Source organism: Lissotriton helveticus, chromosome 4_1, assembly GCF_964261635.1.
Source record: "Lissotriton helveticus chromosome 4_1, aLisHel1.1, whole genome shotgun sequence".
In the NCBI taxonomy this organism is placed as follows: domain Eukaryota; kingdom Metazoa; phylum Chordata; class Amphibia; order Caudata; family Salamandridae; genus Lissotriton; species Lissotriton helveticus.
Genome location: NC_136063.1, coordinates 1,622,645,392 through 1,622,717,480, shown reverse-complemented (window position 1 = coordinate 1,622,717,480; position 72,089 = coordinate 1,622,645,392).

Genomic DNA, 72,089 nt, shown 5'->3' with positions numbered 1-72,089 from the left:
AGACAAAATGACTCATGTCTTTTTCATCTAATTTTTCATAACCACTGTATTGTTTAAAGATTAACAGTAGTCTTTCATAAAAAGAATGAACTGATTCTTTTGTTTCCTGCTCTGTTCTTTCTATTTTAACCCAATCGACTTCTTTGGGTGGAATTTTGTTTTTCATCCAAACAATTACTTTCTCATAAAAATCCATTACAAGTGGATTTGGGGCACCTGTTTCTTTAATTCGCTCAGGTTCTGCTTTTGGCCAACTAATCGATATTTTGCATTCTGTCCAAAGATCAGATGGAACTACAATGTCAAAAAATCCATCTAAATCAATCCACAGAACTTTTGACACTTTGATAAATCTATCAACTTGCCTGTACCACTCAACTGGTCTTTCTCTCAATTTTGGAAAGTCATTTGTAAATAACAGAATGTCCTGTCTCGACCAAGGGATATGAACATATCCTCCTCCTGCTACTTCTCTCATTGGAAATTGTTTTGACAATTTATCCAATCTTTCATCTTCCTTCTTTTTCGTCCATTTTACTCTCCATTTATTCAGTTCTCCTAGCTTTTTGATATAGACAATCAAATCTTTAATATGAACTATTCTTCCCATTGAGTTCAAACTCTCAATGTCGCTTTCTGAAAAGTCTAATCTGTAATGTTTTGCAAAATTCTTTTGTTTACTCACATCGATTTCAAGTTCTGCTGCTAGATCCTCTAGTTGATCATATTTGTTTTTCGTTTTCCACTGAATGCTTTTGCAAATGAATAGTAGTTCATCATCCCGATAGTAATTTAAACTATCTGGGCCAATTGTTCCAATTATTAATTCTTCGATATTCGCTTTTAATTTGGCCACATCAAGTTTTGGTGTGGTTACCCTGACTTCAGGACTCCCTATATCTGACATAGCACCCATTGGTGTTTTTGGAGATAAATCCTCATTAAAAGTTAAATCAGGCATTCTTGATTTAGAAGTGTTTAATTCCGTTAAATCTGAATAAAATTTTTCAGCAGCCTTTTGAATTTCTGTATTTAAAGGAATAGTTAATCCAGTTTTGTTTGTTTCCCTTTGGTCAAATACGGGCTGAACAGGACCAATTGTTACTGGAACTGTGACAGCTTCCATGCCTTTTGTCATTCTTTTAATTAATTCTTCTTTAGATCTTAAATATTCATTATAATCAACATCCTCAACATTTCTTGTCTCTCTTGCATAATCTTTTGGAGGTTCCCTTGCTCTTGGAGTCATTGTAAAATGTCTACCTTCATTTCGAGCATTCTCGAATTCTGATCTTCTAGGAGTTTCAGTGATTTCACAATTATTTGGATAAAGTTTAGGAGCTTCACTAATTGGAGGTGCACTCGGTGAAGTTTCAGTAGAAACCACCGGAGTAGACCATGATCTAGGAGGTCTCAAAGGCTGATTAGGCTGATTCTTTCTAGTAGTTGTATATATTTCTTCCATAACTGCATCCTCAGATTCACTTTCCATAGATTTCCCTGTAGGAGAACCCATTACCATTTCATGAATTAAATACAATCCTTCACTCATGTTTCCCTGTCTCCACATTCGCAATCTATCTTCATGAGTTTCTCTTTTCCAAGATGGATTTTTAGAAGGTCTTTTAATTCCACTAGCTTCTCTTTGTAATTGATACATCTCGTCTTCCCACTCAACTAAAGCTTCAAATTGAGTTGGTCTCGGTTTTGGAACAAGAGCATTCATTTTCTCTCGTAAGTTTCTTAAAACTCTTACATTAAATGAACCATCATCAGGCCAGGCTAAAACACCGTCGTTTTTAGTATAGCGTTTCCAACTGTCAAACCATAAGACAGTATGATATCCGTATTCACCTTCCATGTACGCTGCAGGCGTTTTATACTTATGAAGTAGTTTACCACCTCGCGTTTCGATTTTCTTGTCAGGTGAAAATAAATTTTTGAATTTCTGAAATAATGTTGTCTTTTTCTCAACATGTTTAAAATGATAACTCATTTTTAAAAGTTAAATTTAATTCACAAAATCGTTCGTAAAATATTTCCGGGATGTTCCGCAAAACAACCAATCCGTGCGCGAAACACACCAACAAGCCAATGATAGTTGAGCTACGTCACTTTTCTGCTCAACCAATAATTTTGGAGATTTTCTGAAGGACCAATCAGCTCACTGGCCGTCAGAGACTCAAGAGCCAATCAGAATACAGCTTGTGACGTAGGTCACCCAATCCCAGCGCGGCTCTGTGACGTACACAGCAGCTGCGGTTTCTCGCTTCTCACTCCTGGCGCTTACCCCTCCTTCACAAAATCTTTTCACAGCGCCATTTTAAGGACACTTTTCAGTGTAAATTAATTTTTAACGATGACTATAAAGACAACATCTGTTCGTTTCACTATTTAGGATAGTTTACATACATTCAAGTATCCACACTTCGGAATAGACGGCGCTATTCACACTAAGGATAATATTCAATTGTCAGTAGAGTAACCTTACCCCACCCTTCTAACACGTATAATTATGAACTCGCTTTGCTCTGAACCCACCGCGAAGTGAAAGTTCTAAGAGTTTCACTTGAACATAAAATACAATTCAAACTCGCACTTTTACACGGAAAATTCCCTAATTTCAAGCACACATGAAATCCGTACAGGACTCTCACCTGTTTATAGAAATCATGCACCGTTAGCAAAATAACGACGTTATCCGTACAGGGCTCTCACCTGTTTATAGATATGAAGCATGTACCCGTACAGGACTCTAACCTGTTTATAGATAATCATGCACCGACGTTAATTTTACCCTTCACTCAAGCTCGGATATAACTAATACTCTCATCACAGTGAGTTTTATGGAAGGCGCTTTGTCCCTATTCTCATGCTGCTTTGATTTCTTAGAAAACCCTCACTATACAAGATTCAGACCTAGCCCTAAAACTGTGCTGCTCGGCGACAACACTATGGTACACGGCGATACCTCTTGTGATACTCGGCGATATCACTACAAACAGAACAGATGGCTTGCGTGACTAATTTCTCGCCACACAATCTATACCGGTATAGCTTACAGATAGCACGAAAAACGAACTCAACAAGTGTTAAAACATCGATCCTATTTCCATACCATAACGCAACCCTTAGCAACCAACATATTACCTTGGTTACCTCTTAGCAACCATCAATTTCTGCTACCAGAGAATTGATCCAGCGGGCTATAGAAAATATATCATAAACAACGCTACCCAACTTCATAACCTATAAACAAAATTCTAAACTAAATATGGACCCATTTATAAACCTGATATATTTTGGGCCTACTGAATCAGGTGGTCAGAATAAATTTATAAACACATTATCTACAAACTATATACATATTTATACATTTGCAGAAAGAATATTGTCATTAGAATAAAACCCAACCATTTAAACGACCACCATAGGCGACGTGATCTAACTAATAGTAACCTACACTTCTGAATAACCAAGACCAGCTTGTTTGTCAAAAGTAAGATTTTATTTACTAAATTATGGTATATAAGTTGAAAGTTTTATAATTGAATTTTATTAGCATTAAAGCAAGCATGATTGTAATGAAATATGAGAAAAATACAATTTAAGCAAGTGAATTAAATTTAAAGTGAATATTTAAAGTTTAGCATTTCTAAAACCTATTTCCCTAACTGAGCTAAATAGATAGAAATTAAAGTAAAGTTCTTTGAGGATTCTTACGTGCTCCAAGTAAAGTCCAGCAGCACATCACCCTCATCGGAAAGTCAGAAAGCAGCAGCCAGCCCATCCCTAAGGGCATGACTTTTTATACCTTTCTACGCTAACTAAACTAGCAAAGGAAAGTTTTCAGAAATCTTCGACGTCCCATTGGCTGAGAGTGACAAGTGACATGTCACCCAATTCTCAAAAAGTTCCATAAAATCATATTTCATAGAGACCATTGTTCCTTCCACGTGAAGCCAGAAGCTTCCTCATGTTGCAACAAATGTATTAAGTCATTCTAGCAGCGTCCATTGACTTTCATTATACTTCCGCGGATGCCAAGTTAAGGATTGACAAAATGTTCACTTTCGACCTTGGCCATGTCCGACAGAATGATGTCAGCTCATCAGTTTTTGCTTTGTGAATGCAGCTTCAATAAACGTTTTAATTCAGAATGGGCGTCTCGTGACTTTCTGCAGAATTATATGTCAGCTCTTTTTCTGCGGTTCAAATGACTAGGCCCAAAAGCAGGCAACTTATGTTTTCTAGTATAAAACAAACACAAGAAAAGTATTAATGTAAGAAATAAAGTAGATTCTGTATCCACCCCATGGTTTACTAATTAATTAACCCACCCGATTAATCAAAATGTTACCTAGCCATTGCAAACAAATAAAGCAGCGTTTATATTTACCAGTCTCCGTTTTTCATGAGACCCATATGCATCTAGAATAGTAGAAATGACATCACACAGACAAGGAAAAGCAAAACAAGCACATGCTTCTTTTAAGTTTGCAGCAGTTAGTAATGACAAAAACGAAAACAATAAATTATTTTATTATTTTACACAAACAAAAAGATGCAACATTTATGTACGTTTATGAGCACACATGTTAGTCCCCCCACGTGTAAAGTTTAATCTAAGTTGTATTAGCACGACATATCACAAATCATTAATATTATTATTCATGTTATGGAAATGTGACTTTGCGAGTTTAAACAAAATTTTGTTTTCTATCTCGCTCCATCAAGGTCAAGTAGGAAAATGGAAATAAAATGTATCATTTTCTACAAAATTACATCCATCCTTGTGAGGAAGCAGGTATCCAATGAAGAAATGGTTTTTAACAGGCTTTATTCATGTCATGCTTGGCATAAGCTTTTGGAAATCACATGGTGAGCAGGTGAGCACAACTCAAACAGTAACAATTCTACACTAGTTAAGCAATAACAATTCCATACAAAAAAGGCACAACTGTGTAACCATGTACAGCTAGTCATTACATTTTCTTCCCACTAATGAAGAAGACAAATGTGCAAGTATCTAGCAGTGAACAAAGTCCCTATACTTTACAGGCATAGAAACATTATGAGTACTTCTGCTTTCACAGTTTAGTTAACTTTGCCTTGTACCTTCAAGTCTTGAGTCTTGTTTCAAGTAAACATCTTGTGAATTATCAGATTGTACACCCTGTGAACCTGTAGCTGAGTCACTGATCAGAGAAAGTGAGGAGTCTTCATGAAGTACCCACAAAGTACTAAAGTAGTATAGAGTGATACCTTTCATCAGCATTAATTTTTTGACAGGTGCCACGCCCCCTGGAAGTGACGTAGGAGCCCACCCCGGATGTCCCAACCTGGAAGTCCCACCCTCGGAAGTCCCGCCCCCAGAAGGCCCGCCCCAGAAGTTCCACCCCCAGAAGCCCCGCCCACAGAAGCCCGCCCCCAGAAGTGGGGCAGGTGCCACGCCCCGTGCCCACAGCCGCACATCGGGCAGGTGTAGGGTGTGTGTGTGCTCTCCATCCAGGAAATGTTATGAAAATGTGGCTTCTCTCTACGTGAGAGTGAGGTGTCAGGGTTGATAACCATGGCAACCTTGTAAAGCATGCACTGAGGGTATGGTAACATGCCCATGCATCTTTCTGTAAGGGTAAAATGTGCTGCCACAGCCCAGAAAAGGCTGGATGGAGCAAGTTCCACATAAGAGGGAGCAAACCAACCAGGCATAGTTATGTAACAGGGTAAAAAACTGCTGCTGCAGCCCAGAAACAGCGCGATGAACCAGGGCTCCATTAGAGGGGGCAAACTAAAATATGAGTTTGCTGATGTAACATTTTTAGCGCCTATTTTCAAAAACCACCTTAAAAGAATGCTAAGACACGACGAAGCTTCTACGTGGGGAACGAGATGTCAGGGACTGATAAGCATGGCTATCTTGTAAAAAGTGGCGCCGAGGGTCTGCTAAAATGCACAGTCATGGTGCTCTTAGACGGGGCACTGCGTGAGAGGTCAGTGAAAGTATGACATTTTTTAAGGCGCGCTTTTTACACCTTGGGAGTGTGCAGAGAAAAGAATTGAAGCACAGCACGTAAACTCTTTCTCCATGAGTTTCCCTCCTGTCTAGAGGCGCCCCATAGCATATTTATCAGATTGTAACAGATGTGAAAGTATGACATTACATAAGGCATGCTTTTTACACATTGGGAGTGGGCAGAGAAAAAATTGAAGTGCAACACGTAAACTCTTTTCCATGAATTTCCCTCCTGTCTAGAGGACGACCCCCAAGGCCTATTTATCAGATTGTATCTGGTATAACAATAGGAATGTAACTCAAGCACATACTTGCACTCTGAAAATTGTCTGGAGAACCTAATTGTATATTTGCGGGTGAACAGGCTTTGGCAGAAAACTACAGTTAACATGGCACAGAGAGGCAACAGCCATGCTTACAAAACAAACTCTATACTTAATGTAGTTCTATGTGATAGAGACCTAACAGTTTTAAAAGGGTACAAAATTACAAAATAAAACAATGCCTTTTATACACATACCATAAAAGTTGGTGCTTTTCAGGATATGTAGGAGATGGTAGGGCTCCCCAAAATCCGGTGTCTGCTCCATTACAAGGGGCCAGTTGTGGTATGTGCACTGGCTGTTGCTCTGCGCTCTCCAAAGCCCACTTTAAAAGTGACAAGTCCCAGGCCCCGGAAATGACAACGACAATGGCAAAAATGATGTAGTTGGGTGTGTGAGAGCCCTCCCTGGAACCGAGGGTTGTGTGGGATGTGTCACGTGTGCTCTGAGAGCATGTGCACACATTTAGAGATCAGTGTTAGGTTCCTAGAACCAAGTGTTTAGAGTAGTGTCAAATTGAGGCAACAGGTGGGTTCTCAGAAAAGAGGAGTTGAGAATAGGCAGACAGCCAAGCGCCTAGCCCTCAGACTCGTGGATGCCTGACACAGGGTTGGTGAAATGGTGGTTTAAAAAAATTTAAATCTTCATGCAGCCCCTGGACAGCGTGGAATAGGTCGGGTGTGTCCCTCCTTAGAACAAGGGCTCTAAAAAAGAGTCAGTCGTAGAGGTATTGTGGAGGGAAACGAGCAGATAAGTGTTACCAGCAAACCCAAGTGGTTTCCATTCACCAAAATGACCAGAATGGAGCAAGAAGGGTGTATCCCAGTTTAGAGCAAAACATGTAAAAAAACTGTCAGTCATAAAAGGCTTGACACTGGTAACCTGTGCAAAGGTCAGATAGGAGTCCAGTACTCCCTAGGCTATTACATGCAACATATGACTAGACTGAAGCAATGAGGGTGTATTCCATCTTAGAGCAGTGCCTCTAAAAACTGTAAGGTCGCGTTTTCTTAATGCATGAAACCCTTGTAACAGTCGGATAAGTACGGCCAGCACTCCAGGGGGGTTTCGTGGTGATACGACTTTTCTATAGGAGTTGATACCACCACCCCTATTATCGATGCTTCACAGCCTGTCAATGCACACTTCAAATAATTACCTTTCAAACTCAGGTTTTCTTTATTGTGCTTTCACAAGAGCAAGCAGATGAGGCTAAGTTAAACCAAACCCTCAACACCTATTTCAGTGCCCAACCCGCACTAGAGTACGGCCTATGCATAATTAGCAAATGCCCTGGGCTTTAAAAATGCAAAGCTACATGCCTCATGAGGAGAGGCTGTAGCGGGATGGTCATAGCTGCCGTCTGGGACCCCTAACTCCCCCCAAAAATAAAATAAAATAAAAAACGCTGGCCTAAACACCCTGTGATTCGGTGCAAATCACCTGTGATTCTGGGAAAATATTCTCCAAGGTCCTAAAATATCGGCCTGTAACGCCACTGCTGTACATACTACATTTTAATTAGTTGTAAGGCTTGCTTGTAATAATATATATATATCCAAAGTACTCCCTCCGAAAGAAAAGAGCAGAGGCCTCACGGGGAACAGATCAGAAACATCTTTAATGGAACAAAAGCGGCATAATATATATATATATGTGTTTTTTTTGTATACTTGATCTCCAAAGTTATGTCTCAAAGTACAGGCGTATATGTTTTTTTTCCATTTCTTAAAGGTGTTTTTATGTATGGGTTTTTACAGACTATGACTTGGAGATGCAACTAGCAGTCGATTCAATACAACAACAACTGGATACTGAAGAGGCAGGGAACCTGCGCTCTTATGATCCTTGTCGACAATGACTATCCCCGGATCAAGGTACTTTGATTCTGCGGGCCCAAATGGGTCCATGTATCCGGCTCACCGTCCATCATGGTTGGCCTGAACTTTTGACTTTGCCCCTATCCAGCGCTGACAGATAACCCATCTAAGCGCTTATTGCTTCTAAGTGCTATTTTACATATATTGTTTAAAAATGTATATCTCTACTTGTTGGATTTTTGTCATTTTGGTTTTGTTTTATTTATAAAAGTATTCTCTATTCTTTCTAAGCTTGTGTGAAGTCTTTTTGTTGTGTTGTCACAGTGTTACTGTTCAAAGTGTTGCATAAATACTTTACTAATTGCCTCAAGTTAAGCCTGACTGCTCTGTGCCAATCTACCAGGGGGTGAGCACAGGATAATGTAGGGTGTGTTGTGACTTAACCTGCTAGATTTATTTATTTATTTTATTTTTATTTATTTTTGAAGTTTTATATAGCGCTGACCTGACCCGGGGGTATCGAAGAGCTTTACAACAGTGTTTCATAAAAGTTACATAGTAGAGCAGTCTTAAACGCATAAAGATTGGCAGCCCAAGAGTGCAGAGGCTTCTTGAGGCATAGGTTTCTTGAGGTAGTGATTGAGTCCTGAGGTAGCCTTGTTGAATGCTTTATTGAGGTAGTCCGAGGTCTTGAAGCAGCTTAATTGTTTCCACATTTGCCTAGAAGCGGGCTGAGGTGGATCTGAGCGATGTAGAGTCAGAAAGCCTCTGCATCAGGGATAGCGTGCCGACGGCAGCTATCCATTTGGGAGGGAACGGTTGAGGAGGAGGGCTCTTAGGTGTAAATTTTGTGAAGGACAGGATAGTTCTGATATCTGTTGGGATGGGGTTCCAGATATTTGGTTCGTTTCCAGCAAATGACCTCGCGGCGGTTTGTGTTTGCGTGTTCTCAAGGGGATGAGAAGGAGGGAGTTCGAGCTCCTGAGGTTTCTTGTCTGCCCGTCCTTCTTCAGTGTGGCAGCCAGGTAATCCGGTTTTCTAGTGTGAAGGGCTTTGTGCGTGAGGCAGGCCGTTCTGAAGTTAGCTCGCTGTTCGACTGGAAGCCATTTTAGTTATTTTAGTGCTGTAGAAATGTGGTCGTATTTTCTGATTCCAGTGACCATTCTGGCTGCTGCGTTGAGGGTTGTTTTGAGGGGGGCAAGGTGGGGTTTTGTGATGCCGGTTAAGGTTGCGTTGCCATAGTCGAGTCTGGATAGCACCAGTGATTGGGTGGCTTGTTTGAGGTCTTTAGTAGGGATGAATGGTTTAATTTTGTAGCGAAGCTTTAGGTTGAGGAAGGCAGTCTTTGCAGAGTTTTTGATGTGTTTGGTCATGTCCAGTTTAGGGTCTAGGGTGATTCCTAGGGATTTTACGGAGTTAGCCAGGGTGAGATTGCCGTTTAGAGCATCCATATCTTTAAGCCATTCTGCAATTTGTGGGTTCTCTTCTTTCTTGGAGATGAGGAGGATCTCCGTTTTGTCTTGGTTGAGTTTAAGGTGATTTAGGGCGAGCCAGTGTTGAATTTCTTTTAGGGTGTTGTTTAGTCGGAGGATGTCGTCTGGGGAGGAAGTTTCCAGATAGATCTGAGTGTCATCGGCGTATAGGTGGCAGGGGATATTCGCCTTTTTGAGTATGGTGGTAAGGGGTTCCATGTATATGTTGAACAGTTGTGGTGAGAGCACTGAGCCTTGGGGAACACCTCTGCTGACGGGGTGGAGGTCAGAGGTGAAGTTTTTGATTTTTATCCTTTGCGAGTGGTTCTGGAGGAAGGAGGTGAACCAGCGGAGGACCTTCTCATCAGCACCTACCCTTTTTTGTAGGGCCTTGATGAGAAGTTGGTGATCTACTGTGTCAAAAGCTGCCGATAAGTCGAGGAGAATGAGAAGGCAGCAGTGATCGGAGTCCAGTGACTTGTGGATGTCATCTGTGGTATTGAGGATTGCCGTCTCAGTGCTGTAACCTTTTCTGAATCCCGATTGGTGGGGTCAAGAAGGTTGATGTTGTTCAAGTGTTGAGTCAGTTGTGAAAGGACACATTTCTCGACGATTGTGGATAGAAGGGGGAGATTGGAGATGGGTCTGAAGTTGTTCAGGTCCATGTAGTGAAGGCCTGTTTTTTTTAGTAGTGGCGTTACTTGTCCGACTTTAAGGCATTCAGGTATGATGCCGGATCTTAGGGAGCTGTTGATGATTCTGCACCAGAGCGGGGCTATGGAGAGTTTGAGTTTTTGGGTCAATTGAGTGGGTATAGGGTCCAGGACGTGAGAGGCGGGTTTGGAGGTGGAGATTAGGTTGATAATTTCAGCTTCCGTGATGGGTTTGAAGGACTTCCATGTTTTTGTGTGGTGTAGGCATGTACTTTCTATTGGAGCTGGGGACAGGCTTTCGCAGGCAGGGTTGATGCTGGTGTCTAGTGAGTGTTCAATCTTGGAGATTTTTTCTTCGAAGAAGTTGGCGAAGTTTTCAAACAGTTCCTTGGAGGCCTGGGTGGGGGGTACAGGGGGCTTGGGGGTTTGCTGCTTGATGATTTTAAATAGTTAATTTGGCCAGGGCGGAGCAGAAGAAGTTGTTTTTTTCGTTATGGATATGTTTTTTGTATTTTCTCCGAGCTGCTTTGAGTTGTTCTAGGAGGCTTGCGGAGGGGTTGTTTCTCCAGAGTCTTTCTATCACTCTAAGATGTCTCCTTTCGATGTTGATGTCCGTATTGAACCAGGATCTGGATGGGATGTTCCTGGTTTTTCTTTAGTTTTAGGGGGGCTATCTGGTCTAGAATGGTTGTCAGGGATGTGTTGTAGTAGTCAGTGAGTTCTGTCATGGATAGATCATTCGAGGAGGCAGTGAGGAGGGAGTTGACTTTTTCCTCCAGGTCAGTCATGTTGATCTGAGTGAGATTTCTGGTCCATTTGGGCTGTTCTTGGGTGGGGGGTTGTATAGTGGCTAGCTGTGTGAGGTAGAAGAGGATTGAGTGGTGGTCGGACCTATCAATGGGAAGGGTGTGGTTTATCGTCACCACGTCCCGGTTGGCTATGATGGCATCTAGGGTTGGTGATGGATTAAACCCAGATCAGTTGACTGGGGGGTGAGTGCTTGTACTGTCAACGCTCTGTCCATCATTTCCTTTGGTTTTGATTTGTTCGCCATAAGTTGGCAGGGTATGCTCAGACGTGAGTCTCTTGCTCACTTTGCCACTGGATTCAAGCAAGCTCGGCTGAAGACGGCTGCAATGCCAGAAACCGGTCCTGGGAAGCTTGTTTCCGGTCCAGGGAAGGCATGGCTTGGCAGTTCGGGCTGGACTGTTCCCATGAGGCACAGGGTCAGACTGGTTTGCATATGGCCATGTCTGAACTGGGGTGGCAGAGTGAGCTAAAGAATGATGATGGATTAAACCCAGATCAGTTGACTGGGGTGAGTGCTTGTCTTGTCAACGCTCCGTCCATCTTTTCCTTTGGTTTTGCTTTGTTGGCCATAAGTTGGCAGAGTATGCTCAGGCGTGAGTCCCTTGCTCACTTTGCCACTGGATTCAAGCAAGCCCGGCTGAAGACGGCTGCAATGCCAGAAACCGGTCCTGGGAAGCTTGTTTCCAGTCCAGGGAAGGCATGGCTTGGCAGTTCGGGCTGGACTGTTCCAATGAGGCACAGGGTCAGACTGATTTGCATAGGGCCATGTCTGAACTGTGGTGGCAGAGTGGGCTAAAGAATGGTGATGGATTAAACCCAGATCAGTTGACTGGGGGTGAGTGCTTGTATTGTCAACGCTCTGTCCATCATTTCCTCTGGTTTTGCTTTGTTCGCCATAAGTTGGCAGGGTATGCTCAGACGTGAGTCCCTTGCTCACTTTGCCACTGGATTCAAGCAAGCCCGGCTGAAGACGCCTGCAATGCCAGAAACCGGTCCTTGGAAGCTTGTTTCCGGTCCAGGGAAGGCATGGCTTGGCAGTTCGGGCTGGACTGTTCCCATGAGGCACAGGGTCAGACAGATCTGCATATGGCCATGTCTGAACTGGGGTGGCAGAGTGGTCTAAAGAATGGTGATGGAATAAACCCAGATCAGTTGACTGGGGGTGAGTGCTTGTATTGTCAACGCTCCGTCCATCGTTTCCTTTGCTTTTGCTTTGTTCGCCATAAGTTGGCAGGGCATGCTCAGATGTGAGTCCCTTGCTCACTTTGCCACTGGATTCAAGCAAGCCCGGCTGAAGACGGCTGCAATGCCAGAAACCGGTCCTGGGAAGCTTGTTTCCGGTCCAGGGAAGGCATGGCTTGGCAGTTCGGGCTGGACTGTTCCCATGAGGCACAGGGTCAGACTGATTTGCATATGACTGGGGTGGCAGAGTGGGCTAAAGAATGGTGATGGATTAAACCCAGATCAGTTGACTGGGGGTGAGTGCTTGTATTGTCAATGCTCCGCCCATCATTTCCTTTGGTTTTGCTTTGTTCGCCATAAGTTGGCAGGGTATGCTCAGACGTGAGTCCCTTGCTCACTTTGCCACTGGATTCAAGCAAGCCCGGCTGAAGACGGCTGCAATGCCAGAAACCGGTCCTGGGAAGCTTGTTTCTGGTCCAGGGAAGGCATGGCTTGGCAGTTCGTGCTGGACTGTTCCCATGAGGCACAGGGTCAGACTGATTTGCATAGGGCCATGTCTGAACTGGGGTGGCAGAGTGGGCTAAAGAATGGTGATGGATTAAACCCAGATCAGTTGACTGGGGGTGAGTGCTTGTATTGTCAACGCTCCGTCCATCATTTCCTTTGGTTTTGCTTTGTTCGCCATAAGTTGGCAGGGTATGCTCAGCTGTGAGTCCCTTGCTCACTTTGCCACTGGATTCAAGCAAGCCCGGCTGAAGACGGCTGCAATGCCAGAAACCGGTCTTGGGAAGCTTGTTTCCGGTCCAGGGAAGGCATGGCTTGGCAGTTCGGGCTGGACTGTTCCCATGAGGCACAGGGTCAGACTGATTTGCATATGTTATGTTATGTTATGTTATGTTATTCGGAATTTATCACGCGCACGGTCACCCAGGGGTTTCATGGCGCTAAAGTGAGACAGATGGTAGAACAATACCCTAACCGTGCGCTTGCTTGAATAACCAGGTCTTCAGAGCACCCCTGAACTCCGCCAGCTTAGTGCAGATCCGGAGTGACAGGGGGAAGGAGTTCCATGTTTTAGGGGCAAGGTAGGCGAATCGGCATCCGCCCAGTCGTTTCTTTTTGAACATAGGCAACGTGAGGAGGGACAAGTGGGCAGAGCGAAGGTTACGGGTCGGTTCGTATTTATCTATCAGATGATTAATGAACCTGGGGCTTTTGCCATGGAGGGCCTTAAAAATTAAGCAGCCTACCTTAAAGGTAATCCAGTGGGCAATAGGAAGCCAATGAAGGGAGGCTAGCAGAGGTTTCGCCGAATTCCTGCGATTGCTTTTAAATATTAATCTAGCAGCTTGATTTTGAACAATCTGCAGGCGTTTGGAAAGAGCAAGAGGGAGGCCTAAATAGATGGAGTTGGAAAAGTCTAGTCGGGAAAGGACCAAGGCGATTACCACCTGGATAAGAGCAGAGTGTGTAAGTAGATGGGCAATTTTCTTAATCTTTCGTAATTGGAAGAAGCTGGAGGAGATCACCGTTCCGACCTGACTTTTCAGTTAGAGGTCGGAGTTAAGAGTGACCCCGAGGCTCTTCACTGACTGAGAAGGATTTGGAGGAGAACCCATCGAGGTCGGCCAGAAGTGAAGACCCCAACTCATTGCACTATTACCTGGGAGTACCAGCTCGGTCTTTCCAGGGTTGAGCTTTAGATGGTTCTCATCCATCTAGCCCTGAATGTGCAGCATAGTGGTCTGGAATTCTTCAACAGAATCCGTTGAGTTTAAAGGGAATACCAGCTGCAGGTCGTCCGCATAATTGTAGATGGTGACTTTCCTGTTTTTTAGGGATTGCAGCAGCAGTTTAAGGTATAAGTTGAATAGGAGGGGAGATAATGATGAACCCTGCGGAACACCGCAGGTAGTGGGGAGTTTAGGTGCCATAAAGGTCTCCAGCTTGACTGCCTGGGATCGGTCCTTCAAAAAGGACTTGATCCAGCCAAGAGCCAAGCCGCTAAGGCCAGCTTGTTCGACACGGTGTAATAAGATGGTATGATCCACTGTGTCGAACGCAGCCGACAGGTCCAGGAGTACAAGGGCCTGGTGTGTGCCGTTATCGGCGTTGGTCCTTAAAGTATCAAGGACAGCAAGGATCACCGCCTCGGTGGAATGTGCCTGGCGGAATCCGGCTTGGTTTGGCTCCAGGTAGTCAGATGTCTCTATGAAGTTAGAAATACAGCTAGCCACATGGGCTTCGAGCAACTTGGCACCATACGGAAGGAGAGATATGGGGCGATAATTTGATAAATTGGATAAATCAGCACCCGGTTTCTTGATTAATGGGACTAAAGTGGCATTTTTAAATGAGTTGGGAACTATTCCCTGTGATAAGGATCTGTTCAAGAGGGGGAGTATTCCTTGAGGGAGTGTTGAGTAGACTTCCTTCAATATATGCGGAGGACAGGGGTCATTGGGAACCCAGACTTTACACGGGTCATCAATTCCATCAATTTAGGTGGGTCGATAGGGGGGATAGCCTGAAGTTTGTGGGGGTTTCTGCAGATTTCCCCGCTAACTACAGTGATATGGGTAGTTTGAATACTATCCTTTATGATGTCAATCTTCTCCTTAAAGAAATCCTTAAGCTGATTGCACATCAGTTGAGTTGGAGGTTGAGAAAGAGAGGTTCTGGTATCATTACATAGATCGTTTACGACTCTAAAGATTTCTCTCGATTTATTTTGAGCCTTGGAAATTTTTTCTGAGAAGAAGGCTGCTTTAGCAGATAAAATGGAGCTCTTGTAATTCCTACGAGCTGTCGTATATGACAGTCTATCTTTGTCATGATAACCATGCCTCCATTTTCTTTCTAGTTGGCGGAGTTCTAATTTTTGTTTTTTTAGGTCTGTAGAAAACCACCTGTGGGCGTCCATACGACGAGCATGGGAAAACTCGGTTAGGGGGACATGTACGTCGCAGGCAGATAAAAGCCATTCAGTGAGTTCTTTATCCATCAGATTGATGTCAGGGGCATGAGTCGGAAGAGAATTAGTCAAGGTAGATAGGAAATCTTGGGTGTTTAAAGATCTCCATTTCCTGGCTAACCCTCCCATGGGCACAGGGTTTTTTAAATTACCCTGAGAGATGATGGAAAATTGCAATAAATGGTGGTCAAACCATATACAAGGTGAGGCCGTGGGACTGGAAGTAGGAGTATTATATGACCAAATCTGGTCCAAGATATGACCTTTTTCATGGGTAAGAATCAGGACATGTTGAAGAAAGTTCAGGTTGGAGAGAAGCTCAAAAAGTTCTGAGGCATGATGTCCTGCTTCCAGGTTGTTATACCAATAGTTTAAATCCCCTATTAACATGACCTTATCATAATCAACGACCAGACCGGCCAATTGCTCAGACAGGGAGACTGGGAAAGTAGGCATGGGTATAGGTGGGCGATAAATCAACACCAGTACCATAGTTCCTATGTCAGTGTCAGATTTAATTACTAAATTTTCAGTATCTGGTAAGTCTAAAGAAGATAAAGTGGTGAACGTATGATCTTTGTGAATGATGGCTGCAACGCCGCCACCAGATTTTCCTAATTTTCTGTTTACTGGCAGGATATAATAATCTGCCGGTAAGGCTGTGAGAATATCCGGTAAGGAATCTGCGGTGAGCCAGGTTTCGGAGACAAACAATATATCTGGCCTATCCGATTTAAGTAGTAGGAAAATGTCTAATTGATGTTTTACCAGAGATCTGGTGTTAAGATATAGACAACGGAGGGTCAGAGCATTAGGACTTAAAGAAAGATTAGTGGAGTTAGAGCTTTGAGGTAAGGTAGGAGATGGCTCCTGCATAAGATGGTGGGGGTAAATATTATTGGCCTTTAGACAAGCGCATGTTGTAGAATCAGGAGAGGAAAGACCAGAATTCTCTAAAGAACGAAGTTCAAGGGAGGTGTACCTGGTAATTTCTCCATTATGCCTGGTCCCTGGGCCCGTCCAGGCGCGGACGGGCGCAGACGGGCTTGCCTTAGGCGCGCCGCTGCGCTCGTTTACTCAGACATGAGTCCCTTGCTCACTGCTCCATCAGGATTCAAGCAAGCCGGGCCGACGAGGCTGAAATGCCAGAAACCGGTCCCCGGTAGTTTGTATCCTTTCTGGTGAAGAATTGGCTTGGTAGTTTGGTCTGCCCTGTTCCCATGATGCACTGGGCCAGGGACAGACTAATTTGCACATAGCCAGGTTCTGAGCTGGGATGGGGCAGTGAGCTAAATAACGGTGATGGATCAAGCCCTGATCTTTGGACTGGGTAAGAGTGGTCTGCTTAATTCAGACACTCTGTTCATCACCACCCCCTTTTCTGAATCGTTTTTGGCCACTATAGGTGTGGCAGGGTATACTCAGACATGAGTCCCTTGCTCACTGCTCCATCAGGATTCAAGCAAGCCGGGCCGACGAGGCTGAAATGCCAGAAACCGGTCCCCAGTAGCTTGTATCCTTTCTGGTGAAGAATTGGCTTGGTAGTTTGGTCTGCCCTGTTCCCATGATGCACTGGGCCAGGGACAGACTAATTTGCACATAGCCAGGTTCTGAGCTGGGATGGGGCAGTGAGCTAAATAACGGTGATGGATCAAGCCCTGATCTTTGGACTGGGTAAGAGTGGTCTGCTTAATTCAGACACTCTGTTCATCACCACCCCCTTTTCTGAATCGTTTTTGGCCACTATAGATGTGGCAGGGTATACTCAGACATGAGTCCCTTGCTCACTGCTCCATCAGGATTCAAGCAAGCCGGGCCGACGAGGCTGAAATGCCAGAAACCGGTCCCCGGTAGCTTGTATCCTTTCTGGTGAAGAATTGGCTTGGTAGTTTGGTCTGCCCTGTTCCCATGATGCACTGGGCCAGGGACAGACTAATTTGCACATAGCCAGGTTCTGAGCTGGGATGGGGCAGTGAGCTAAATAACGGTGATGGATCAAGCCCTGATCTTTGGACTGGGTAAGAGTGGTCTGCTTAATTCAGACACTCTGTTCATCACCACCCCCTTTTCTGAATCGTTTTTGGCCACTATAGGTGTGGCAGGGTATACTCAGACATGAGTCCCTTGCTCACTGCTCCATCAGGATTCAAGCAAGCCGGGACGACGAGGCTGAAATGCCAGAAACCGGTCCCCGGTAGCTTGTATCCTTTCTGGTGAAGAATTGGCTTGGTAGTTTGGTCTGCCCTGTTCCCATGATGCACTGGGCCAGGGACAGACTAATTTGCACATAGCCAGGTTCTGAGCTGGGATGGGGCAGTGAGCTAAATAACGGTGATGGATCAAGCCCTGATCTTTGGACTGGGTAAGAGTGGTCTGCTTAATTCAGACACTCTGTTCATCACCACCCCCTTTTCTGAATCGTTTTTGGCCACTATAGGTGTGGCAGGGTATACTCAGACATGAGTCCCTTGCTCACTGCTCCATCAGGATTCAAGCAAGCCGGGCCGACGAGGCTGAAATGCCAGAAACCGGTCCCCGGTAGCTTGTATCCTTTCTGGTGAAGAATTGGCTTGGTAGTTTGGTCTGCCCTGTTCCCATGATGCACTGGGCCAGGGACAGACTAATTTGCACATAGCCAGGTTCTGAGCTGGGATGGGGCAGTGAGCTAAATAACGGTGATGGATCAAGCCCTGATCTTTGGACTGGGTAAGAGTGGTCTGCTTAATTCAGACACTCTGTTCATCACCACCCCCTTTTCTGAATCGTTTTTGGCCACTATAGGTGTGGCAGGGTATACTCAGACTTGAGTCCCTTGCTCACTGCTCCATCAGGATTCAAGCAACCCGGGCCGACGAGGCTGAAATGCCAGAAACCGGTCCCCGGTAGCTTGTATCCTTTCTGGTGAAGAATTGGCTTGGTAGTTTGGTCTGCCCTGTTCCCATGATGCACTGGGCCAGGGACAGACTAATTTGCACATAGCCAGGTTCTGAGCTGGGATGGGGCAGTGAGCTAAATAACGGTGATGGATCAAGCCCTGATCTTTGGACTGGGTAAGAGTGGTCTGCTTAATTCAGACACTCTGTTCATCACCACCCCCTTTTCTGAATCGTTTTTGGCCACTATAGGTGTGGCAGGGTATACTCAGACATGAGTCCCTTGCTCACTGCTCCATCAGGATTCAAGCAAGCCGGGCCGACGAGGCTGAAATGCCAGAAACCGGTCCCCGGTAGCTTGTATCCTTTCTGGTGAAGAATTGGCTTGGTAGTTTGGTCTGCCCTGTTCCCATGATGCACTGGGCCAGGGACAGACTAATTTGCACATAGCCAGGTTCTGAGCTGGGATGGGGCAGTGAGCTAAATAACGGTGATGGATCAAGCCCTGATCTTTGGACTGGGTAAGAGTGGTCTGCTTATTTCAGACACTCTGTTCATCACCACCCCCTTTTCTGAATCGTTTTTGGCCACTATAGGTGTGGCAGGGTATACTCAGACATGAGTCCCTTGCTCACTGCTCCATCAGGATTCAAGCAAGCCGGGCCGACGAGGCTGAAATGCCAGAAACCGGTCCCCGGTAGCTTGTATCCTTTCTGGTGAAAAATTGGCTTGGTAGTTTGGTCTGCCCTGTTCCCATGATGCACTGGGCCAGGGACAGACTAATTTGCACATAGCCAGGTTCTGAGCTGGGATGGGGCAGTGAGCTAAATAACGGTGATGGATCAAGCCCTGATCTTTGGACTGGGTAAGAGTGGTCTGCTTAATTCAGACACTCTGTTCATCACCACCCCCTTTTCTGAAGCGCGTCCTTGAAAGGCACATAGTTATATGGAGACGAGTAGGGGGGGAAGGGGCGTGGCCTCGCTAGAGTGGGCGTGGCTTGTGCATGGCCGGGGATATGGCGGCAAAATTACCCTGAGCTCCGTGTCAGCGCTAAAGTCCGCTGCGCGTCTGCTCCAGGAAGCGCCCTGTCCCAAGGTATAAGTGCTCAGGGGAAGGTGGTGAGTTTTAAAAATTAGCAATGAAAACACAGTTAAAAACAATATCAGCAGCACAATTCTCCCGGCTTTCCGCCTCAAGAGTAAGAAAGGTCTCTGGCGCGCTCGTAATCAGCGCAGGTTAAATACGTCAGAGAAAAAAGGGGCGTGGCCTCGCTAGAGTGGGCGTGGCTTGTGCGTGGCCGGGGATATGGCGGCAAAATTACCCTGGGCTCCGTGTCAGCGCTAAAGTCCGCTGCGCGTCTGCTCCAGGAAGCGCCCTGTCCCAAGGTATAAGTGCTCAGGGGAAGGTGGTGAGTTTTAAAAATGAGCAATGAAAACACAGTTAAAAACAATATCAGCAGCACAATTCTCCCGGCTTTCCGTCTCAGGAGTATGAAAGGTCTCTGGCGCGCTCGTAATCAGCGCAGGTTAAATACGTCAGAGAAAAAAGGGGCGTGGCCTCGCTAGAGTGGGCGTGGCTTGTGCGTGGCCGGGGATATGGCGGCAAAATTACCCTGGGCTCCGTGTCAGCGCTAAAGTCCGCTGCGCGTCTGCTCCAGGAAGCGCCCTGTCCCAAGGTATAAGTGCTCAGGGGAAGGTGGTGAGTTTTGAAAATGAGCAATGAAAACACAGTTAAAAACAATATCAGCAGCACAATTCTCCCGGCTTTCCGTCTCAGGAGTATGAAAGGTCTCTGGCGCGCTCGTAATCAGCGCAGGTTAAATACGTCAGAGAAAAAAGGGGCGTGGCCTCGCTAGAGTGGGCGTGGCTTGTGCGTGGCCGGGGATATGGCGGCAAAATTACCCTGAGCTCCGTGTCAGCGCTAAAGTCCGCTGCGCGTCTGCTCCAGGAAGCGCCCTGTCCCAAGGTATAAGTGCTCAGGGGAAGGTGGTGAGTTTTAAAAATGAGCAATGAAAACACAGTTAAAAACAATATCAGCAGCACAATTCTCCCGGCTTTCCGCCTCAGGAGTAAGAAAGGTCTGTGGCGCGCTCGTAATCAGTGCAGGTTAAATACGTCAGAGAAAAAAGGGGCGTGGCCTCGCTAGAGTGGGCGTGGCGTGTGCGTGGCCAGGGATATGGTGGCAAAATTACCCTGAGCTCCGTGTCAGCGCTAAAGTCCGCTGCGCGTCTGCTCCAGGAAGCGCCCTGTCCCAAGGTATAAGTGCTCAGGGGAAGGTGGTGAGTTTTAAAAATGAGCAATGAAAACACAGTTAAAAACAATATCAGCAGCACAATTCTCCCGGCTTTCCGCCTCAGGAGTAAGAAAGGTCTCTGGCGCGCTCGTAATCAGCGCAGGTTAAATATGTCAGAGAAAAAAGGGGCGTGGCCTCGATAGAGTGGGCGTGGCTTGTGTGTGGCCGGGGATATGGCGGCAAAATTACCCTGAACTCTGTGTCAGATCTAAAGTCCGCTGCGCATCTGCTCCAGGAAGCGCCCTGTCCCAAAGTATAAGTGCTCAGGGGAAGGTGGTGAGTTTTAAAAATGAGCAATGAAAACACAGTTAAAAACAGTATCAGCAGCACAATTCTCCCGGCTTTCCGCCTCAGGAGTAAGAAAGGTCTCTGGCGCGCTCGTAATCAGCGCAGGTTAAATACGTCAGAGAAAAAAGGGGCGTGGCCTCGCCAGAGTGGGCGTGGCTTGTGCGTGGCCGGGGATATGGCGGCAAAATTACCCTGAGCTCCGTGTCAGCGCTAAAGTCCGCTGCGCGTCTGCTACAGGAAGCGCCCTGTCCCAAGGTATAAGTGCTCAGGGGAAGGTGGTGAGTTTTAAAAATGAGCAATGAAAACACAGTTAAAAACAGTATCAGCAGCACAATTCTCCCGGCTTTCCGCCTCAGGAGTATGAAAGGTCTCTCATATGGCCATGTCTGAACTGGGGTGGCAGAGTGGGCTAAAGAATGGTGATGGATTAAACCCAGATCAGTTGACTGGGGGTGAGTGCTTGTATTGTTAACGCTCCGTCCATCATTTCCTTTGCTTTTGCTTTGTTCGCCATAAGTTGGCAGGGTATGCTCAGATGTGAGTCCCTTGCTCACTTTGCCACTGGATTCAAGCAAGCCCGCTGAAGACGGCTGCGATGCCAGAAACCGGTCCTGGGAAGCTTGTTTCTGGTCCAGGGAAGGCATGGCTTGGCAGTTCGGGCTGGACTGTTCCCATGAGGCACAGGGTCAGACAGATTTGCATACGGCCATGTCTCAACTGGGGTGGCAGAGTGGGCTAAAGAATGGTGATGGATTAAACCCAGATCAGTTGACTTGGGGTGAGTGCTTGTATTGTCAACGCTCCGTCCATCATTTCCTTTGGTTTTGCTTTGGTCGCCATAATTTGGCAGGGTATGCTCAGACTTGAGTCCCTTGCTCACTTTGCCACTGGATTCAAGCAAGCCCGGCTGAAGACGGCTGCAATGCCAGAAACCGGTCCTGGGAAGCTTGTTTCCGGTCCAGGGAAGGCATGGCTTGGCAGTTTGGGCTGGACTGTTCCCATGAGGCACAGGGTCAGATTGATTTGCATATGGCCATGTCTGAACTGGGGTGGCAGAGTGGGCTAAAGAATGGTGATGGATTAAACCCAGATCAGTTGACTGGGGATGAGTGCTTGTATAGTCAACGCCCCGTCCATCATTTCCTTTGGTTTGGCATCTAGGGTTGCACCTTTTTTGTGAGTTGTTTCTGCGCAGTGTTGCATGAGGTTGTTGTTGCATTGTAGCTCACTCAGGTTTTGGATTAACGGGTTGTTATCTTCGTTCCAGTGTAGGCTGAGGTCGCCCAGAATAAGGTTATTCGCATCTCGTAGTGAGCAGTGGGCTATCAGGTCAGACAGGTGTTCTGTGAAAGTGGTGGAGTTGCCTGGGGGGTGGTAAATAAGGTGGCAGGTAAGTGTTTTTTTGTTGCAAGTGTTGATGTTGACAGTTCGGCACTCAAAGGTGCTGTAGTTGGAGGAGTCGGTTTCCGTCATGGAAATATTGTCTCTGTGGATGATTGCTAAGCCTCCTCCTCTTTGGTCTTTTCTGTCTTTGTTGGTGATTGTAAAGTCTGGGGGGGACAAGAGTGTCCAGGAGTGGAAGGAAGGATTCATTAAGCCAGGTTTCTGTGATGAATGCTATGTCTATGTTGTGTGTGAGGATGGATTCTGCTAGTTCAGTGGCATGTTTGGTGGCTGATCTGCAGTTTATGAGCATGCAGTTAGTGGGGGTCATCACTGTTTTGGGTTTCTTCGTTAGGGAGACCGTGGGGTGTTAGTGCGGGTGGTCGGTGGCCTAGGTGAGTTTAGGGGGTCTTGGTCTCTGCCTAGTCCGGTGATCACTTGAATTTTAGATTGGAGGGTGACAACAATAGGATTGTCATACGAGGAGGCGAGATCCGCCGCATCACTCTCAGACATGGCGTCCCTGGTTCTTTTCAGTCTCTGTGTCAGATTGGGGAGGGGGTTAGCTATCCATCTCTGAGGAGGACGGTCTAGGTTGTGTCTGGGTGGTATAGGGGTGGGTGTGATGTGGTTGCTGGGGCGCTGCGAGGTTGTCTAGGATTTCGCTGAGGCCCCGGATTATAGTTGTTATCTGGGTTTCGAGCATGGAGAGTCACTGCCCAGTCTCTAATTCGTTGAGGTAATGGGACTGAACCTGTGTGCGTGTGTTGGGCCTAGGGGGGGAGAGTCTCAGGGTTTTGGGCAGCTTAGTGGTGGCTGTATTGTCCGTTTCGGGTCTGGGGAGAGAGTATCTTAGGGAGATAGGTAGCCTAGAATTGGTTGTGTTATCCATGTGGGGTCTGGGCGTAGCCGAGAGTGCAGGGTGGCGGGGGTCTTGTTGGGGTGTGGGGACTAGATTGTCTGTGGGTTTGGGGAGATGGGTGTTCAGGATGTTCGGAGTGAGTTGAAGCGAGTGGAGGGCACATGGAGGGTGGGGGTGAGAGCCGCCATGGGATCGCTGGGGATGAGAGCCAGCGGAGGGCATAAGGGGGTCCTGTTCTCTATGGGGGTGGTGAGGGGGATGTCATGTGGTGAGGGGTCTTGTTGGGGTATCATTGCTTTGTTGCCTGTGGGTTTGGAGAGGTGGGTGCTCAAGTTTTTTGCAGTGTGTTGGGGTGGGTGGGGGGCGGATGGTGGGTGGCAGTGAGAGCCAGCAAGTGGCGGGTGGGAGTGAGAGGCGAGGGTGGGAAGTAGAGGAGTCCTGTTATTCCTGGGGTGGTGAGAGGGATGTCGAGTGGCGGGGGCATGTGGGGTTGCTAGGCAATCTGAGAGCGGTGGGTGGCAGGTGGCGGTGAGAGCTGAAGGAGGGGGTAGAGGGTTCCTGTTCACCCTGGGGGAGGCGCGGTGGGTGTTGTGGGGAGGTGGGCATGTGGGGTAGCTAGGGAGTTCCGGAGATGTGGGTGTCAAGTGAGGGTGAGGGCCGGACAGGGGTAGTGGAGGGAAAATGTTCTCTCTGGGGTGGTGGGGGGGATGCAGCATGGTGATTGTTGTGAGCTGTTGTTAGTGAGTGCTGAATCGGTAGCTGAGTTCAGACGGCTGGTCCGGTTCCTCCAGGAGGGGGGAGTAGGGGAGGGAGGGGAAGGGGGGGTGAGAGGGTGCATTCCGGAGGGAGGGGAAGAGGGTGTTAAAGGACTCTAAATTGTCGCTGTTGACTTGTATCAGGACGGTGCCGTTGGAATAGATGGTCACCGTGGTATTACCAGTATGCCTTGATCGGTAAGGGAGTGATATTGTTAGTTTGCAGCTGTGTGAGGTGTTGGTGGTTTTTGTAATGCTGAGCTGCGATCTGAAAATGGATTTCCATTCTTCGTGTCTCTCAGTGTGGAAGATAAGGTCAGTTTTTACCTTTCCTTTTGAGTGGCAGTGGTAGGTGTCTGCGAAAAGTGACTCTGGGTGCTGTCTAATAAGTTTCTGTTTAAAGTTCTTCGCTTTGGGTGCGAGGTCAGGTGGGAAGCTGATTGTGAAGGAGTTCGGGCTGTGCGGAATTACATGGTTCGTAGAGGAGGGGGCGGTGTGGGCTGTCGTGTTGGAAAGCATTGTGTGTGGATGGGGCGAGGGGCGGGCTCCGTACTAGAGGGCAGGAGGTAGTGTCCGGCAGCTCTTTAGAAAGTAGTAGGAGAGAGAAGGAGAGATTCAAGTTTGGAGAGATTCAGAGGTTACTAGGTCTAGTAGAAGAGGGCAAACTCAGGGTTGTGGTGGATTGGGATGCTGGCGGTGTGGATTGCGGGGTTGCCTCAGTCGAGAGTTATGGTAGTCAGGGGCGCGTTCGGTCTCTCTACCTTCCTGTTGCTGGTGGGTTAGGAGTAGCATAGAGCTCAAGTCTGTGGTGTTTTTTACTCAAAGGAGGTCACAATTTACCAGATGGGATGGGGGAACTGCTTGGACAGGGTGCATACCTCTGCCAACCAGAAATGTAATGTCTAATACTGTCTCAATGAAGAATATAATACAAATAAGACAAATCTAAATATTGATTATACATTCCGTTAACTAACACCACAAATGTTGACATTTTCCATGTTGACCAAACATGTGGGGGCATATTTATCAATAAAGTGTGTTGGCCATGCAGCATGCAAGGAGGGGGGTGGGGCTCAAGGGAAATGCAACACTAAAGTAAGGTTTATGAAGTCACGCAAAGCCACATTTTGGCACATTTCCACATTTACCAACACTGGTAAAGGGGAAGCCAGGGGAGGCACAAAGAGGAGAATTATCTTTATTTTTCCTTGTTTCCTCTTTCTAAATGTGCTGCATTCTGCAGCACCCTTAGAAAGAGAACAATACCTCTGAGGATTGTTTTTGTACAGGCAAGTACTCCTTACTGCATAAAAACAATCCTGTCTACAACGCAGTCACCCTTGCACCACAGCGCAAGAGTGCCTACAGTGGTGCTAGGCAGCCAAAAGGGCATCAGCGCAAGGACAGGACAGGAATGCGCAGTATAATGTTAAATACAGCACATTTCTACCCTTTCCCTTTTCTGCAGAGGAGCAAGGTGTCTGTGCTGCATGAAAGTTTGTTAAATATGACCCTTAGTGGGCTACCTACATTGTTTCAATGTATCCATCTTTATATTACTGGACTACCAAAACTCCACAACAGATATTTATCAGTCTTTAGTTAGTCACGGAAACCCTTCTCTTCTTTATCTGTGTTTTTAAAGTGTCAACAAATTTCAAGGCCGCACATCATGTCCCTTATTTCAGTCCTTGGGTGAAGAATGTGGAAGTCCACAGCCAGAACAGACTACAGAATTTGCAATGCAAAGACCCTCTTTTTTTTGCAGTGGGTGATCAGAAGCTGGGATCATCCCTAGTTTTGCATCTTTTCCACACATCATACTATTAAATGTCATGACTTCTCATTCAGGGGGTGAGGTAAGACTCCCTATGGAATATGTTTCTAGTCAGCTGGTCAGTAAAAATTCTATATTTTTATTTCTTTACACGTATAGCCTTGAAACATCTAGGGACAAAGAGTGTGACAACTTCAAGCAAGACTTTAAGTGTGCTTTTAAAGATACATTTGAGGAGCCATTGAGTCACTTGTTAGTTTTCTTGCTCACTGTTTAAAGAACACAGTACAAAAAACACATCTAAAAGAAAATGAATAAGTATGTGTATTGGATGTAAATCTGGATTATTGTTCGGTAGGTTCTTCCATCTCAAAGACATTTAAGACATGTGTGCTGATTCATTTTGAGAAGCAGCCTGGGAAGAGCCCAGAAGTCCACTCCATATAGGTAAACTGTTTCCCTAATGGTGCCCTAGCTCCCTTTCGTAGTTATGCTAAAGCAGCAACATAGTCATCAGAGAATATATGTGAGATGCTATGTGTAGCAGCAATACCAAACAACATTTCATTAATAAAGAAGGATAAGGTCTGCAACAAGACAAAGTACAAAGGCAAGATTTATTAATGCAAATAATAAGCAAAAATAAACTAGATCTACCCATAGAAGACAAATGGGCCTCCGTTTTCCATTGTTAAATAATGGGATTGCCCAGAACCTCAAAAAACAACCAAGTTCTTGGATGGAAGTCTTAAATAGAGTAAATGGATGATTTCCTTCTTGCTAACAAAAATTCTTAGTTCGCACCAGTGCCAGTCGATTAACACAAGAGGCTGCGTCTGTTGTGCTAACTTCGATTCCAGGTGTGTGTGGCAGGTTGTCGCAGTCTGTCAGACACCCAACCGGTCAGAGCTAAATTTGAGAAGAGCTGTCTGTTGAAAATTACAATGATGTGCTGTTTTTGATGCACACTGAGTCAACACGGGATGGAAAGGAATTAAAGTGACTGCAAGACCAAAAGATCAAACCATGAAGAAATACCTATCAAGGCGAGATCATAGTTAGAGGTGTTTGCTGAGCCAATACTCTCTCTGGACTGCTCACTTGACCATTAAAACCTAGGGTCCCTGAACATCAAGGATGTCAGTGTGGCTCTACCTCATTTTGGCAAAAAAACATAAAATGGAAAATACCAGTTTTTTACCACTAGCTCCTGAAGCTTCATTTTGGTGAATTCCCAAAAATGCTAAAACCCTGTTTTTCTAAAACATTATAAGGTATTTTAACAAAAACACTTGAAAAGAATACACTGAGGAGAAGAAGGGGATCAAGAAAACAGCTACAAAGAAAAAGGGATATGAGTAATGGAGAAAGAAAAGGGAAGAGGTACTAAGGTTTTGGAGTAGAGGTACAAGGGCAAAAGAATGATAGTGATATAAAGATAAATAAAGAACTGCAGGGTTTTAAATAGGGAAAGGTATTAGGTTATAGGTTAGGGCCGAGCTACGAGGGTATGGAGTACAGATGTTAGTGTAAAGCTATGGGTACAGGTAATAGGTCAAAGAGAGGGGTAGAGTAAATAAGGTATAGTCAAGGGTACAGATACTAAAGTTTCAGTATGTGCAGAGGAGTACTATTGTACAGTCTGTGTAGGCATATGTAGTGGTGGATGTACTAAGCAGGCCCGGCATTAGCGCTGGTGGCGCCCAGTGCAACAATGTTTGTTGGTGCCGCCCAATGAACACCTCTGCCATTGATTCCCTCACTATCACCCTTTAACAGTGCCTCTCAAGTCTCCATTATCACTCTCTCTCAGATGCATTTAATTCGTTTTATAGTGCCACTCATACCAGTGTGGGGTGTCAGAGCACTTTAGATCACACACTACACAGAGGCAATCAATCATACGTGTGTAGGTCAGTATATAGGAAATGTTACAGAGGACTACAAGGTGTAGGAGTCACATGTCATCCATACTGGTAGGCAGGATAGCTGAAGAGTCCTTGGTTTGGAGAAGCACAAACTCAGAATTTAACACCTAACACCATGGTTGTGGGATTTCTTTAATAATTTGAATGGATTTCTATCCAAATGAACCCTTTTTCCAACATTAGGATAATAAAAGACTGTGGAAAAATATCACAATGCTCTAATCTATACCTTGCAGTTTGCATGCAGCTCTATGATGACAGTTAATAGCTCAGTGTAGTATGTTAGCCTCTCTGATTAAAGGAGTAACCCATTGACCTATTTACATTATATGCACTTGTGATGAGCAGGATACAGTTTCTTTGTAGCAGGCTTATTAATCCTCTGCAATACTTTACCTTGCGTCAAAAAGTCCACTAGACAAACCTCTGGGAAGTACATTAATGACCGAGTTATCTTGACATATTTATTGTTGCCTGAAAATTGCTGGAGGTAAGTAACGCGGCAGCAGGTGCTTTTAAAACTATAATATGCTTGCAAACACAAGCCCCCACCCAAAGTCAGTGCTAAGTGCGGTCGCTCAACCCTAGAGCCGGCCCTGGTTCTAAGGTATAAGTAGGGGTAGCGGTTAAAAGAGTAATTGTAGTGGAATAGATACCAGAATGTGCTGGAATGTGTAAAAATAGTACAAGGCTAAGGGTACTAAGGTATAAGTACAAGTAGACTGTCTAGTGTATTTGCAAGGAGAGGGTTACTAAACACTCAGAACGCTTCAAAAGAGATATTTTGGTGAAATGATTGTTGTGTTATTCTTATTTTCCCTCAATATAATTTTTAGTAAATGATAATGGCTATTGCTTCTTGCATATAAGGGACTACGATGACTGGGCTTACACGTTTTTGGTGCCTGCGGTATACGTATAGCGCATTTTACCATAGTCACGTTGTATATGACTCTTTTGTGACTTTACTATGGTTGTCCCTCTTCTATGTGTAACATTGAGCTCAGTATTTGTAAATGCCCTACTGAGGTAATAGAAGGTGATGTTATCAGTCCTAGCCAATAGCATGATGTCTTAGCCTCTGGGACCTGACTCAGCTGTGGCTGCACAGAGAGGGGCAGACTGGGGTGGCACTGGGTCTTGGCAGAAGGGAAAGAGACTGTGTAGGATGCGGAAGAAGGATGGGGCAGAGATGATCTCTGAGAGGTGAGTGTAGAGCAGGCTGCTACTTAAGAGTTGCAAAGGGGGCAGCAGGAGAGGAAAGACAGAGTTGGAGGTAGCTTTGTCATAATGGAAATTCACACCAATAAAAAGACAGTGTGCAGTGTGCAGGGCAAAATATGCAAACAAATCAAACTGTCTCAAAGTGACATTAATGGTGGATATGCAAACAAGCTCAACTGATCAAAGTTGGATCAATGTGCAAGAAAATTCATTTTTCACAGTTGATCTCTCGCCAACTACACTGGCCACTCCAGATCGGGCGCTTTCATTTTTAAAAGGTGAACTAAATACCTTCTAGCCTAGAGTGAATCTAAAGGTATTTGGACTACTCGCCAAAATGCGCCAAGTGCTTACTGTTGGCATGTTACTAATGACTGACAGCACAATAAGGGACATATGTCATAGATGGAACGGTTTGTTGCCCTTGCTCCAACGTTATAAGGTACGGTTCATAAATGTCCTTTGACTTTTCCGCACCTTGGTGATTCTCAGAGCTGAAGCGCCCTAAATTTGCGCAGTGCGATTAAAATTCAGAAGCTGTGGCTAAAGAGATGCCCAGCAGCAGACGGCATTCAGAAGCCGAAAGCTATTTTAGCAGCTGCAGGCTGCTGTGGTTATAAACACTTACTGTGAGACACAGGGGCATGTGCTCTGGTGAGAGGTGCCGGTTCTGCCTATGGAGGGAGTAACCTACGCTTACTAAGTGACGTAATCTATGCCAAGCAGTGACGAGCATACCATGGCTACTCCTAAACAGGTGGGGCATGCTAAGGGGCATTGAGCATCAGTGAGTCCTTAAAAGATGGCGAGAATCTGCAAATATGTGTGAATGAAGCTCTGCGCACCTCCCTCAACCGCACATTCAAACTCCAACAAAATGGGCGCTTCTGACCTTACCACGCAGGCGCAGTGAGGCATGCCTGGAATCCTGATGTAAAAAACTCTCTTGAACATAGGACCAGGAGGCATTCCGCTGCATGCGGAACTCCGTGGAATTTCACTGAGTTTTTAGACTGCTCAGCGGAATTCCACGAAGCAGAACTCCACAGGCTTTGCCCACCCCTAATTGAGACTCAGCTGAGTTTCATGAACTACTCTTTATGGGGAGTTCTGCTGCTAAAAAAATGACTTTCAGCTTTATACTCATCTAATCTCACTCTTATCATTTGAACTTGAACACTTCTTGGGTTCTACTAACTCTGAAATCCTGATTCAAGGCTTTAACACTTCTGTGAGGAAATATTAACAACTATGGAGGATATCACAGGGTTGGCGTTGAACCACTTGCTTGCGGGTGATCCTTCTAGGCAGGCCTTCAGAACCAATATACCAACTTCATCACATACATAGGAAAAATCATATCATTTTTGCTGTTGGCAACTAAAAAGGGTATCCTAGAAAACAAGGGGTAGTAACACTGCCCACAGGAAACGTGCTTACAAAGTAGCTGGTGGTTTCTTGCCAAGGAGCAACTTTTCCAGACAAGAGGAGGGCAAGTCAAATTTTTTAGAAACTGTGGTAGCTAGCAACCAGTTACCTTGCTAGAGAGTTTCAAGAGTTTAGATGCTCCTGGTGCCTGCATGTACTGAACATTCTAGATGGTAGTCCAAGCATCGATTTAGTGACTTGAGATTCTCTATCCCTGTGAAGCAGAGAATAATTCAGGAATAACACAGAATGTCATATATGGCAGAAGGTAATGGTTTCAAACTGGCTAACATACAGAGGGAGGGCATAAAGAATGGAAAGGAATAGGCGGTAAGAGGGAGCTCCAGGGGCTGCATGATGGTGTAAAACATTATTGAAACCTAAAATACAAGTGTTTTTTTCTATATACGTAAATTTACACTCCAGTGCACACAATTATGTCTGAATTAGGCTGGAGTGAACAGCAGTAAATGTATGTTTCCACAGAAAAGTAGTAGTAAAGTAAGGGGAAGAAAGGGTTAAGATGCATTGAGAGAAAGTGAAAAGTGGGCAGACAATAAATAATAAAACAGGAGAGAGGCAGAACAGAGATGGATGTTGAAATACTAAATAAATGCTACAGAAAAAAGTGTGCAAGATGAAATAGAAACAAAGATACAGCGTAAATGAGTGGAACAGAGAAAAAGACACAAAGCGAAATGACAATTACAGAATGATTCACCAAGAAACAAGTAAGTGTTGGAAGGGGGATTACTAGTAGGGGTAAGTATGCACCTACTACTAGGAACAAGGCCACAAAGGCAATATAAGTTTCAGTCAGGGTCTCAATACATTAGCCCCTGGCTCAACCCTGGGTAGCTGGCTGCGAGCAAGCAGGCTTAACTCTGAAGACTGGTACATAAAGCATTTAAAAGCACCGATACATTAAATAAGTAAGACACAACACACAATAAAAAGCCCACACCAATTTATGAAAATAAGAAATATTGTTATATTTAAAAAGACACCAAATCGACAAACATCCAATATAGTGAACTGGAGATTTTTAAATGTTACAAATTTTCCAGTGCTTAAAAACATATAGCGCAAACTTAGGACATCTGGTCACAATTATCGCGGGACAAAGTCAAAGTTTGAGGCCAAATGCAATGGAGGCCTTGTTGGATACACTAAGCTGCAGGCCCTGGTCAAAATTTCACCTTTGCACCTAGAAAGTTTTCTGGAGGATTTTCTCTCAACAGCAAGAAAGGCACTTTGTCAGGCCAGATTCGCACCAGGTTCACCGGCTTGATTCAGCAGGAAGTCCCAGTCAACTCCTGGAAGTTTTGAGCTCCAGAACTTTCAGCGGGACGAACCTGAAATCCAGGCCGCGTCGCAGTTGAACATAGTCGACTTGACTCTTGACGTCGGGTCAGTCCACTTATGGCGCATTACCAAAAGTTTCTTCAAACTTCTCCAAACTTATGAAACTTCTTCCTGAAGTTCCTCTTGAGGCTTCAAAGTGTCCAAGAGTCCAAAATACAAATCCAAGGGTCTAGAAGCTCAGATATGGTCCTTGGAAGTTTGAAACTACAGTTCCCACTCTGCACTTGGCCAGATCTTTAAATGTCCACTGGACGCACTCTGGGATGGGGACTCCTTGAGGGATATGGTGCAGGGAAGCTCTGTTAACCTGTTGCTTCCAGGGGATCCACTCCTTAATCCTTTTTGAAGTAATGCAAAGTCCTCAGGACTGTAGTTCCCCGTGTGCAGCAGGAGCAGACCTTCAGGGTGCAATCCTTTTGGGTGCACACGAGGACTCCAGCAGGGTAGTCCTTCTTCCTGTTGTAGTTTCAAAGTGTGGCATATTCTTGTACCACGAAGTACTGTACTTCAAAATTCAAGATGGAGAATTCCTCTCCTGGAAAGTAAGACCTGGCTAAATCAACCTACTGGTGTGGCTCATTTCCATTACCACTCCCCTTCCAGACCTACTGCAAATTCCTTTTTTGTGGCTGCCATCTGGCTGGTGGGTACAGGAAGAGGGGGCAGGCCTGGCTGGCATTTCTTACTGTCCTGATCTCTTTGAAGCCCAATTTGGTTTACCCAGACCCCGTTCTCGCCTTTTCTCTGCAGTTGCAGAGCTCTCCCCACTAGTTAATCTCTGCTCTATGCAGCCCACTTATCACCTCAACAAAGCTGATTGACTAACCCTGTTGAGGCTGACCAATTGGGAGAGGCTGCTAGAAGGCTGGATTTTGGCTCACAGTCAAGACAGTCCTATAACTTCTCGTCTTTATTAGTTACGATAAATTCATCAGTGGCAAGTTGTTGGATTTATCATTACCAATCTTTTAAGATCTTAAATGGCATTTTGAGCTCCTTCCTAGCAATTTTTATAATTAAAAAAATATATATTCCAATTTTAGCCTATAAAACTTAGTATCTACAATGGTGAAAAAGGATATTGGCAGCTTTTCCCTTATAGGGGCATATAAAACATATTTTATAATGCCCCAGCTTATAGTTACATTACATGGCACCCAAAACGTGGAGCACCTAGGTGAGACCTTAGTGGGGACTTATATGTAAAAATAAAGTAAATTACCACTTCAGAATTACCTTTAATTCCAAAGTCGAATTTGCATAAAATGTACTTTTAAAGACAGTCTACAAAGCTTGGCTGCCTTTAAAAATAACAGCAGGTAAAACGGCAGTGCACCCTCCAGTACAGTAAATTTACTGGTCCTCTAAACCTCCCTGTCCTATTCTAGGGACATATAGTTAGTTTGAATCCCCCCTTGTTTTATTATATATTAGGGACCTACAGGGGTCTGTCATTACTAATGGTAATAATACCTAATTACCATTTACCTTTTTAATCAGAGCACTGGCCCAAGGCGTAGTCAGAGTCAGTTACCTCCAGTATCAGTCAGAAAATGGGGGTGAACAGGGCAAAAAGGATGGCTTTTTCACATGTCCGCCGAACAAAAGGTAATGGGTAACTAACATACACCCTGGTAGCCCTCATCAGCTATGTGGAAAATCCTGGAAAGTCCATCTGCATTGCGGTGACGTGGGGCGGGCGGTAGTCAACACCGGAATACGTATGAATGCAGGTAAGTAGACATTTAAATCAATAAAACAAATTTCATTGTGCGCCCTGCATCGCCAAATGGGATGCAGTGTGCGCACCGATCTTAGTTTTATTGATTTAAATGGCTACTTTCCCGCATTCATCCGTATTCCGGTGTTTACTACCCCCCACACAACCCCTCACTGATCCACGTCACCGCCCGGCAGCACGCCCTATACGGGCCGCTACTGCCGCATTGGCATGGGCAACCCCAGGCCGGTGTGCCATTGTGAAGTCCATACCCTGTAGAGAAATGGCCCACCTCAATAACTTTGGATTCTCCCCTCTGATCTGCATGAGCCATCTGAAATGTCAGTGGTCAGTTTGAACGGAGAAGCAAGTGTGAACCGGTATGGTCTCAGCTTTTTCAGGGACCAAACCACAGCAAATAATTCCCTCTCAATGGTGCTCCACCTTCGTTCTCTGGGGAGAAGTCACCTGCTAATGAAGGCCACTGGTTGGTCAAGGCCCTCCTCATATACCTGTGCCAACACTGCCCTAAGCCCTTCTTCTGAAGCATCTGCTTGAACCACAAATTCCTTTGTGTAGCTAGGGGCCAGTGACACTAATGCTGATCACATAGCATCTTTCAGAGTGTCAAAGGCCTTTTGATACTCTGGGGTCCACATGACTCTTTGGCCACGTTTTAGAAGTGAGTTCTGTCAGGGGAGCCACAATGGTCCCATAGTTCTGTACAAATCTTCTATAATACCCAGTCAGACCAAGGAAGGCCCTGGCCTGTGTCTGGGTTCTGGAAGTGTATTTTAAATTACAAAGTCAAATGTGCGTATAATTGACTTTTAACAACAGTCTGCAAAGCAGGGCTCCCTTTAAAAATGACGGAAGGCAACACAGCAGTGCACCCTCTAGTGCAGAAAAACTAGTGGGCCTCAAAACCTCTCAGCTCTATTATATACTAAGGACTTATAAGTAGTTTGAATCCCCCTTGCCTTATTATATACTAGGGACTTACAGGGTTCTGTCATTGTCAACTGTAATGATACCTAATTGCCATATACCTTTTTCATCAGAGCACTGGTACGAGCCTGGTTAGCAGAGCCAAGGTCACAGTCAGTAACCACCAGTATCAGTCAGAAAATGGGAGTGAACAGGGCAAAAAGGATAATTTTTCACAAATAGTAAGTAAATAGAACAGAGACATACACATGAAATACATAAATGAGTGGCACATGTAACCTCAAAATCCTTATTAGTGCTGGGTGTAAGGGGCTTACCTGCCAAGAGCCTGTTCCCATCACACACAAAAACGCATTAGTTTAATACCTTTCAGTGTACACATTGCATATTAATTAACCTGAAGTATGTTTAGAAGTGGAAAAGAAAACACAATAGTAGATTGCCTTCTTATGTACATTAGGTTTCCCTAGGATGGTGTTTATGATGAACCCTAATTTGGAGTATAGATCAGCAATGATGAGACATATTAGAATGAGAATTTTAATTCATAGATTGGCAAAATAATTCACAAATAGAAATGGAAATCTGTAAAATGTTCGGCAGACCGGTTACTCCATCACAAATTAGATAGATATCCCACCATTCTGCAATTGCCATTGAATATAATGCACTTGTACCACCATTGACATATCTGCCATGTTTTTGATCGAGTAACATATCCGCCAAACTCTAAATCAGGTCCAGAGTTTTCGCATAGCTTGTTTTCACACAAAAACTCATTCAAGGAATATCACAGGTTTTACACCATCTATACATCCATAAAAATAGATACATTCCAGGATCATCTGCAAAAGAACTATACAAGCTTTCAAGTTACACACCATGCCTCACCACCATCAAAGACGCACAGCTACACCCCATCAACTATCTAATCATCAGTAACTGGCCAACGTCTGAAGCTCTATTACAGGTGTGCCCTCTACCCTTCCCTAGGGTTGGGCCAGGTGTTAAACTCCACCACCCTGACCATAGTATTTCTCCTACCCTGGACATACTGTCACCAAGAGGGCTTTTTCAATATGTATCACTGATGGAATTTATACATCTTCATTTCTAGTCACAACCTTGTACTTGGACCCTGCCTACAGTGAGAAAGCAGAATGCTCACATACCTCGGTGCAATCTGCCATCCCACATTCACAATGTAGATTTATTAGACCTTTGACATGTTTTGATGGCATGCTTGATGGTTGCAGCTGACTCGTTCTCTGAAAGCTTATTTATAGTATAACAACAAAGCAAACACTTTAATTTTTGTCTAGTTCTGATATGCATAAAACACGATCAGTGTGCCCAGCTCACCCCAATAGGCACTGTTCCATAATGAACTGGAACAGATAGGCTCATCTGAGGAGGCAGACAGTAAACATGAAGCCTATTGACAGTTCTTCGCCTATGCCCAATCTTGCAGTACTGATAAAACAGATTGTACTTCATGGAGATAAAATAGTTACGCACCACTTCATCAAGACTAAAAATGTATCCAGACCACAATCAATGGCCAGTGAAAGCCCAGTGGAACCATACCACCTTCCAGATCACTCCAATCACAAGACTAGTGCATCACAGGATGTGGTGTAGGCCTTCATCATGGGTGACCTGTCACATTAGGTTCATCATATTTAAGTTAGTCTCCAATAGCACAATACCCCTATGCAATGGAACACATTTCACTTCTAGGTTTTGCAGGAGAAAACTGAGTGCCAAATACTTAAAATATGCTGTAGAAATATGCACAGAAAAATGTTTGGATCTGATTTTCTGAGAACTGTGGTCTATTTATGTTCCACCACAAGGTTGAGAACCTGTGATCAGACACAAAAAAGCTGCGAATGAAGTAATACACATCAGCAGCAGGCACCCAAACTCTCTAGGTCTGCTTCTCTTCCTGGCAACAATCAATCTATAAATAAAGATTTGTCTCATAGACTACATTCACACATCTGCTTTTTTATGACAAGGTAGAGTGAGTACTAAAATCACACTTTCCTTTCAGCGACATATTCATGCTGGTAAGAACACCATAATCTGTTTAGGTTTAAATGTAAAAGGTGATATATTGTATTGCAGATTACAGATAACACCCCTTTTAAAGCTATCATTGGATTACCATTATTATAATATTTTCTTGAGTACTCGTTTGAAAGCAGTATATCTACATGTAATGCTCTGGCTCTAAGTCTTTTCCTTATGCCTGTCCTCTAAGAATTAATTCTCTAATTCCATTATCCTATCATTCTAATTACTAAGAACTTCTATTGGGAAGACTGTGTTCCTATTAACATAAAACGCAGATGTGCTCATTATACGCAGGTGCATTCAGCACTTATGTAGAGCACAGTTATTGTTTCTCAAAGTGTCAAGGCATGTGGTATATTGGAACGTATGTGGCTCATTTGTTTGCGTGAGTGTTTTAGGATTTGACAGTGATGTGTAAAATGTGTTTGTTGATGTGGTTACTCATTCCCCCCATACTACTTGGTGCATGGCGGATTCTGAGCACTTGATGGAAGGAGAGTCGGTGGGGGAAGGGAGAGGACAACAAGTAAAGTTCATGATTCAACATGTTTCCAAGATCACTGTAATGTACACAAAGCATATACATTGTCACATACAAAACATATAACACGAGGATCATTGGAAACTTAGGGGGCATATTTATTAAGGGTTTGTGTCAAGTTTGGACCATGCACTGTGATGGATGCGCCACGCAACCTCTAAAATGTGATTTATCAAGCCACGCAGGTCCATTCTGCGTGGCGTGATAAATCAGGAGTAACCCAACGCAGCAGAAATTACTGCGTTGTGTTACTCTGCCCCACGGAGCCGTTCCATGAGTGTTGCATTCTGCATTTTATGCAGGAAGGGGCCCCCATAGTGCAATGGTGCATGCGTTGGCACTAGGCAGCCCATTGGTTTGCCAGCGCTGGTGAAAAGGCACGACTGTGCCATATTTTGTTAAACACAGTGCATTCCTGCTCTTTCCCTGTAATGTAACACAGTGCAGCAAGGTGACTTGCTACGCTGTTACTTTTTTTTTTGCTCAAAATCTGTTTATTGAATTTTTACAGTTTCCCAACACTTTGCAGTAATAAGAACAGGGGCACAAATAAGCATACACATAGCATTGGCAATAAGTTCAGAAATGTTTGCAGTAAATGTCTGGAAGCTATCACGAGCGAGAGGGTAAGCAAAGGGCCTTTGGTGTGCCAATTTACTTCTATGAATAAATTCCTAGGGAGAGGACATGGGGCCTTATTTATGAAGGCCTTGCGCCGCCGGTGCGTCACTTTTAAAATGGGAAAAGTGACGCACCGGCGGCGCAAGGCCTTCATAAATAAGGCCCATGGTGCTTTGCTCCCATGCCGCTGTATGCCTAATCAGAAAGTGCAACAAAATAACAAATGGGGATAGGTATAAAGAGGAGTAGGAGAAAGCCAAAGAGGGTCAAAAGATCTCCAGCCGGATGTCCTTAGCAAGAGAGTTGGGGAGGGGAAAGGGGACTCTAAGTACAATGGGATCTCCTCGCTGCAGGGAGGAGGGGGTAAGGGGGACATTCCCAAAACAGGTGAAGGGTGCGAAGCCTGGGGGGTTGAAAGCATAAGTATTCTAGGCGGGACATGTAATGGATAAGAGGCGTCCATAGGTACAGGAACTTTTCATCTATAAAAGACAAATTGTGTGTCATCTGCTCCATTGCAATGGTGTGCCAAAGCTGTGTAAACCAAGACGCTGCTGAAGGAGTGAAATGAAACTTCCAGGCTCAAGCTATGAGCTGTTTGGCAGCACCAGTCATGTGGCATATGAGATATCAGTCTGTGTGGGTAATTGCCACTAACGATGTAGGGTGTATCCCCAGGATGATTGCGTGATTTTCTGCCGGGATGGGACAACCCACAGCACCCTTTATGTGGCTTAAAATCTTCCAAAAGATGGCAAGAGAGGGACATGCCCACCATATGGGATGGAAGTCACCCAACAGTGCCCCAAATAGCCAGCACGAGGCAGGTGCTGTAGGATAGATAGGGTGTAGATGACCTGAAGTATAATACTACTGGAGCATGACCTTATAGACTGCCTCCTGCTGAGGGGTGCTTCTATTTATTGGTAGGATCTTCCTCCACACAGCTCCCACTGTTTCTTGGTAATGTCAGGAGTGTTGTCAGCGGCCCATTTTCACTGGTAGGGGTAGCGGGGTAGGAGGCGTGATACTTGTGGGACACCAACTCAATTTTAAGTTTACCCCGTCCTAAGACTAAGGGTGCTCTTTTAGCAGTGCAGAAAATATACAAACTTCAATGCACCCCGGTGGCCACATACGGCACAGAGATTTGGGTAACTGTTAATTGCTCAGCAATCCAGCAAGAGGAAAACAGGTTCTGCAGGAAACTACTGTGCACCCCTATCTCAACCCCCCAATATATCTGTCACAAGAAGCTCAACATTAATTTTATAACTGATTTTATTCGGGCACGACCGGCACTCATGTGCATTTCAGTGTGGAAGAATGAAGCGGCACTTTTGACACAGCAGATTATTAAGGATTGTTTACTTTGTGATAAAGGCTTAGAAATCCCATGACTAAGCGGTGGTCTTGCTAGTTTACGTAGCATAAACAAAGAAAGTGTCTTCCTGGATCCCATATCAGCAGTATCTGTCCCTAAAAAGGAATTGCGGAACGCTCTGTATTCCCTATATAACAACGAGCGGGAAGTGGTGGAATCCAGGAAAACATTTGTGCGAAATTATATGGTCATAGAACTGTATTGCTACCCGCTTCGCATTTATTTGAATTTACCTATGACCCGCTGGGAAAGGAGCCTTTTGTTAAGACTAAGAGCAGGCACAATCCGATTTGCACTCTGTTTCCCACTGGGCTATGGCCCAAATTCCAATCAAAATGTATGCCCTTGTGACGGGAGGAATGAGCAAACCACTACGCACTTTATATTTTTCTGTAAATACTATCTTAAATATTCAAAACAGTTATTTTATCCATATTTTATTAAGAGAAGACCAATTACCTTGGAGGCAGCATATCGTTGCATATTAGATTTGGACAATGATGAACTGATTTTCTGCACTGGCACTTTTCTCAAAACTGCAATAAGGGCGCGTAGGTCTATGATGGTTCCTTGATCATATATACAATCAATGAACTGTTTTAAATATTTGTATATATCAATATGATTGTCTATCACGTTTAGCCACTTTGGACATATGTATATGGAATTTTTATGTTTTCATTAATCACTGTAATGTATTTAAATTCTGCATGCACCCGTAACCCAGTCTGGGAAAGAGTCCTGAGGGAGAGCGAGACAAAAGTCAGGGTTCCACGCAATTGGGGTATTTGGAGATAGGAATGTGGTCAGACCCCTCCCAATAGCTAATTTGTCCCATATCTCCCGTACTGTGCGCGTCGTGGTCAGGGCCGGACTGGCTACCGGGTGTTTTGGCATGCTGCCGAGCTGGGGGCTGATGTCACTGCGGTGGGGGCTAGTTTTGTTGATGGAGACCTGCATGTGCTTCGAATAAACAAAGCAAAACGAATTTCGTTCAGCACACGCAGGTCCCCATCAACGAAATCAGCCCCAAGCTCGGCAGCATGCCAAAGCGCCTGGTAGCCAGTCCTGCCCCGGTCGTGGTGGCTATGTAAGTGCTGCGAGGGCAAAGCTGCTTTGGGAGTGAGGCAAGGTCCCAGAGCGGCTGACAGGCGACAGTCTGATCCATATGTACCCAGTGTTTTCACTCCCCTCTGTGTTACTTTTCAATAAATAGGCCCCTAAATCTGGCAGACATCAGTCTTCCTCACAAATACGCCCACGGTCACTCAGCTAAAATACACACACACTCATCACACCTCGTGCTTACACCACACAAATTCCACCTCTCCCAAATAATTACATACACAAACACACACACAGTGCTCACTATACACACACAAAAACATAGGCACACCCACACACACTTTTAAAAGTATCCACAAGAATGGTCGGGGGGACTGGCTCCTCAATTAGGAATTTACTGCACCTGCTCCTTAATGTTAAATTTCCTTAACGCATGTAACCCCCTCCCGTCCAAAACACCCCTCAGATGCTTAAAGGCACGATAAAATAACTCAAAAGGAATTTCCATGAGGATGTTAAGTACGGAGGCCTCTGATCTCATCATCACTGCCACGAGGGAATCAGCGCTGCAGACATGAACGGATCGGATATTTCTGATGCCAACCTAGATGAGCTCAGCGGGCCCTGAGAATGCCCTGGGCACTCCGCAGACCGAGGCGCGGGGCCTTGACGTGGATTCACTTGCATTGATCTGCGGTGACTTGGGCTGACTCAGAAGGCTTTTACAAATACCTGAGTCAACAGAGGCTCAGTGAATGAACATTCGCCGAGGAGATGGGTCTATGACAGGTTGCTTTTTAAGTATGCGCGGGGTGTGCGTGCACGCACGCGCGAACGATTGCATGCACACACACACAAACATAATTCTTACTGTTATCATGGAAAAAAACAAAGAGAACATTTCCTAAATGCCTGTAGGTGAATACATTTGATTAGGTTATTATTACACACCTGGCAGCGCATTATTGTTGTAAATGGTCCGAGCAACTTTAATTTAGACACGAAAGAAAATACCACTGTCAATTGGATAAACAACAAGAGATTTCAGAGCAGAGTAACAGTAGTTTCTGATTTCTAAAGGTATACAAGGGGATTTTTTCGATGTTTCATATTAGAGTGAAAGAACGTGACTGTTATCTTCATAGATCTGATTTTGTGCAAAGAATTTAAATACAAATTAAAATATATTTATTACATTAAACAAACTTCGTCTTCTTGTCATTTCACACTGCATTCCATCACGGCATCCGCCTCTGAGGTGCTCTATGTGCTTTTCAAGATGCCTTCCTCTAAATTACAAGGACTGGCAAAGGCATTAGGTGTTTGGCTGTGAAACCGATTGGTTTGCCAATGTTTTACATTTTCGCAAAGGCTCGCCACAGATGTGCATGACTACCCTGATGCCCGACACTCCATGGGTGGCCAACAGCTGCTGTACATAGCCTTTGGCCATGCGCAGTAGGGTTGGCTGCAGGGCGTGGCCTCCAAGCCCTGAGCTCAACTATCAACCAGTGTCTAACCCCCGCTGTGCTCGGCTTTTAGCTGTGAACAGCAGGAGCTTGCCAAACACCCAGTCATGGGCAGGCCATGTTCATCTTCGCTTCTTTTGGCAAAACTCTAAGCCCTCAAATGGGCCTCCGTCCCAGAGTTGCATTTACATACCAATGTCAATTGTCCCACATAAAGGCAAGGCAAAATCTAAAGCCTCGTGGCACCCAGAATCAAGGGTAAGTGCATGTCCTCGCGGCACGGGCAGCGAAGATGAAAATTGCACCCATTCAGGGTTTTATTAGTTGGACACTCTACGAAGACCATCATTCTTTGCCTATTGGAGAGCGCAGCATCAATTGAAAAGAAAGTGTGTCAGACATTGCATATTACAGTCGAGCCTCTGTAAAAAAAACATGGGGGCTTCGAAATGCACCGGCAACATCGGCTGTAAAACAGAGCAAGAGACTGTGAAGGCATTCTGTCCTGGAGGCGCATTTTTACCAATAAATGCTGTGTACACCAATTGTCAGAATGCGTTACCGCCCTTGGGGCACTTTGGAGCTTTATATATATATATATTCACTGAAAAAACAATAGGTTTTACAAACGTTATAGTTAGGAATTAGCATTTAAAAAACCTTACAAGTTCACAGAAAAAAACATAGGTTTCAGGGACGTTACAGTTAGTTGGACATTTCACTCATATAAAACGATAGAAATTTCGCTGTTATAGTTAGTTGAGCTAACTATAACTTGCGCCCCCGCAATGCACTGTTTATGACATCACATATTACATCATTCATGAAGTGGTCAGTGACATCACTGATGACATCACTGATGACATCTCAAATGACATCACTGATGACATCATCCACGTGACTATCTGATGCACCTCATAAGACCTTAATTTAACACTTGATACACCCATTCTAAAATACAGACTATATTTTTCGAAATCATGAACATACCAATACCAGTTAGTACATATCCACTGACTAATTCCTAGGTCTACATACACATCAATTCATTCACCTATACAGTCACTCATACATACAGTCAGCCATCAATGTAGCATTATTATATCCAGTCACATATCTATACAGACACTCAGACCGCCTCTCATTCAAAGAGTTATTCACACACCTAGTCAGTAATGGAAATAATGAATCACACTTTTATTTACTCACCTGTACAGTTATACACATACCACCTCACTTTCATTTATACAGTCCAACACTCACATATACTGCCTTTCACATATGCAGTGACTCACACATGTACCACTGAGGCATCCATTCACTCACCAAGACACCCATACACAAACTCATTGAGACATACAGCCCTTCACAGATACAGACTTGAACACATATACGCAGTGAATTATCCACTCACATATTTATGCACAGAGTCACACCCACCCACACAGACACTGAGGCACCCATACAGATACTCAGACAAGGAATCAATTGCCTATATAGATCCTCATTTAGCTGCTAACCAAACCATGCAACCGCTAAACACACCATTTGACAACCTAAACTGAGTGAATGTCTGTATCAGTCACTAACACATGCATTAAGTAAGACACAATTATTCACTCACTTATACAATCAGTCACACACCTACTTAATCATGCATCCTGACTCTTATACAGCCATTCATTATTTAATACACTTTGGCATATATATATATATATACATAAAACATAGTTACATTTTATAGAAACACATAGTCACTGGATGATGTCATCAGTGATGTCATCAGTGATGTCACTGACCTTTTCTTGTATGATGTAATATGTGATGTTATCAGCAGTGCATTGTGGGGGCGTGGGTTATAGTTAGCTCAACTAACTATAACAGCGGAAATTCTATCGTTTTGTATGAGTGAAACGTCCAACTAACTATAACGTCCCTGAAACCTTGTTTTTGTCTTGTGAATTTCTAAGGTTTTTGTACCTGCCAATTCCTAACTATAACGTTTGTAAAACCACAGTTTTTTTCAGTGACTATATCTATTTATATATATATATATATACATATATATATATATATATATATATATATATTCACTGAAAAAAACAGGTTTCAGGCCTGATACAGTTAGGAATTAGCATTTAAAAAAACCTTAGAAATTCACTGAAAAAACATAGGTTTCAGGGGTGTTATAGTTAGCTGGACATTTCACTCATACAAAACCTTTGAAATTCCCCCGTTATAGTTTGTTCACCTAACTATAACTCGCGTACCCGCAATGCACTGCTGATGCCATCACATATTACATCACTCATGACAAGGTCAGTGACTGCGCTAGTTAGATTTAGCTGAACTAACTATTACGGGGGAATTTCAAAGGTTTTGTATGAGTGAAATGTCCAGCTAACTATAACATGGGTGAAACCTATGGTTTTGTCAGTGAATATATATATATATATATATATATATATATATATATTCACTGAAAAAACCATAGGTTTTAGGAATGTTATAGTTAGCTGGACATTTCACTCCTACAAAACCATTGAAATTCCTCCGATATAGTTAGTTGTACACACTATATATCGCGCGCCCGCAATCCACTGCTGATGATGTCACATATTACATCATTCATGACATGGTCAGTGACATCACTGATGACATCTCAAATTACATCACTGATGGTGCAAGCCTTAGCCAACCAGAAATCGAATTTCTAACACTATGATTATGTACTGCTTGAATAACAACTATTTTTTTATTCCAGAACCAGGTCCTACAGCTGATAAGAGGAGTAGCTTTGGGGGCTTGTTTCTCCCCTAGCTACTCCTGTTTACATATGGCTGGTGGGAAGAAGTAATCTTGAAAAGAGAGTTTAAAACGGTCATTAATACTCAGATAAAAATCTGGCTACGCTATATCGATGACTTATTTGTGATATGGCGTGGTTCAGCTGAATCAGCTCGTGAATTTGTGCAAAGTCTGAAAAAATATATATATTTGCACTTCATAGCTAGAATCAGTGACAAGTCTGTATGTTTACTGGATGTGGAAGTATACATTAAAGACAAAAAAATTGAAACTAAACTTTTCCGTAAACCCAGGGCAGGCAATAGTCTGCTGCATGCCACCAGCCATCATCCTCAGCATCTCATCCACAGTATACCATATTGTGAGATTCGGAGGATACGACGTACATGCAGCAATGACCAGGATCTAAAAGCAGATTCATACAAAGAGGGTATAAAGTTGAGACTTTTGAACATGCCATTTCCAAAGCCAACAATAGAGAGAAAATGGACTTACTTAACAACAAAGCATTGAGTATTTCTAACTGCCAGGACAGTCCTAAGGCAGAAACAAGTCTGATCCTCACGTATAGCAATCAGCAAAATACTCTACGTAGAATTATCAACAAAAATTGGTCTGTTGTACGTAATGACCCTATTATTGGAAATTCTCTACCGATGAAACCGGGTATCACTTTCAGAAAATCTAAATCCATGAGCGACTCATTAGTCAAGGGCAGCCCGGAGGTAAAAAGCTTGAAAATTGGCCTAACTGTCAGAAAAGAATTCTTTAAAAGTAACAGTTGTTGGGCCTGTAAATATGGGGTAAATACAACATCTTATATTTCCCCATTTACCAAGGATCCTATCAAAATAACTAAATTTCTGACATGTAAAATGGAATAAGTGTTCTACGTGTTGACTTGTCCTTGTGGACTGCAGTATGTGGGTAGCACTAAGTTGCAAGCCCACAAATGTATACTGCAGCACATGAGGTCAATTACCAACAGTGACCACACATACCCATTTGCAAGGCACTTCAAAGAAATGCATGCAAACAACCTCCAGGATTTTAGATATTTTCTAATTGACTCCATACCACCGTCCAGACGGGTAGGTGATCAGGAGACCAAACTCCGACTCCTCGAAACTAGATATATCCTCGATCTCGATATAAAAAATCCCAATGGACATAATTCGAGCGAAGATTTCTGTACCTGGTTATAATTAATCTGGGATCAGATTGAACCATGTATTCTCCCGACTGAAGAATAATGTAAATAATGACAACAACAGTTTTCTCATTTTTATGAAACCTGTTTTCAACTGTTTACTCCTTAGATTAGTCTACTCAGCACTCTGCGTCTGGCATTATTCTTTTAGTAGAACACTTTAATTTACTCACATATTTTTATCTTTTTATTGGGTATTTCTATGAAGGATTTTTATGAGGGCTTTTATATAGAATGCATAATTTTTACATTTTAAATGGATTAGCACTTTGTCTTTTACTTTGCACGTTTTATATAGGCACTTTAAATACGATCTGCAACATTAGTAGTAATGGAGATTTGCTCTACAAGATATTATTCAACAGCAATGATAAATAAAATTACATTTCAGCAGGACATCCTTGATTTTTAGGGTTTAGACAAATGGATTTAACCACGTATAATCTTTTTTGCACTCTGTTGATTCAATCATGATATCACAGAAGATAGCAGATGGTTTCATTAAGAGAGAATATATCTTAGTGAATGCTATGCTTTGGTGGAAATGTTTTTACAATCACAACTTTTATGTATTTTACATCCATTGTTCTCTTTGCATCAACCCAATTGTATATTTATGGATTTCACTATTTATTGTAGTTATTTTGCAAAAACAAATTATATAGAAATTACTTGGTAAAGTATTTAGTTTATGCCCATTACCATGCTGCATCAAGAGTGCGGGGTACTACCACTTTCAATATTTCACTTTGGCTCTGAAGGCATGTCATGTGATCAAGGCCGAGTTTGGTCGAAACGGGTCATGGCAGCAATGGTGGCTCGCTGAAAATAAACACCTAAAATTGCACTAAAATTGGTTTCGTCATCCGTTTTTTCCAGCCATTGGAGAAGTGCAAGTGGTGTGTGGCGATATACAACAGCTCCATCCAAAAAGGATACAGAGCACTTGAGGAGTTAAAAATTATGTATTAAGAGCAATTCTTGCAGGCGTGTTTCGGCGTGATGCCTTTCTCCATGTTCAACCTGCTGTAATATAGTATCTGTTGTCTAATTGACTTATATTTCATGTCTTTAATCCTCACTGGTGGAATCACAGCCAATGGGAGGGCTGCAATACTTTTACTATAGATATCACTCTGGCTGCAGTAGCACTTGTGTAATTACACTTTGGTCAGAATTATATATCACTCAGTGGTGGTCAGCACTGGGTAGGTATAGTTAGGTCAGCTGTTTCATAGGAAACGTGTTTTTTGTTTTGCTAATAACTTTGGCCCCGTTTGCCGAATCTCCACAAAACTTTCCACCTTATCATCTAGTTTGTGTATGTAATGTTTCAGAGTGCAAGGCCCCCTTTCTGAGCCATTATAGGCCCAGAGAGCCCAGCCCTGGGTGCCAAATTCCTTTAATAAACTCAAGAGGGGACACACTGTCCACCTCCCCCAACCAGTATAGGCCCTGGGATCCAACCCCTAGGGCTGAACTTTACAAATGAAGTGAGGTGGGACATCCTGCACCCTCCAAGGCCATTATAGGCCCTGAGGAGTCCACCACCAGCAATGGGCTTCCAATTGCCTAAAATGGCTTAAGGATGGGGGCCGCGTGATCCCCCTCCTGTTAAATTAAGTAGCAGCCCTGTGGAATCAAGCCCTCAAGGCCATTTCAAGGCTCAGGGGTGGTCATGCAGCCACCCCTCCCTGATAGTCTTTACATCCATAGCTTCTTTACTGCATTTATCCGAAAATTTCTGTCAAAGATCTTCATAGGTTGTGGTCTTATAGGTGACTTTAAAAATGCAAAGATAAAATAACCCAAATCTGGCATTCAGTATTCAAAGAGCTGGCGGCATATCCACAAATTCAGTTCTTCTGTCTGCTGTAGTTTTGGCTAAGTCTTGGGTTAGAAAAACAAGTTATATCCTAACCAGGAAATTCAACCTCTAATCTGAGTGCTTAACCCCTTGCCTGCTGCCGCGATTCTGCGCCGGTGCGGCAGAATCGCGAGTGGGCGGGTTTATGACGGCCCCCAGCCGTCATCAGCACACGAGCGCCGTAGTGCATGACGGATGGGGGCCGTCATCAGCATGCAAGGGGTTAAAGGACTTTGATCAAATTGGTATATTCCAGAAAACGGATGATGACACCTCTAGGCTTTTGAGAAGCTCAATTGCTACACAATATAAATGTCATTTGAATATTCAATGAAGGTGTTTTAGACAATCCAAGAACTTTAGGGATAATTGATTGAAAAATGGAAATAGGATTAGACCCCAGCTAAGCCATAAATATGAAGATTATTTCGCCAACTGTGTTTTTCAAGACCTTCCACTTGTTTCTTGAGGTATGGCACATTTGTTTTTATATATATTACCTACTGGCGGTCGCCAGTAGGTATATATAGTTAGGATTTTTTCTCTATGGGTTTTTTGAAAATTCTATGTCTAATAACTTTGGCGTTTGTGGACGGAATTGGCTGAAATTTTCAGGAAAATGGCACATTTTGTTTCTGAGCAGCCCCTGAAAATTGGGGGGGGGTTCGTCCAGGGGGGGTCGAGAAAAAAGGGGGGTCCCAAAACGTGTTTTTAACATTGAGTTTTCCATAGGGCGGTTGGCCTCACTTTTAGCCCGAACGGCTGAATGGATTTCCACGAAACTTGGCAAAATTGTAGATATTGTTTGCCCGATGTGCCTTTGCTAGGTCTCAAGATATGTGGTCCTGTGAATTTTGAGTAAATTAGGTTTAAAAAAAGATATATATCTAGAGCCGCGCCCGAGCCACGCCCGGTACGCGTACCGGGGAGCGCTCCAGGCGCGCCACGCGACTTGCGCACGGCAAGCTGATTGGTTCTCGGGTGTCTGTAAACATTCGAAACAGTCCGCAGCGGCCGCCATCTTGTGTCTCGGTGGGATTGAGACTCAAGAGGTGGCAAGAATCAAAGGGGCGAAATGAGCAAAAGGGGGCAGGGTACACCCCCCTGACCCCCTACTTTTGATGTGGGGGCCATAAAAGGCTCCCGCGGGTGAAAAAAAAATTAAAAAAAAATCGATTTTCGCGGGGGGCAGCGCCCGGTACGCGCACCGGGGAGCTTACGGGGGAGCGTACCATGGAGATTAAAAATGACAGACTTATAAAAAAAAAAAAAAGCTTCTTTTTATAAATTGGAGGTAGTTCTGAAAAGAACTTTTTTTTTGATTTTGTTGTTTTATATATTTTTTTTTGTTTTTGTTGTTTTATATTTTTTTTAGACTTTTTAAAACAATTTTATATTTTTTTTGGATTTTTGTCAAGGGAAAAACAAAAACAGGGATTGCAAAACTGCTCAACAGGAGCAAAAAAATTTGAAAATTTAGGGACTGGCAGAGCAGCGGTGTTGCTGCTTCTTTAGGGCAATCAGTTCAACACTCTGCTCCCCATAGCAGAGCAGTTCGTCACACTCCGTGCACAAAAATTTGATGCCTGCAAACACCGGCTGAATGTTAGGGACCATTCTTCCACGGGGTGGTCCCGAAGGTGTTGCTCCACCAGTGGAGGTGCTGCCGCCATCTGTTGGTACATTCCGTGCCAGCTCTCTGACACTCTCCCTGGCAAAGTTGTTAGGGTGTCTTCTTTTCACATGCCTGATCAAATTAGCATTCCCAAAACTATATTTTTTCAGAGGATTGCCTCTGGATAAACTACTCCCACATATTTTGCAGGTTACTTTGGGAGCGTTGACTTTTTTCTGTCCTTCAGGGATGTCGTAAAATTTCCAGATGAAATGGGTTTTTTTCTTTTGCTGAGGAGGGTCCTCATCTAAAAATCCATCTGAATCACTGCTGGATGACTCTCTTGCAGCCATTGCTGGAGATCAGAAAAGTAGGAGATAGAGTAGATAGAACAGCTCTTGCTCTCTCCAAGTACAAAGCAATAGTGAGAGAAATGGGTGGGTTTCACACAATTTGGAAAATAAAAAGTTCTGAACCAATGAAAAGTGTTATTTTAAAGTCACATGGTTTGACGCGCTTACGCTACGCGCCCCGGGGCGCGCCCCGGGCGTGTATCGTAAGCGCATCGGGGCGCTTACGTTGCGCGATCGTATGCGCTTCCGGGTGCGCTTACGCGGTGCGTCATAAGACGCATCTCGCGGCTACGCAAGGCGTGGCGGCTACGCGATACGTCACGATGTTGTTTTCGTTCGCGGCAATAGCGCTTCCGGGACGCGTGTTAGTACGCGCCCCGGGGCGCGCCGCAAGATTGCGCTTACCCGTGCGTTCACCTGTCCGCGCCCCGGGAGCTTACAAAAAAAAAGTATTAAAAAAAAAATTATTAATAAACATATAAAATATATGTTTGGATTTAAAGAAGAATACATTTTACAGCTACAGATATTAGCTTTTAAAAAACCAATGAAATTCACTGAAAAAACCATAGGTTATAGACCATATATAGTTAGGAATTAGCATTTACAAAACCTTGAAAATTCACTGAAAAAACCATAGGTTATAGACCATATATAGTTAGGAATTAGCATTTAAAAAACCTTATTTTACTCACACAAAACCATTGAAATTCCATATATAGTTAGTTGCACTAACTATATATCGCGCACCCGCAATCCACTGCTGATGATGTCACATATTACATCATTCATGACATGGTCAGTGACATCACTGATGACATCACTGATGACATCTCAAATGACATCACTGATGACATCACTGATGACAACATCCAGTGACTGTATGTTTCTGTAAAGTTAAAATGTGTCTTACATATTGAAGAATGAGTGGAAGTATAAGTGTCTGGACAAAGGATTTAGTAGGTGCATGACTGAATGTATGAGTGAGTGATTAAATGTGTCTCACTGAGTGCATGGGTTAGTGACTAAAGTGTCTTAATTTGTGCATCATTATGTCTGTTGTTCTGTAAACTGCTGCATGTGTTGATCAGTAGCTATATGATTAACTATATGGGTTACTGATTGATTGTCCAAGTATTTGTATGGGAGACTGAGTGTGTGTGTGGCTGGCTGGGAGGTGTGTGACTCTGTGCAGATCAATGTGTACTTATATCAATGATTGTATAACAAGGTAAGTATGTGTTAGTATATGTTTGAAAATGTAAGGTGCTCTATGTTTAACTGTATAGACAAGAAAATGGAAGTGTGATTGATTCTTTACAGGACTGACTAGGTGTGTGAGTAACTCCATGGATGAGTGGCAGAGTGTGAGTGTCTGTATAGGTGTATGAGTGCATATGATAGTGTTGTAAAGATGAGTGATTGTATGTATGAATGATTGTATGGGTGAATGAGTGAATGTGTGTGTAGACGTAGGAATCAGTGAGTACGTATGTAGTAACTAGTATTGGTGTGTCAATGGTTTCAAAAATTATACTCTGTATTTAACACTGGGTGAAACAGAGGTTATATTAAAATGTGAGGAGATGCATTGTATTGTCACATGAATGATATCATCAGTGATGTGGTCATTGATGTCAAATGAGATGTCATCAGTGATGTCATCAGTGATGTCATTTGAGATGTCATCAGTGATGTCATCAGTGATGTCACTGACCATGTCATGAATGATGTAATATGTGACATCATCAGCAGTGGATTGCGGGTGCACGATATATAGTTAGTGCAACTAACTATATATGGAATTTCAATGGTTTTGTGTGAGTAAAATAAGGTTTTTTAAATGCTAATTCCTACCTATATATGGTCTATAACCTATGGTTTTTTCAGTGAATATATATATATATATATATATATATATATATATATATATATATATATATATAATCTCTATTTTCTTTCTTCTTCTTCTTTATTCTCTCCCCTTCTTTCTCTTCTCTATTCATTACACTTGTTATTTGTTTATTTATTTCAGGAGGGTTTACTCTTGTACTTATATCGCATATTTTCTTCAACTGTGTACTTTTTCTAACATTGTTAGTTCTATTTTAATTACTTTACCAATTATCTTTTGTAATGTTAAAGAGTTAGGTTTGCTTATTAAACGACACCAAATTCTCACTCACTTGTCCAAGTTAAAAGCAGATCTTGTATATTTACAAGAAACTCATGTTATTGCATCAGAAGTTCAAAACCTTAAATGATAATGGGTGGTAAATATTTTTTCTTCCCCCGGTTCAGGAAAAAATAATGGAGTTATTGTACTTTGTCATAATGCTTTAGATGTTATGTTGATTTCTCAAGATTTTGATATGAACAGAAGATGGATGGAGATAAAATTACTTGTTGATAAAATACCTATCGCCTCATTCAACATTTATGCGCCTATCAAACAGATAACACTTTTTGGGCTACTGTCTCTAATACATTGTTTTCCATCTTGGACCATTAAGTAATTTTTGAGGTGATTATAACCTTGTTTTGGATCCGTACATAGACTATCATTCTAAAGTCACTTTGGTCCCTTCCTCCATACATCAGCAATTCACTACAACTATAGAGCACTACCTCTCTTATCGATAGTTGGAACTTATGCAATCCAGTATTAAGAGACTATGCCTTTTAATACCCAATCTAGAATTGACTACCTGTCTGTCTCTAAACCGCTAGTACAACACATCCTACACACCGATATAAGTTCAATACTGATCTCAGATCATGCTCTTGTCATTTTTGATTTATATTTGTCCCGTCACTAGTGGTAATAAAAGATGGCGCTTTAATACCTACTTATTGTTAGACATCTTTTCAAGTGCAAATTTTGAATCAGTTATTTTTGAAGTTTTCACAGCCAATTCCTCATCTGAACTTTTGCCTCAAATTATCTTCCTTTAAAGCTACAGCCAAAGATTTACTTATTTCTTCTGCCTCCAAAAAAAAACTATTTATTCCCACAAATCACCATAAATTATAAAAACACATGAAACACCAAGAAAATCTTTATTCCTAACCCAAATCCAAAATTAGTTAAGACAATTTAATCATATAAATGTTTTAGTATAATAAACTTTCTACAGAAAACGCTGTGGTTCGGTGGCATTGTCCGTGAGACCAGGGTTGCGGTGTGAATGGAGCGATGCTCTCTCCTGTGCCAACAGGTCATGGAACTGGCAGCAGCGTTGTTGATGGCATTGGATTGCTTTTTCTTCTGTTGCATCACAAAATACACAGTTCCCAGTGCTGGTAGCCAATGAACTTGAATTATTTTCTATACCTGAGACTTCTTGAACAGGGGGCAACCTCTACCTAAAGCCTTTGGAGAAACTCAGGAAAATAAATTGAAGAAAGTCCAGTCCAGTCCCTTTACTGCCCAAGACAGAAGCAGACGCTGCAGGCCAATACAGCAAAGCACATAGCAAAATGTAATTCCTCTTCACAGTTTCTCCGGCTCTTCTTCTTGGAAGGTTCCTTAGTCCAAACAAGTTATAAAGTTCTAAGGTTAGGGCCCCAATATTATTTATTTATACCACTATCCCCTTTGAAGTTTTAGGTAGAAAGTCTCTGAGTTCAGTAGAAACCAGTCCCGTCCTCTCTTGTCCAGCTTAACTAGAGGAGGTGGAGAAATCATTTTGCAAAGCAGACACAGCCTATGCCAATGCTGGTGAAAACTCCTTCCACCACTCTAAATGTAGCAAGGTCTATTCAGCCTGGCTATGAGTCACCCAGGAAGGCAGGACACACCTCAACCCCTGTTGTGACTGTCTAGTGTGAATGGACATCTCAGCTCTTGTCACTCCAAAACAAGACGCTGAATACACAAATGGATGGTTAAGTAAGAAAATACCCACTTCCTAAAAGGGGCATCTTCAAACACACAATTTTTAAACCACCTTTACTAAAAGTTGTGTTATTAAATTCTGAGTTCAGAGAGCCTAAACTAAATTTCTCCATCTTTTCACAATTGAATGTTACAAATGTAAAATATTACAGTGCAGCTCCAATGATAGCCTTTGGGACAGACAGCCTTTCAACAGTGAAAAACTAAATACACAGTATTTCATTTTCAGGACATGTAAAACACACCAGTGCATGTCCTACTTTTCACATACACTGAACCCTGCCCATAGGGGTAGCTTGAGCCTATTTGAGGGGTGCCTTACATGTAAGAAAAGGGAAGGTGAGGGCCTGGCAAGTGGGTGCACTTGCCTGGTCGTCATGGTAGTAAAAACCGTGCACAGACACTGAAATGGCAGGTCCGAGACACCTTTGAAAGGCTACTTGTGTAGGTGGCACAACCAGTGCTGCAAGCCCACTAGTAGCATTTGTTTTACAGACCCTGGGCACACACAATGCATTGTAGTCTGGACTTACTAGTAAATAAAATATCCCAATCATAGCACAATTTACAGTAGGAGCACTTGCACTTTAGCACTGAATAGCCGTTAAAAGGTGTGCAGACACACTAATCCAGCAAAAACAAAGTCCAGCATACCATCAAAAACAGAAAGTCAGAAAGCAAAAAGCTAATGGAAACATGCCAACAGATGACAGGTCTAACACTCACACATATTATATGTCACTTATGTGTGCATGCTGTTTAAAGCTCAGCTTCTCTGGAGGAGCAACAACCTGGGGGCGGGAGATATTGTAGTCAGGCGGCGGTACACAAGAAAGAATCAAAGGTAAAGCTGATCCAGTGGCAGTGTAAAGATGTGGTTTTCATGATTTTAACCCTTCAGGAATGCATGCGAAATGACAAGTAATCTAAGTGAACCTGGAGATGTGTGACTCCTGTTTTAGTACTGGACGAATTTGCATGAACAGGATCACTGCACAATGCTTCCAGCAGTGTGCACTGTAAAATCTTAATAAGCCCATATGCACTGCAGCGGAGCACCTTGACAACACTGGAACAAATGTTTGCTTTCAGGGCCGGCTCTATGGCGGTGCGATCGGTGCCACCGCACCGGGCGCTTACTTGGGGTGGGGGCGTCCTTTTTTTGCGAGTATATTATCATTTTTAAAACACCTGCTGCCGCGTTCCTGGCATCAATTAAAATGTCAAGATAACTCAGCTGATTACTTGTCTTCCTTGAAAGAGACCGGAGGTATGTCTAGTGGAAGTTTTGAAAAAGCGAGTTATTATATTTGTTGTATTTTTTACTCTATCGTCGAGAATGTGCACATTCTTCACGAGAAAGAAGCAAGAAGACGGTCATTTCGCCACAATAAGAATTTATGTTTATGTGGGCTTAAGTGCTCTATAGTGGGTAATATTAACAGATGTTACAGCGCTTAGAAAACGGCACACGTGTGGTATGGAGCGCTGTGTTGAAACACATTGTTGTTTATTATGATTGGGAATGTGTTTGTTTGCTTTGGTCTTCTAAGTGCAATCGATAATTTACTGTTTTTGTGATCTTGGTTTACCGCAAGTGGAATGAAAAGGGTGGATGGTCTCTAACAGGGGTGTGGCTGACAGGAGTAAGTAAGAAGTCTTGACAAGCGACTTGACGTGCAACTAAGGGTGTGGCTTAAAACATATTAGCAGAATACTGAGCTAGGCACGGCATGGTGTGTAACAAGCATTTGGATGCTTGTATATGTGTTTTCATCTAACCATATTACACAGTGAGCACATGCACTTAAAGCTGACCTATTGGCTTTGAAAGTGCTAGTTAGCATTGGTTTTGTTCACTATCAGATAAATGGATATCTTGTGCTATTGGGACTAATCAGAATTGCAAATGCTTTGTTCTAAAAAGAGGAGATTTTGAAAAAGTCTTTAAATTCGTGATTGTGAATGGGAAGGCACGCTCACCACAGTGGAAACATCACACAGTAGGCAGCATAGTGGGGTGGATGGAATGGTCCCTCATCTGCATTTGCCTGATCTATGTTGCATGGAAGGCAGGTTAGTTTCAGCCAGGCTGGTGACATCACTTCCAGGGTGCTAAGGGACACCAGCCTAGGTATCGCGGAGACCACTTGTTTACAGGGGTGGCAACAGGAGCTGTAAGTGCCACACACAGCAAAGGGACACTTTCTTTATACTAGCACCACTTCTGCAACCCCGATTTCTATGAAGCATTATCTGACTGAACTATAGTCCCTCATTCTACATCTGGCTTCCCAGAGCACCTGTTGGCTGACCTAATGTGATCAACAAAAGAAAGCTTTGACTCATGTTAAGGTAGCGCACAGGGTTAAAATGCCTGGTGCTAAGAACGTGTACCATGCAGATCACAAGGTGCACATAATGTAAATAGGTCAGTGAGTTACTGCTAGAGAGATGCTTTTGTTACTACAGTTTATAAGTCCAAATCCTCATATAGAACATTGAGCTATTTATTAACCATCATCAAAGAGCTGCATGCAATCTTCTTATGTTAGAGCTACATGTTTTTCTTCACAGTCTTTCACTATTCCAATCTTGCCAAAAAGCTTTTCTTTAGGTAGAAAACAATTCCTATTATTGAAGAAAGAACCTCTGATAATGGTGTTATGTTTTATATCCTGAATTGGGCTTTTCCAGAATAGGGACTCAAACTATATTGCCTACCAGTATTGTGGACATGTCACTCCTACACTACACCTTGTAGTCCTGTCTGATGTAACCTTTCCTATACACTGATATACACACCTATGATTGTCTCTGTGCAACCTGTGTGTGATGTAAAGTGCTCTGACACCTTACACTGGTATGAATGGTGCTATAAAGCTAAATGAATTTGAGAGACGGTGGTTATGGAAACTTGAGTGGCACTGTTTAAGGGTGCCAGTGAGGGAATCCGTGGCTGTGGTGGTCATTGGGCGGGGGCGTTAACAAACATTGTCGCACAGGGCGCCACCAGTGTTAAAGCCGGCCCTGTTTGCTTTAACCCCTTCGCTGCGGCGGCTATTCCGCCGCAGCGCTAAGGGGGAGGCGGGGCCGCGCGGCAGTCCCGTGCTCGTGACGGAACCGCTCCGTCACGGCCCGCGGGTGAGCTGTGCTTGTGACGGAACGGTTCCGTCACGGCCCCGCCCGCTCTTCAGAAGGTCAGCGCAGGTGCGGAATTCGCGCCGCGCAGGCGTGGCGAGCGGGCCGTGACGGAACCGTTCCGTCACCAGCACAGCCCACCCGAGGCTCGTGACAGAACGGTTCCGTCACGAGCATTGGAGGGGTTAAACGCATACTCTAAACCCTTCTGGGACCAATAAATGGTCTCTTCCCAGCCATGCTAAGGTGCAAGTGTGCCAATACTAAACATCGGATGTACGACGGTATGACGCATGGTTTTACCACGCGTACCATTACAACGCGTTTTTTACAACGCAAGTCGTTACCACGACTTGCGTTGTAGGGGTGCGGACTTAGGAATTTTTTAATTTACTATTCCAACACCAGCCTACTTACAGTAGGGAAGGTGTTGGATAGCAAATTAAATTATTCCTTGTCCTTTAGCGCCCTCCAGCGCAAGTCGTGGTTACGACTTGCGTTGTAAAAGACGCGTTGGAAGGGTACTGCGGAGTAAAATCCGCGTGGTAAAGGATGTTCCCCCTAAACATCAGGAGACTCACGGAATATGTTATATTAATATAATCCATGAATGTTTTAATGCCTGCATTAAAAAGGCATCAACTCAGAAGACATTGGTAATATATAGGCCATCCAGAGGAAATAAATTAATCTAAAAAAGGTTAGCCAAGGGTCTACGAAGCAAAATAAAAATTGTTTTATACAAATGAGGATGCCCTTGTTCAACACATTGTGAGCGCGGGAGGGGCTCAAGAGGGAGATGAACTTTAACATCACCCGTGTGTGTAGTAGAAGTGCTCATCTCTGTAAACATGACAGTAATGTTGAAATATCCAGGCGGAAGTGAGACAAAGAAGCATATTTAGGAAATAAAATGAGGCTCCATCAGCATGAAACACAGTGCCTTGTTGTCAGACTAGGAAGAGTTTCTTGCTGACCTTGGTCAGTCGTGTTTGAAACAAGCTCAGAATGCCATATGGTGTGTATTTTGTGTTCCCTATTAGCCTGGCCATTAAAGGAAGATAAAACAGCACTTGTTCCTGACAGCCAGCCCTGTCAGAAGGCGTCTGGGGCCCATTAGTCCTAACGCCTCCTAAAAATAAAACATCGGACAAACTCGATGAACTGCCATCTCAGAAGAGTTATAGCAAACATGCAACGAAGTAAAAAATACATTTAAAAAAGAAACAACCATGAAAACCCGCATTCTGCCGCTCCAAACTGCCCTGTAAGAACCGAAGGTAACGAATATGAATTGCAAATCTTGGCCTTTTATCTACTTCTGAAAGCCAGAGACAAATCCTAGCAGAAAAAAAGGGTTTTGCCTCCATATTCAGCTTCCCTTCTTGGATGGATGTGGAGATAGGGGGTGAGAGGAGTGGACTAGATGTGGAACATGTTTTATATAATACAAGAAACGTTTTTCTTTTACACATTTTGAGGCAACCCATTTTGCACCATCATGTATTTACATCATGGCACGAACTGAGTATACATCACATTTAGCCCATTCTTCTCATGTAAATAAGGGATATTTGCCATGTTGAAGGTCTCATGCTACTTAAGCGGTAGGGAAGACTGGACAATCACCGAAAAGGAAAAGGAAAGCTTGTGGGAACATGCTACCTGATGCGTGCTCATATTTGGACAACACAATTCATTTACTCAGTAAATACAAGAACTTGAAAAACGTATGTTTTATTTATTTAATAAGCGTCGTGTAATACCCAAAGGCTACTGTACCGTTCGACCACAAACAGACGTCTATTTCAAGTACTATATTCTAAATTTAAAAACTGCTTGTAAAATAAAAAGGTTGCCCATGTTAACTAAACTATCACTTGGACATTTCAGGCAAAGTAACAAACCAACTAAAGTGCCCAACATAATATAAAGTGTTCTTAAGTACATTGTTAATGTTGTTTAAAAATATGTGCTGCTTCCGTTTTAAATGTAAGAGGTGAATGACCATTTCTGTACTGCAAGGTTGCCAGAGATTGGGAACATTTTAGCTGTGGGTGAGGTAATCTGGGCATTGAGGGTAGATGGGACTGCTCAGCAGCGTGGCCAGCATGGATCGGTGGTAGGTGGCAGGGCCCAGGGTAGAAGGTGGGAGGACACCCGACGGGGAAGGGGGCAGAAAAAAGAAAATAAAAAACGTACCTTCTCGACACTTTTTAGCCACATCTCTCCTCTGTAGTGCTCCCTCGCTGAGCTGAACAACAGTAAGCCCACCCAGGCTCCCAGTAGGCCAATCGCAATGCTTCCTTAGCACCGTTGTGATTGGTCTGAGCACCATTTTGCATTGCTCAGACGCTGCCTGGGAGCCTGGGCATGCTCTCCATGCAGGCTACAGCCTGCATGGAGACTGCATGTAATACAGCCTGCAAGGAGAACATGCATAGTGTGCAAGACTTTTTTGGGCAGCCAAGAGGACCGGCCAAGCAGTTATTGCACACTTAGGCGAGTGCTACCACGCTTCCCGTGCCCCCACCCCTTCACAAAAAGCTGCGGAAGTAGGAGAAAATAAAATGATAATTACGCAAGTTATTTTATTTTCTATTTATTGTACTGCTAAACAGCAGTGGGGCGACGCTCCTCTGCATTAGCGCAGGAGCTGCCACTGCTGCTCAGTCGCAGTACCTCTGTCCCTTACACCTGCCCTGTGGCCTGGTGGTGGATGTTACAGAAGCCACTAGCACATCCAGATTGTTTGAAGAAAGGCACAGACGGGCAAAGGCTAAGATCTCAGGAACCAATTCCTCAAACTTTGAGGCTATAGGGAGGGCTGAATACTCATCACTCTGTTCATTTTCAAGTGGATTTGCCTTAGAGAGAACAAATGGTTTCCCGGTGGAGTATCAAAGGTGTGCACAAACATTCAGAGGCCACACTGAAACCACTAGGATGAATCAACATACTTGGAAGTCATTCATTTTTAATGGACATCAAGAATCCGGGGAGGCATTTGGGGAGGGCCCCATCAATCCTTCGATTGTGAGACCATGCCCAACGGAGTCAATTCCATAATCCCGCAAGAGGGAAATTTATTGCAGGTTGTTTCCTGATGAGGGATGAAAGCCTCTTCTTCCAGGTGACCCTACACCTCAAACCTAGAGTGTACAACTGCCTGGTGTAGCTCCAACTTGGTGGTGTACGTAGGTGTCTGCTCCAAAATTCAGCACCCCAGAAATGTGGATTACCATAAAGAAGATGTCCTTGCAAGTGGAATGGTCTTAGAACTCCATCACCAGGTAGTTGTGTGGAGGACAGTCAGTGTCATTCAGTTCCCTCTGATGAAACAGTTGAGATATTGGTGGTGTTACTAGTACAGTTGACCTGACCACTGGCAGTAATGCTAATGCCAGAAAGTCTGGTTTATCAACAGCATATTTTCCAGGCGAACGGATGAATCTGACATGCCTCATAAAGTCCTTATTGGCAGACCCAATCACATCCCAACCAATCAAACTTTGGCAAACCTATTGTAACAATTAGTTGTACTCTTCAAAGGTTAAAACAACAGCATCCTTTCAGATTGGGCACATGCCCTTAAAATCTCCAAGATGGGTGTCGAGATGATAAACTCCTTGGGACTTCCTAGGCAGAGGATCATTCCAGTTCTCCACAAGCAGTAGCTGAATTGGGTACATTTGCAGCCAGTTTGAGAAACCACACCAATATTTGAAGTTTGGAGGTAAGAAGCCGCAAAACTACCAGGCAATCGTGAAGTTGGAGTTCACACATATTTCTACACTCTCTTACAGAAACATGTCTCTGGAATGACCAGCATTAACTACATTTTGTGAGGAGGAATGAATGACGGTGTTTAGCAAGTTCACAGTGAATCTAAGATTGAATGAGATCTGAAAGACGAGGGGGAAAAATAATGCGCTCAGCCTCACACTGAGCAGACAATCATCTAGATAAGGGTAACAGCAGAAGATTTCTGGTCACATGTAGACTGCCACGACTGCAAGCCCTCCGATAAAGGCCAAGTGAGCTGCATTCAGACAAAAAAGGTTGCAATTTTGTACTGAAAATGCTAATCTCTAACAACCAGTGGCACTGACACAGAATCAAGAAAGAATGGGCCATGTGAGTCAAGCACAACATTTGTGTTTTATTACTATCAAAATTCAAGTTAAATCAGAATGTTGATCTTTTAGTTAGGAAATACTGGTTCAGGTCAGAGATGCAAAATGGTATGAACAATCTCCAGGAAGAATACACCTGCATTCTTTTTGGCCACATGTGGGCAAAAGGAAATCGTAACAAATAAGTCCAGGCCATTGGTGTAATCCAAGCAACTTCAAACCGTCCATTAACCAGATTCTATTTCATTACTTAACCAAGGTAATGAGTTCCACTTTCATTAAAACAGATTAAAGGGAGTGGCTAAATTCGGAACCCCATTACTTTCTGAAGAAAGGAATTGGCTAGCATATTTTGGCACCCGAAATAGAAGTACAGGAAATACATAATTCTTGACAGCTATGAGTTTTCCTCTTTTTCCTAGGATATAAGCATGGCTGTGCTCCATATTGAGAACATAAGTATTAATGAAGGAATAGCACCATATGTTAAAGGCAAAAGACATAGGATGAATTTCTGCCCTTATAAAAATAGACCCCGGCACATGGTTGATGACGACACTGAGGTTTGCGTTATCATCTTCAGAAAACAACAGTGGTGGTACAGGGTGGAGGTGTTGTTTGTGACACCCAGTCCACAACATTACTTTAACCCCTTCGACGCTCATGACGAGCTGGGCTCGTCATGCAGTAGCCTCCCAGCACGCTCATGACGAGCCCAGCTCGTCATGAATAATGGGTTTTTGTAAATCCCAGCGCAGCAGCAGAATATGATGAGCTTCCAAGTGGTTAAGGAAAAGACAGCAACAACACAAGAAGGGGAAATCCTCTGACTCAACTGATGATAGATCTTCAAGGAAACAGCAGACAGACAAAACTGGGAAGGCATACTGAGCTGCCCATATCAGCAAAAAAAACAGCATAATTGTATGGTTCAGCCTCAGTAGGGACTATTGTCCACAGTGACTGGAGAGACATGTACCTCCCTCCACAGATGATTCAGAGATAACATTATACTATGAGGAGTAAAATAAAGATCCCCACCATTAAGTTATGTGAGCGACACATGTACACTGAGCACCAGAAAGTTCAGATGATAATCAGACACAAATATGGTGCGTATTTGGAAAACATGAGTTTGGTAGAGGACAGTGGAGCATTTTAAAAAGCAGACTAGACAAGAGGGTGATTTATAGACTTGGAAAAAGTATGTGAAACCACTACCTCCCCTGTTTTAAAATTAAATAAAGGGTAATACTATTGATACAATTTGTTGTAAGAAATGCTCTGAATTGTGCATTGGATACAATCGGGTGGAAGAGCGAGGGATGTGGCTTGAACAGTTGAGGACTAACATATGTAACCATTACTGTTTATCCCAGGAAGGAAGCTGAGTCCTTCTTCCAACAGACTATTGACATGGTCTTGACCACTTGTACACTTTGGGAAGTCTTTGAGACAGTCATTCGAGGAAGAGCACTGGCCTTCTTTCAGAATCAGGGAAAAACTAAACAACAAGCCATTTTCTGTTTCAAGTCCGAGCTTCTCAGTCTGAAATGAGTGTCAGCTTTCACCTAAGATGATAGGATCCTCTGACAGGTTGAAGTTATTTGCTTTGTCTCTTAGTTGTGTATACATACTGCAAGTGTGACCTGGATCGTCGCGCAACATCTCGTACACGAATCTGAGGATAAAGCAGGCAAAATTCTTTACTGTTTGGCATCAAGTACTGACTACTGATGGGACATCTGAAATGAAGCGGGGACCTTGGTACTGGGCACAACAGACGTCCTATAAAGGATTCCTTTAGCTCCCCTTACAGCACTGAGCCCCTTTGAAATGCCTACCCCCAGTGTTGGCTCCTCCACAAAGGCAGAGGAGCGTTGCCCCCTAGTATTGGCAGTAGAAATAAAGGGAAAATAAAATCAAAACTGTTTGTTATTATCATTTTATTTGTTCCTGCTGTGGCTTGGCGGGCGGGTCTGCTCTGCTCTCGGAAGTGAGCAATGACTGTTTGGCTGGCCCTCTCGAGCCTGCCTAACAGTCATGCGCACTTTGCATGTTCTCCATGCTGGCTGTATTACATCCTATGTGGAGAATATGCCCAGGCCCCTATTCCCTGGCTGAGCACCGAACCAGGGCGCTTAGACCAATCACAAAGCTGCATTGCAGCATTGTCATTGGTCAGGGGAGCCTGGGTGCCCACCAATCACAACGCTGCATTGCAGCATTGTGATTGGTCAGGGGAGCCTGGGTGTGCATCCTGGTTCCTGCGGAGCAGAGGGACAACAACGTGGGACAACGAGGAGCAGCAAGGAGGTAGGTAAGATTTTTTTTTTTTCTGTAATTTACCCCCTTCCCCATCCTTCATCATGCCACCCCAAATCCGTGCCAGCCGCCGCTGCCTACCACCACCAGATAACCCAGACAATATATTTGTGCCATTTCGGCCAATAGTATCCCTGCTTACTTTAAATGGTGTTGAGCCCTTATGAACTCTGCTGCTACTGCTGCTGGGGTGATGTAAGGAAGATATTCCTAGGTGACAGGCCTGAAATGATCACCTTTTTGCTAATGGGCAGATTAGCTGCATGAAAAAACTAATACTTGTGAAGAAACACTAACATATAAGAAAAACTACCCATTGAAAACCTGAAAATTAGAACATACATTGCATTACAATAAACTGACATTTTACCAGCAAACTTACACCAAAATTGTAATGTATACAGGCAGGATGTTTTAGTACGCTCATTGTGGCTGTGGAGCTCTCAAATGTAAGCATTCTCATGTTTTTTCTAATTTTATTTGTACAATAGATACCAATAATGATGTAACTTTTCATCCACAAGAAAGCCTCGGATTGATGAAAGTGTTAACACAATCACACATAACATCTACATAACATCAGCTTACCAACGTGAGACCTATTGGCTGTGCCAATGCTTGTTGTAAATTCCAGTGCTCTTACATGGTTACTGCCCCACGCACAAACTGCAGGATTCTAGTGACTCCTTCCTTGAGTTTGAGAGAGCTGTAGAGTTGTAAAATAGGGTTAGAGATATTGTCATCTAGAAAGTCCCTCGCCCTTTTAAGGACAGTTGATTAAATCCAAACTTCAAGGATAGAAAGGATCTATTGTGAAAAGTTGGTGGCTGGAAAAGACACAACATGTGTTTAATAAACAAAGGACAGTAAGTAAAAGCATTGACTATTCAAGTTATTCTTGTGCGGTGTGGTAATTTCTCTTGAAGAAGAGTTCAATGCTCTGGGGGCTCCTCCGCTAAGACGGAGGAGTGTTGACCCACTGCTATTTCAGCAATGCAAAAAAAGAAAAAATATAATAACATCATTTTATCATCATTTTCTTTGCGGGACATGGGAGTCAGGCGGGGCTGGCTCCGTGATGCCAGAGCAGGGGAGTAGTGTTTTGCACTCCTCTAAGTGCACATGACAGTTTGACCATCATGCACACTTGGCTTGGTCTCTATTAGGCTGTGTCGCACAGCCCTATGGAGAACATGCCCAGACTCTCCAGGCACTTCCTGAGCGTCCAATCAGGACACTCAGATCAATCACGATGCTGCTGCTGCAGCAGGCTCGTGATTGGCTGGGAGAGTACGGAAATCTAGGTGCTTTCGGTGCGGCGAGAGAGGCATACAGTGGTGCCGCGGACAAGGTAAGTTCGCTTTTGTATTTGTTTTTTTAAATCCCTTCCCCCCCGTTCTGAGCGAGCCGCCACTGGTTCAATTTCTACAGTGAGTTATAAACATGGTGGGAATTATTGTTCCTGTTTTCATTTCTCCAGTTTTCCGGGAGTAATGGGATCTTTTTCCATTGATATTTCCACAATTCTTTCCTTATCAAACGTCAAGTGGGAAATCGGATGAGAAGGTATTCCCTTGAAACCTGGAATCTCAATTTGGTCCTCAATGTCTTAAAGCAGTCAAACCGGGAATAGTAAGTCACTTGTAACTAGGACCCAACTGGTGACAGTAATTCAGTTTTTAAATTCAACCTATGGTGGAGCATCTTCAGGGGCACCTCCTAACTAATTATAGATTTGAGGCAAATGAAAGGCTCAGGGTAACTGTAGAAAGTAGAAAATCAGACAACCAGACCACTTGTTTCATGGAGTTTGCTTAAAGTCAGAATAGACTTTTTTCCCCAACCCATAATAACCATGAATGCTATTGAAAAGACGATACACTTTACCTCTCTATATATATATCCTCAAACTCGACTCTCTGACTCCTCCCAAACGTCATTCTACCACTATGATCTCCAAAACAACCCTTTATAGACTCTTCCCTCCTTTATCCCTCCTTGGATCACCCCAAACCTCCTTTTAATACTATGATCTTCCAAACAACCCTTCTAAATTCTCCCCTCAGTGATCCCTCTTTTGACTCATCCAAAAACTCATTTTACTACTATGAGCTCCTTAATCCATTTTTAGAGATTCTTCCCTCCTCCATCTCTCCTTATACTCATCCCAAACTTGATCTCACTACTATGATCTCCCAATAAACACTTTCTAGACTCTTCCCTCTCCTATCCCACCATTATCCCTTTCAATCTAACTAACAGAGTCACATTAACTCAAATTTCACTATACTAATCCACCACTAATCATTTTTGGGTTCCAGAGTAGCGTGCTACTCGCAGAAAAGTGCTTCGACGCCTTGTCAGGGGTAGTAAGCACTATATAAATACAATTAAAATACAATACAATAACGGGGTACGAAATATGAACTTATAGCATGTGTACTGGACATTATTGCATTTAGAATCAACTTGCAGTTTTAAGCAAGAAGAAACGTTAACATGGTACGGTGCCCCAAAAAGCATGCATGGTGGCAAAATCCCTGTTTCACTTTGAAATGTTGTCTCTCCACAACTGAAAATATATCAGTGCATGCGAAAGAGCATAGGATCAGGAGCTCACATTATTACATTTTACAGAGAAAAGAAGCAAAACAAATGAATCACTTGACTCTCAGAGGTTGACCACTTATAATCTAGTGATGACTTTTACAGTGCTTAATTGGACGCTTTTGTCACTGTGTGGTACGGGATGAGGACAATTGTCTCTCTAATTATTCTAAGGAGTCGTGTAAAGTGCGCAGCATCGTCTCATTACTCCTCAAAGGGAAAGGTTACACACAGTCTGCTTCCCGCCTGCGCTCGGAGAGCCAGCTAATTTCCTTTTGAGAAGATGGGAAGTTTGCACATAGACACCACTCACACATTCTCGTGCGTGTACACAGATACGTGTGTGTGCAAACATGCCCGCAAACACACAAATGTGCAAGTGCACACAGAACATGCACACACAAAGTAACTGCACCCTTTCAATGTTGTTCAGAACTCTCAGTGTGCCTATTAATTTGGCCACAATTGTATTTCTGTGCTGCTGTGCAGACTTTAGAACATGTGTGGAAGTGGAATATGCATCATCGGCATAAGTTATATTGACCCAGAAGGCCGGCAAGAAGCTGGCTGGATAGGAGGATTTCTTGAGGCCAGGCCTCCCAGAGCAGACGTGGGTGGTTTAGAAGGGAAGCCTCATGGAGGGAGATGACAGAGTGACAGTGTGCTAGCTTCCACGAGGTAGGCAGCATAGTAGGCCGCTTATCAGGGGGTGGCGAGGCCGGGCGACCTAGGCAGTCTGTACCACTTATAAGGTTAAAATGGCAGGAGGGGAAGAGGTAGAAGGGTGAGCCTGGTGGAAGGTCTGCCGTCGCTAGGCAGTGGCAGAGGAAGAGGGATGCGGTGAGTGCGGGCCACCCCGTGTGTCATCACTGAGAGGGGTGACAAAATGGCAAAATATGTGTTTTAAACACATATTTTTACCATTTTGTCAAGCCGGGGGTGACAAGAAATCACTGAGGGAGGTGACAAAATGGCAAAAAGATGTGTTTTAAACACATATCTTTGCCATTTTGTCAAGTTTGGGGTTACAAGAAATTTTTCACACCGGGTACCACCTGACCTTGCTACGCCACTGTTGCTAGGCTCCACAGTGTCTAAGTTCCACCATTCAGTTGTCTAGCGCGCTGCTGCAAAGCCAATTGAAGGCTGGGGAGGCAGGACACAAGGCCGCTAGGAATGACTTGCACAGGAAAACTGTCGGTTTGTGCAGTATTAAATGCCAATGCATAGGGGGGACACCCAGGTTAAACAACATTGTAAGGAGGAGTACTCACGAGGGGGTACTCGTCAAATTGATGACGCAAAGCATCAAGCTAAAAGTAAGGTAAGGACATCAGGTGGAGCCTTCAAGATGTTGTGGACAATATTGAGGGTGTTGACAAGAGACACAATGGTTCCTCAACTAATATTATCACTTTTGGGGATATGAGTGGAGAGAAAAAGAAAAGTACTGTGTTAGGAGTGAAGAGAAAGGATGAGAAGGAGCGTGCTAATTTTCCTCAATATTATTCAACAGAAAGGGGAGGGAAAGGGTAACGCGTTGGATTTATGTTGAGACAATAGGGGAGCACTTAGGGGCTGGTGAGAGAAACCAAAATCAGTTGTGGTTGGGTTAGTGAAATAGATGGGGGAGCATGTGTGCAAAAGAGCTTGAGTACGGCCGGTGGGAAACCCAGGTGTAAAGAGCTTCCAGGTCAGGGTGGCCAGGGGGTGATGCAGCAGGCGATTTCTGCACTTAAGGTCAGTGAAGGTTTCTGGACACCAGCCTGAAGCGAAAAAGGAATTCGACCCTTGGTATACTTCCCAAGGAAAAAGATGGGGAATTCAGGAAAATTTATCATTTGCCTTGGCCAGAAGGTTGGTCAGTAAATAATTTCATATCACCCAAGGATACTTCGGCTCAGTTCACATTAGGCTAATATTGTTAAATAATACATCAAGTCAGCTTTTCAGTGGTTGCCTTAGTACTTGAGTGAACCCTATTATTTGGTGTTGTAGTTTGAAGGAGCAGTATTTGTAGATATGGTATAGTCCATGGGTTGTTCAACATCCTCATTGCTTTAATTGCTCAGTTCGTTCTTGCAGTCGGCATTCATGAATGTGGCAGGTTTCCAGGAAGTTGCACACTCTTTGGATGCTATCCGGGCTGTTGAGGTTTTCTAGGAAATGATGGAAGAGCTAGATGTGTCCTTGACCCCAGAGACAACCGAAGGCCATAGTACAGTTTTGACATTTCTAGGAATTGATCTTGCTCCTGTGAGAATGGAACCCAGCTTGCGAAAAGACACGGTTAGCACATTGCTGAGATTACTATTGGAAGTGCTTGCTTGCAGAAAAGAAAACTAAATTGAAAAAAGTGCAAGTATTGATTGCCCACCTGAAATTCCATGGGTCTCCCAATGTTTTGAGTAGTTTTATCTTCCTCACCGGGGGGCATTTTGATACTAAATTGAGGGAATACTTAAGTGTTTGGATATTCTTTTTGAGAAATTTGAATGGTCTTACTTTATACTTCTTGGAGGATGAAGTACTGTGGCAGGTGCAGATTTTCTCTCCCAAGAGATGGATTCATGGTACCAAAAGGATCTAATTGGCTGGATGCCACCTTGGGAGAAAATGTTGCAGCCACCACTGTATGACTCAGGACCCTATCCGAGAGCCCTGAAAAACAATGTAAAGGTCACATATGAGGTCAGGGAAAGAAGATCCTGTACCCAAGCCCAGTGTGGGGGACCCCAAAGGAAGAAAAAAGTAACATTTCAATGCAAGATGTATGATACCAGCATCTGGTACCATGGAAACGTGCAAGGTCCCAGGGTAGGTCTGTGGTACTACTGCAGTTCCTCAGGACCATTTATCCCTACCATGATACTGCAGTCCCACGCTTGGATGCTTGCAAAGGACCATGGTACATTGGTAGGGACACTTGCTCCTAAGGGACTGTGTTTACAACCTAGGGTCGTGGTACCCAAACATTTTAGACCCCTTTCTGTGTGCAGGGGGATTCGGCGCCACCGGCTAGGTTCTACACACTGCCCCATGTGTGCAGAGTCTTCAGGATTGAGTATTTGTGGAAGGCGAGGTGGCAAAAGGGTCCAGGCCAAGCCGTCTCACAGTGCACCGCCAAAGGTTGTGCGCAGCAGGGTCGGCCCTCAACAGGCCCTGCACCTAGGCAACAGCCATGCACTGCGGGGATCAGATTCCTGCAAATATTAGGGTGCAGGGCCTGTCTAGAGGCATACAAACGAAGTCTTGTGTTCCACTCCCATTGTGCACATCTAAATGTTATGTGCAGCTGATGTAGGATACTTGCAGAGGGTGGGGTTCAGGGCTTAGTCGTATGCTCTGCTCTCACAGTGCGCATTTAAAGGCTCTCTGCAGCTGTGGTCGAACAACCGCAAAGTGTGGGATGGTCAGCCTAGACGGACTTTAGCTGTAAAGAGAGGATGTTAATTGAAAAAACTAAAATGATGTGTCAGTTAGAATTGGTAAAAAGATCCGAACATATAAAAAAAAAAGACATTTGAAGTATCCCAAAGTTAAAAGACTAATATTTAGGTTTTGTAATTTAATATTGACTTGAGTTAAGAAAAAACAGAAATTCACTGAAAAATACCAACAGTTACAGTGTAGTTATGGCTACAAAACCAAAACGTATAACTATACTAAGGTAGAAATAGCATATAAATACGTACTCCAGTCATGCACTCCTATATTCCCACATATTACATCACTCATGACACGTTAAATTACATCTTTGATGACATCCCTGAAGGCATCATCCAATAATTGGGACAATGTGCTGAAGACTTTGTGAACTGTAATTAATTCAGTAAGCAACACCAGTTCCCAGCAATCAACTGATTCTGGACATAAGCTTTAGCAAAGTGCAGGACACTTTGCATGAATAGCACTCGTTACAAAGTAATGCATTTACAACGTATGCTATTACAATGCAAATCTTTACAACGACCCGTTGTTACATCGCATGCAATTACAACCCAAGTCATTACAACGACTTACTGTAGGGGGGGAGCTGGAGTTTGGAATAGTATAATTTACTATTCTAACTCCAGTGTGTGCAACAGTAGGGAAGGTGCTGGATTGAAAATCCAACAAATCCAAAACCTTCTGCCCCCTACAGCAAGTCGTTGTAACAGCTTGCGTTGTAATTACATGTGATGTTACAACGCGTCATTGTAAAGACTTGCATTGTAATGGCAGGCGTTGTAAACATTGTTTAACCTTTACATATCTCTCAACTCACCCACACTTGCTCGATGGCACCCACTTTTTATTGCTATCCACCCATCTAACAAAGACTGTAATAGGGTCAACCCCTTTTTAACCCTTGCTCACAATCGAAAAGGTCTTTGTGCTCTATTCATTTTAATGGGATCACTCTTTAAAATACCTAATAAAGCCCACAATTCTGAGTCAAAAGGTTGACAGCTATGCATTAGTCATTGATAAGGCACCTTCAGGAAGGCACTTTGGACAACCCTCCATTGTTTGGTAAAATAAGCAACACTTATTCTAGAGATGAGAAAAATGGTGCACAACCATAGAGCCATGCTTACAATCATCAGTAAGTGGGACACGTCTGCATTTTACATTATTTAACAATATGCAATGCCTCAAATCTTCAAGGAAGTTCTGCAAATAAATGCCCAATGTTTTCAACCCCCATTTTACATAGAATTTGCCTATAGCACTGTATGACACATATTTAATGTCTCTCAAACCACGCACTGGAGCACTAGCGATGTACACAAGTGTTCAGCATCATTACTAAATGTATGTTTTGTCCTTTTTGTATGTCCTTGTCATTTCCATTTACAGGTGCAGAAACCCTTAAGCTGGAAGACTCCTAAACCAGGAGTAATTAGGAAGACATTCTCCCCTTCCTCATTTTTTTGCACTTTTCACCATTTTGTTAATTTTCACTTTCACGCCCCTAGGTAAGGGTGGGTCTTAGCGCCTCCATTCCACCAGGGTTTAGCACACGCAGAGTCCTGATGAATGCCAGGTAAAATTACACCGTTTCCTGGCTGAAACATCTCGACTGATATTTAGGAAACTACCACTCAACTAATTGTGGACAAAATTTCCAACACATAATTTTAAACCTATCCTTAGTGATCATTTAAATAAAGTTATTTTGATACACTACGGACTGTTTTTTAACCATCCACCACTCACTAGTTACTTTTCTTTGCACAACACTGCCTGAACTCACCAACCCGCTCCGCAGTAAATCTGGCGTTGCAGCACACCAAAGAGACACTCGGTCTCTTTGGTGGGGCCCGATGATGAAGCATGTCATCACTAGGTGGTGAGTGAGGGCTTTCTAAAATGTCTCAAGTGAAGCCGTTTGTTTGCTCCTTCTTGTGGTCTAATATTAAAAAAAACATTGGACACTCTTTTTTTGTTTATTGACATATTTGGCATAGACAGATGTCCAGAAATCTACTGGTAGATAATCCAAAGCATATGCTTTTGGCATATCGCTCAGATTTGTGACAACAGGCTTTGGTTTTGAGCCAGAACCTATTTTGAAACAGGTCTCTTAAACCCACATCAGGTGCATTCATCCTATACCTTGTTTAAGAAGGTTTACTGGTTCCTGCTGAACTTTTACTGGTAAGTATATGTCAAACTCCATATAACTTTCACCGTACACAACCAGACTTGTCTTCATGGCCACCCTATGTTCTATTCACCCAAAAGTGTGCACATGATAATTCTATGCTGTTACCAAATTTCTATTTTAAAATAATTTAAGGGTTTATGGACTAATGTGAGTGACAGTATAGTGGATGCTGTCATCAGTGACATAATATGGGAGGTTGCAGGCAGTGCATGACCGGGGCTCAAGATATAATAAGTTCACCAAACTATAAGTGGCAATTTCAATGGATTTAGGTTTATGTACTTACCAAAGGCGCATGTTAACTGTGTATTTTCAGTGTTTTTTTTAACAACGTATGTTATGATGAAATTATCAAACCTAGTGTCACTTTAACCTTTCTTTTTGAAATGGGGTCTCTAGTTGCAGGGCCGGACTGGCCGTAGCGGGCACCGGGCAATCCCCCGGTGTGTCGTACGGGTGGGGGCTGGTTTGGGGCCCTTGGGGGCTGTTTTTGTTACAGGGCCGTTTTTGCAGCATATCTGCAAAATCGGCCCTGTAAGAAAATCGGCCCAAAACCGGCCCCGGCAAAGAGCTCGGAGGCACCCTCAACCCACCTCGGGGTTGGAGGGGCGTAGGGGGGGGGGGGCATCCGAGCACTTTGTCACGGTCGGTTTTGGTTCCCAGTCCGGCCCTGTCTAGTTGGTTCTGGTATGCACCCTGTCCAAGTAGGGAAGCTCACTCTAGTCAGGGTAAGAAAGTTACACACTAAGAATAACTCATATTCACCCCCTTGATAGATTTGCAAAAGCAGTCAGGCTTATCCCCAGAGGCAATGCCGGCCAGATACTGGAGTCACGCAGACCCCAGTACAGTACCTTGAATGTGTCATAAACCAAAGATGATACGAGGTGCAGGGGCGGTAAGAAGTAGCGAAAGCAGATGATGTGTCGGTTTCTTAGTGCTGGGCAGGGTCATTGGCTCGTTGGTGCTCGAGGACCGTGCATTGTTTAAAGGAGGTGCGGCGTCACGACAGAAAGTGAGCATCGGTTCCTGGAGGCGGTGTAGGGTTGTTGAGCCACTACGGCCTGGGGACGATGCGAGGTGCAGGGGAGGTGATGCGTCATTGCAGGTGCAGTACCTTGTCTCCTTACTGTTGTGGAGTATATGATGATGAAGTCAGCGGTCAAGCCGTAAGGTCTTGGTTTTGCAGAGTAGGGTTCGAACCACTGGCCACAGCTG